Source organism: Zingiber officinale, chromosome 9B, assembly GCF_018446385.1.
Source record: "Zingiber officinale cultivar Zhangliang chromosome 9B, Zo_v1.1, whole genome shotgun sequence".
NCBI classification, from domain to species: domain Eukaryota; kingdom Viridiplantae; phylum Streptophyta; class Magnoliopsida; order Zingiberales; family Zingiberaceae; genus Zingiber; species Zingiber officinale.
Genome location: NC_056003.1, coordinates 26,950,807 through 27,022,895, shown reverse-complemented (window position 1 = coordinate 27,022,895; position 72,089 = coordinate 26,950,807). Strand labels below are relative to the sequence as shown.

The window sequence follows — 72,089 nt, the reverse complement described above, 5'->3', positions numbered from 1 at the left end:
GATTACTAACAATTTGATACATATCATAACTCATCAAAATGTCATAAGCATAAGTGAATTATTTGTATCATCCTAATATCTCACATTTATGGTTAAAAAATAATGTAAATCATTGTGAGATAAAGGTAACATCTACTTAACCCTCTTGATCATGAATCTCTATCAAGGCTAAGTGCTCCCCCTTAAGGTTTTAAGTCAACCATTTTTCAAAGATTTGAATTATGATTTCCATGATTGACTTGACCCAAAATCCTCTAACCCTTGAGGATTGATTTTGGTACCCAATAGAAATTCTTTCTAATTGGGTTAACCAAATATTCTTTGGGGATCCATTTTCTGTCTATAGTCTTGGTCTTTGATTGTCCTCTAGCAAGTAGACAATGGTAGGTCTTTTCATTGTTGGGTTCATTGTATCCTAACCCATTTTTCCTAAAACTTGCCCTTTGATTCCCAATAATCATGTTTAGGGTTTTAGAACCAATTTCAAATTTCCTAAGGGCATTGGTAAGGTATTCTACCTTTTCCCTTAATTTCCTATTTTCCTCTTCTAAACATGAATCATTTGAACTTGTAGAGGAAGAAATAAACATGGATTCTAATTTTTCTTCAAGACAAATAATCTCATGTTTCAAAGATTTATTTTTCCTTTTAGCTTTAAACAAATCATCATTTGTACTTGAAATAATTTTGATTAAAATATGGGGAGGAAGATTATGTACCTCACTTACTAAGAAGTCCGAATCCGAAGTTTGACCTCCCCCTTCACTTGAGCTCCCCTCTTCATCTTCACTTGAGCTCTTTCCCTCTTCATCTTCACTTGAGTTCTTTCCCTCTTCATTTTCGGATGAAGTGGAGGCTATATTATCAATTCCCATTAGAGCAAAATTGACTACATGATGTTCTTCTTCCTCCGATGATTATGAAGGATCATCCCATGTTGCTTTTAGGTTTTGAGCCTTCTTCCTCTTTTCTTTTGTCTTCTTCACCTCCCTCTTCTTCCCTTCCTTCTTCTTCAAGAGAGGACAATAATCTCTTATGTGTCCCTCTCCTTGGCAATTGTAGCAAATTACCCTCCTTGTTCTACTTTTGCTTCTTGAGCTTTTCCTAGCATGAGATTTGTTAGTAGAAAACTTTTTAAAAGCCCTTCTCATTTTTCTTACCATATACGCCTCTTGATCACTATCCATTGAGGCGCTTGATTCTTCGGAGTCGGAGGATGGTGGGGATGAAGACTTCTTCTTCTTACCCTTTCCCTTGTTTGTCACAAGGGCTACTCCTCTTGATCTATGAGCTTCTCCATCTAATCCTTCAATTCTTGTTTCGTGGAGCTCCATTGTTGAGAAGAGTTCATCTAGAGAGGATTTCTCTAGGTCCTTTGATATGTAGTATGAATCTACAATGGAGCTCCAAGTTGTGGTTCTTGGGAAATCATTTAGGGCTTTCATCATCATGTCTCGATTTGAAAGTGTCTCACCTACACTTGTTAGTCCATTAATAATTTCTTTAATTCTAGAATGTAAAATTGATACCTTTTCTCCTTTCTCAAGCTTGATATTGTTGAGTTGAGTTCGAAGGAGGTCTCTTCTTGTCAATTTTGCTTCCGATGTCCATTCATGAAGCTCCACTAGCTTTTCTCATAACTCCTTGGCGCTTGAGTAGGCTCCAACCCTTGTTACTTCTTGTTGGGGAAGAACATTTAGTAGATGATGGATTGCCTTGGAATTTGCTAGATGCTCTTCTTTTTGCTTTTTGGTCCACCTTGTTATGTCGATTGTCTCATTGTGTTCATCCTTGGGCTCTTCAAAACCACTTCTTATGATTAGCATAATGTCAAAATCGGTATTGAAAAATACCTCCATTCTCTTCTTCCATCAAGAGAAGTCGCCTTCCAAAGTGGGTGGATGAATGTTTGAGCCGGTCATTTTGATGAATGCTCTTCTCAGCGATTAGTTCGTTGAAGGGCAACCTCGCTCTGATACCAACTGTAGGAAGATCGGTGGTCGGCTTGAAGGGGGGTTGGATAGCTAGGCCACCCCCAAATCGATTTCTTCTCTACAAGAAGGTTAGTACACAACGAAATACACTAAACAAAAAAATGAAAGCAATCAAGGAAAAATACAAACACTAACAAGTTCGATGTAACGTGGTTCGGAGATTGCTTGCTCCTACTCCACGACGTGTCCTTGAGGTGGATGAGCCCTTGATCCTTCGGTGGATCAGTCCCCGGCAATCTTCGTCTAGAGCTTCTCCTTCTCAGTGGAGCAAACCTCTCACAAAGGTATCTTCCTCTTTACAAGATGAAATTTAGGTTTAGGAGGAAGAGAGTGAACTTTGGAAGCTTTGGGCAGAGACTAGAAGTTATTCAATGTGCATGAGTAACCTTCTTCATGCCCCAAAGCACCCCTTAAATAAGAGGAGAGAGTTGATCACTAATCAACTCAAACCCTGACACCAGTCGATTGGTCCATGCACCAGTCGACTGATGTAGCTGTTAGACACAGCCAACGACTCTCTGCAGAGCCCATTTTCTGCCAACGACTATGTACCAGTTGACTAATCCTATGACCAGTCGACTGGTCCCCGTAGTCGACAAGCACAGAATCATTCTGTGCATTCTGTGAAATAGGATCAGTCGACTGGTCCCATGACCAGTCGACTGGTCCCATGACCAGTCGACTGGTCCCAGTACATTTACTCCTCTCATCCTTTCCGGAGTCACCTTTGAAGCCCTCTTCCTCGGCCTTCGTCCCTCAGATGCACCCGAGCCCACGTCTCCTCTCTGTGCCATCCTTCACGTTGCCTTGAAGTTCACTTTCCTCGGCTCCACTCCATTGCTCCTCGTCCGGTGGTCCCTCAGATGTCTTCCACACAATCCTTTACCGACTCAACGATCCGAGCCCTTAGATAAGCTTCCCACACTTGGCCGCACCAAGTTCCTCATGTGTTTCACCAAATCCTGCAAGACTCAAACACATATCAAATACATATGAAAGCCTAACTTAAACTCTTTGACACACACATCAAAATCTAGGTCGATTGCACCAACATAGTCGACCACACACGGTCAAGCTTGCTTAGAGTTCACTCCTCCAGCATTTCTCATTACCTAGGGTTATCTCCCCTAGGATTTTCCACTATATAGTTTCAGTCACCAGGACTTTTATCACCTAGCTTCACTTACTAGGACTTAGCTTCACTCACTAGGGCCTAGATTTACTCACTAGGACTTTTATCGTCTGACTTCACTTACCAGAATTTTCACCATCTAGCTTCAATCAATAGGGTCTAACTTAACTCACTATGACTTTTACTTTGCTTGGAGTTTACTCCTCCAAGACTTCTCACCCATTTGCTAGTCATCCAATCGACCTTGACTGACTAGGCTCTAATAAATATATTGTCAAACAAACATCAAAATCCTAGAGGTCGATTGCACCAACATTTACAATTACAAGGAGACGTATACCCTATGACTACTTGTTAGAATTATTACTCAAAGTCTTTGGCGAAAGCAACACATGTTAAGAATACTATACTCTTGGACACATGTCCGAGTAATTTGAATTTACAGGATGAGGAAGTATTACTTAGGTTAGGTGTGAAGTAATTAGCCTAGTGGAGATTGATACATAGACCATATCTTGAACCAAGTGCGTATAAGACGAGTGAAGGTAACGACACACGACTTACTGTAACTACTGAAAGGTTCAAAAGTGGCTCTGGGATCAACCGTTTAATTTTTCATTTAATTTGGGGTTATATGTGTTGGGGCAATTTCCCTATGTCAAGTTTGACTAATTTGACTAAGCTTGAGTTGAGTCAAGTTTGAGTCAGGATTTGAGTTTTGATGTTTGACAATATAAGGAGATTGCTGGAGCAATCGTCCGGTTGTGGAGATGGTCAAAGGATTGACCAGGTTGATGAGAATACAAGTCAAGTAGGCCAAGGTTGATAGGAGACTTGACTGGGAAAGTTCTAACTAGAGGTTAGACATTTAGAAAGTCCTAGTGATGAGCTAGGCAGGAGAAAGTCCTGGTGAGGAGTCAAGCAACGGGAAAGTCTTAGTGTAGAACTAGGCAGGAGAAAGTCCTGGTGAGGAGCCAGACAACGGGAAAGTCCTGGTGTGATCTTGGCAAAGAGTGTAAGTCCAAGCATGTGGTCTTGGCAAGATAAGTCCTGGTATGACTTGGCAAGGAAGACCCGACAACTAGGATGAGGCCGAAGGAAGCTCCTGAAGGCAAGGCGTGAAGGATGGGGAGATATCCGAGGGACGCGAGGATGATGGAGGAAGCTAGAAGGCTAGTTCGAGGTTGGTCGGGTGTGGCCAAATGCTAGGCATGGAGACCCAACAGGTCACGGTTGACCGGGAGTGGGTTGGAGACTTTGGACTTGAGATTGAGTCAAGTCCAAGATGGTCAATCGATTGGAAAATCGATTGAACCAGGGTCCAATCGATCAGCCGATCGATTGGAGTGTGCTGCGAAAGAAGAAATGGCCCAATCGATTGGTCGATCGATTGAGAGCATGAGTCGTGAGCACAGAGGCCTTCCCAATCCATCAAGCAATCGATTGGGAATCTCCAATCGATCGGTCGATCGATTGGAGCTGGGAGTTCTCGCGTGATCGAGAGAACACAGAAAGCATCTGAATCGATCGGTGGATCGATTCAGAATGTCCCAATCGATTGGCCGATCGATTGGGATTCGATCGTTGCGCAGGATGCAGGTGATGGACGGCTGGGATTGTGCGGACCTGACGTGGCGATCGATTGGGGTTGATTTCAATCGATTAGTAGCACAGGATATAGCCGTTACAGAGCATTTTTCTCCGCAGATCTTTGCGATCTTCTCCTGTGAGCTTACAACAATCTTCACAGCGATTTCTCCAGCACTCACGCCATTTCTTGAAAGCACTTGAGGAGCATCTTCAAGGTTCAAGAGGAAACAACAAGTAGCAAGAAGAAAGGTGTATTCACTTGTATTCTTAGAGTTTCTTCTTGTATTTGTGTTTGTGTTATGTGTGAGTTTGTACGAGGTTTCTCCGCCTTCGGCTGTGACTGAGAATGAGGGTTTTCATTAGTGGAGATAGCGTGTCGTGTGTGGATCCTTGGATTAGTCATCTCTTCTTGAGGTGGATACCAAGTAAATCCTAGGTGTTAGCATTGTGAGTGTTTGTCTTTGAGTATTCCGGTGCACAACAACAAGACAAAGTAAACCGACGCAAGTGCGATGAAACGCTATTCACCCCCCCTCTAGCGGGTACATCGATCCCAACAATTGTTCTGAGGTCGCTCTTCTATGGACTAACCGCTAAGAGAGCAAGAAGCTAGAAGAAGAAGATGGAGTCCGAAGGACCGCTTGGATGGGATATCCGAATTCCACCTCCGTATGACAAAGAAGATTTCAACTATTGGAGGACGAGGTTGGAAACTTGGTTCCAAATGGATTGGAATCAATGGGTTGTATTGGAAGATCCATTTGAGGCTCTAAAGGACAAAAAGGGGAAGCACCTCTGACCTTGACATTGGACCGAGGAACAGGGAGCAAGCGGAGGCGGATAAGGAGGTAACAAAATTTTTGTTAAATCTATTACCCTCTAACATAATTTTGTGTGTAGGCGAAATGTATGAGTGTATGTGATCTTTGGAAAAAGGTTATTGCCTATCATGAGAACCCCACTCAATTTCAAGGAGTGGATGAGCCTAAGGAGAAGGGCTCATTGGTCCGAGAAGAGAAGGACCAATCCGATGTTGACATAAGGTCAACATTCGAAGAGAAGAAGGAAGAGGAAGAGAAGGAAGAAGATGAGAGATCTTCTACATCTTCAAGAGAGGAAGAGGTGGAAGTATCCACATCCTCAAGAGTTGAAGAGGTGGAAGCACCCACACCCTCAAGAGGAGAAGAAGAAGAAGAAGAAGATGATGCAACCCCCACAATGCAAGATAAATCAAATGGAGGATCAAGTGTCACCCCTACAAGCAAAGGTATAGAAATTTCGATTGTAAATAATAAAAATCATATCATTTGTTTTGAGTGCAGGAAACATGGACACTATAAGAGAAAATGTCCAAAATTGGCCAATAAGAAGGGCCAAGTGGCAACCAAGGCTAAGGAGAAGCCTAAAGTGGTTGGTCCCACAGAACACAAAAGCAAGGAGCACATTGTGTGCTTCTCATGCAAACAAAGAGGACATTACTGAAGTCAATGCCCTAAAGAGAGGAAGCTAACCAAAGTCAAAGGAGGAAGCACAAGTCTAGGGGGAGCTTCCAAGGTAAAAACCAAGGTATCATTTAATGAATCTATTCCTTTGACACAAGATAAAAAAACATGCTAGAAATAATTCTTATCATTTTAATGCTAATTATCATGAAAGTAGGAAGTACGATGGCACTAAGGATAAATATATTCCTCCTCATGCTAGATCTACCATACCTAAGTTTAGGAAGGTAGATAACAACTTAGGTAATAATTCTAAGGATTATAGATATATGCCTAAATATAGAAATGCTCATAGGAATCAAGAAAAATTCAAATATATGGATTTAAGAGTGGGCAATCAAGTCTTAAGGTCAAGACTTGATAATTTAGAAAGGACCCTACCAAGAATAAAAAATATGTTTAGGGGTCAAAATGAGCATAACCTAGGAAAAGCTAGACAAGAGTCATCCAATGGCTATAGGGGTTTGGGATACAAACCTAAAGCCAAGTAGGATTTAACTTCCTTTCATAGGGTTCCATATAGCTATGAGACCAACCCTAGGTGTAGAGGTTAAGTCAAAGATACTAGGGAAGGAATCCCTAAGAGTACTTTTGATAAGACCAATGTGACTAAGACTTTTAAGAAGTCTAACAAAGTCACAAAGAAGGTCGCAAGGGAGGCAATCCCTAAAGTTAATCTAGTAAAGGTGACTAAGGCTCCAAAAAGGCCTAATAAAGTCACAAAGAATGTTACAAGGGAAGTTATTCCTAGAAGTGACATAATAGAGGTGACCAAGGCTTCTAAGAAGCCTAGAAAGGTCCTTAGGAAGGTATCTAGGGAAGTCATTCCTAGTGAGTACCTAGAGCATCCAAGGAGTACCAATAGGTTTTGGGTTCCTAGGAGCATATTCTCTACACCCTAGATGGGTTTAGAGAGTGTCAACTCTAATTGGAAGGGTAGTCAACCCAACCTTGATGAAGTTGGCACTTGGAGAGCATTTTCAAGGTTTTACTAACATTTGAAAATGAGAAGGATTATTAGTGTTACTCTTTGAAAGAGTAAAATGTGTCAAGATTTGAGGAGTTGAATCTAATTTAAATTGACACACTTGAGAGAAGCAAAAGAAATGCCAAATTGGGAATTTGACATTTTCTTATGGAATTAAGGGAAATGTAAACCTTAATCCAAATTGTCACTCTTAGAAAGAGTAAAATGTGCCAAATAAAATTTGAGGATTTAATTTTTAATTTCAATTGGCATAAATAGGAAAGGGTAAAAGACATGCCAAGTTGGGTTGTGGCATTTCTTCAATAGGCAATCTAGAATTAGAATTTAAAGGCTTAGCTAAGGGATTAAGGATACTTAGGTAGTCTATCTAGGTATATTTTATATATGCTAAAGTGTCATGATTGATTGTTTATCACATGTCATGACATCATGTGCTGCATTCATTTTTAGTATGAAAAACACAAAAATACCATGTCATCCCATACATACATCATGTAGCTATAGCATGTTTTTCTTTTGAAAATTACTTATTTTGATGTATGCCATGTAATACCATGCATTATGTTAATTTCCTTGTAATTAAGGACAAAAGACATTTATCATGAATGGTAAATATCTCAACAAGTGGGATGATACCAAGTGACATCCTAGGTGGATGATCATAAGTTTCATAATGCCTAGATAGTTATGCATGATCCCTTAGTTTAGGGTAAAACTAAATATATATCTCACAAAGAACCATAAGGTAACTTGTATGTGTTTTAGTACACATTAGATACAAGTGAGATGTTATGATGATGAACAAAACTCAAGATGTTGATTTAGTGCATCTTGTTGAGTTTTAGGTTTATCAAAACACATAGTTATGTGTTTTCCAATTATTGGGAAAGCTAATGTACAAGTCATGTGCATTGAGTCCAAGGAACATTATTGGATATTGGTTTTGAAAATGATTTTAAAAGACTTTTGGAAAACCTTGGTGAAAACTATCTTTTGATAGTAATCATCATTGAATAGTTAGATACAAACTTGGAAGAAAATACTAAAATTTACAAGGTCTCAAGTTTGTGTCAATCTTTGAAAATAGGAAGTATTTTCATAGAAAACTATTTTCCCTTGATAGAATATAACCTAAATAATGTCTACATGAGTTTTCATGTTTTTTAGAGGTTTGTAAAATTTTTTGGGAGTTTCTGAAGTCTGCTGAAATTGAATTTCAGATAAATCAGAAACCCAATCGATCAGTCAATCGATTGGATGAGTTTCGATCGATCAATCTATCGATTGGAAAGTTTACTCCCATGAACAGAAGGTCAGTGAATCGATCAATCTATCGATTGACCCAGGATGGATCGATCAGTCGAGCGATTCAATGGGAATTTTTACAAGCAGAAGCTTGCGGAATCGATCAATGGATCAATTGAAGTAGCTTCAATCGATTGAGTCCCAACTTCAATCGATTGGGAAGTCTGATTATGGCTGGAAAAGTCTGATTTTAGCACATTAAGCCACTTCAAATTCCAATAACCATTCCAAATCTCTTGGAATATATTTGTATACATTTAGGGGGAGTTTTCATGATGAATGCAAGTATGGATTGGTTAAGGTAGACTTAGGTGAAGTTTAGCTTGGGGTTTAGTTTCATTATTGAATTTTGAACCTTAAAATTTCAAGTTTTAGTTTTCCTAACTGTTTAGGAACTCTAAGTCATTGTTGGTGCAATGACAGAAGTTTGACCATATTTTTAGGGGGCGTTACTCCTTGAATGCATGAAAATTATTTTCAAGGACCTTGGAAGGGGGTTAAACTTTCGTGATGGATAATACTCAGGGTCGAGTATTGGGGAACAATGGAAGATTGGTTATCTTCATTGCTAGGATGATAAATGCTCTCGGATGAGCATTGTGGAGTAGGTTACTGCTCAAGGGGGAGCATTGGATTAATGAAGGGGATCAGACCTTCATTGGTAAAGTGGAAAATGCTCTCGGATGAGCATTGTGAAGAAGATTACTGCTCAAGGGGGAGCATTGAATATAATGAATGGGAGTTTCATTGGGAAGTTGATGCATGCTCTAGGATGAGCATTGTGAAGTGAAGTAGACCTCAAGGTGAGCTTAGGCGGCAATGAAGAATATAAGATCTTCATTATAGGGTTGTTAACAACATATGAGGTTGTAAACAACGTAGAGTTAACTCTTATGGAGAAGAGTTTGTTTTCAAGTTTTGATGTGTAACAAAGGAGGAGAATGGAATGTTAAGTTAGGCCTTCATCCCAAGCAGAGGGAGTTTGCCCTCTAGGAAAGGGAGAGAATGAAGGAAATCTTCATTCATGCCTTGTCATGAAAGGGTTAAGGCTATGAGATTTAGCCTTGTGATAAAGAAGAGGTTAAGACTATGAGATTTAGCCTTGGTATAAAGAAGAGGTTAAGACTATGAGATTTAGCCTTGGTATAAAGAAGAGGCTAAGGCTATGAGATTTAGCCTAACTTAGAGGTATTGTCAAATATCAAAAAGGGGGAGATTGTTGGGGCAATTTCCCCAGGTCAAGTTTGACCAGTTTGACTAAGCTTGAGTTAAGTCAAGTTTGAGTCGAGATTTGAATTTTGATGTTTGACAATATAAGGAGATTGTTGGAACAATCGTCCGGTTGTGGAGATGGTCAAAGGATTGACCAGGTTGATGAGAATACAAGTTAAGTAGGTCAAGGTTGACAGGAGACTTGACTGGGAAAGTCCTAACTAGAGATTAGACATTTAGAAAGTCCTAGTGAGAAGCTAGGCAGGAGAAAGTCCTGGTGAGGAGCCAGGCAATGGGAAAGTCCTAGTGTAGAGCTAGGCATGAGAAAGTCGTGGTGAGGAGCCAGGCAACGGGAAAGTCCTAGTGTGGAGCCAGGCAATTGGAAAGTTCAAGTGTGATCTTGGCCAAGGGTGTAAGTTCAAGCATGTGGTCTTGGCAAGATAAGTCCTAGTATGACTTGACAAGGAAGACCCGACAGCTAGGATGAGGCCGAAGGAAGCTCCTGAAGGCAAGGCATGAAGGATGGGGAGATATCCGAGGGACGCAAGGCTGATAGAGGAGGCTAGAAGGCTAGTTCGAGATTGGTTAAGTGTGGCCAAATGCTAGGCATGGAGACCCAACAAGTCACGGTTGACCGGGAGTGGGTTGGAGACTTTGGACTTGAGATTGAGTCAAATCCAGGATGGTCAATCGATTGGGAAATCGATTGAACCAGGATCCAATCGATTAGCTGATCGATTGGAGTGTGCTGTGAAGGAAGAAATGGCCCAATCGATTGGTGGATCGATTGGGAGCATGAATCGCGAGCACAGAGGTCTTCCCAATCGATCGGACAATCGATTGGGAATCTCCAATCGATCGGTCGATCGATTGGAGCTGGGAGTTTACGCGCGATCGCAAGAACACAGAAAGCATCTGAATCGATTGGTGGATCGATTCAGAATGTCCCAATCGATTGAGATTCGATCGTTGCGTAGGATGCTGGTGATGGACGGCTGGGATTGTGCAGAGCTGACGTGGGGATTGATTGGGGTTGATTTTAATCGATTAGGAGCACAGGATATAGCCGTTGCGGAGCATTTTTCTCCGCAGATCTTTGTGATCTTCTCCTGCGAGCTTACAACAATCTTCACAGCGATTTCTCCAGCACTCACGCCAGTTCTTGAAAGCACTTGAGGAGCATCTTCAAGGTTCAAGAGGCAACAAGAAGTTGCAAGAAGAAAGGTGTATTCACTTGTATTCTTAGAGTTTCTTCTTGTATTTGTGTTTGTGTTGTGTGTGAGTTTGTACGAGACTTCTCCGCCTTCGGCTGTGACTAAGAAGGAGGGTTTTCATTAGTGGAGATAGCGTGTCGTGTGTGGATTCTTGGATTAGTCATCTCTTTTTGAGGTGAATACCAAGTAAATCCTAAGTGTTAGCATTGTGAGTATTTGTCTTCGAGTATTCCGCTACACAACAACAAAACAAAGCAAACTGACACAAACGCGACGAAACGCTATTCACCTCCCTATAGCGGGCACATCGGTCCCAACAATATATACTACTAGGTATCACTCATAATTGATCCATTATAATAATTAATTATAGACGGTCAATATAACTGAGAACCTATTGGGTTACACGCACTACGAGTGTATCTGAAATTCTTAAAATGAGTTTGATAATTGGATTCTCAGATTGAGAGAAATTGAGTTTGGTTGAACTAGACAAAGGGTAAATCTAGAAGATATTTTATCACAACGTAAGCATGGATGGGTCACGTTTTTTGAAAACAAGTTAGATCCTCTTTGGTTTAATTAGAAACCAAATTAGTTTGATTTTAATTAAAAAGATTTGGTTATCGAACCAAGTGTTTTAGTTTTGAACCAACTTGATTTAATATTGAACCAAACATAAATTGGTGGGTCAGGTTAACATATTAATTAATACAGTTTTGGATTTGGATTTGCACCTGTTAAGAGATATATTTATATCTAGATTGAAGACAGAATTTCATTCCAATGATTAGAAACCTAAAAGTTAGGTTTTTAATCAACTCCCTCATTTCCTCCTCCTCTTGATACCAACCACCAAGGAGAGGACCTCTCTTTAGTTTGTCGCCGCCGCCCAGCTGCTCCGGCTGACCACCACCTCCTTGTAGGATCGGTGCAGTCGAGAGAGGGAGTGTGAATCTTGACTTGTTGTTTTCTTTTTGATTTCATTCCTTCTTTCTATCAAAGTCGTTAGTAGCAGCGGAATATAAAATAAAGTATGGAAAAAGAATGTTCACGGGATTTACTTGGTTTCCCCCCCCCCCCCCCCCACACACACACACAAAGGTCAGCACGTCGAAGGCCTACACACTCAAGTATGAGTCCACTAGTGGTCTCCTTTCCAGAAGCTTTTCAGAGGCTGAGAAACTCATCTTACAGTTTATCAAATACAAGTATAAAAGATTAATAAAATAAATACAACTTGTAATAAAAATATAAACAAACACTTTGTTGAGCCAATCTAGAAGTCCAAAGCGTAGCACACCCTTCCTAGAGCTTCTCCGGTCATAAAGCTTCATGTCGTAGCTTTCCATTTGAGTGCATGGAGTATGAGTAGTCAAAGAATATATGTCTTGAACATAGAGCTTTCATCTCCTTTTATAGAGTTGGATCAGATATTTATCTGGATCAACTTTTATCTAGATGAAGTCATATCTAGATGAAGCATATCTGGATAAAGTCACATCTGGATAAAGCAATATATGAATCAAGCCTTATCTCTATCTACATCATTCAGTTTATCCTTATCCTCATTCAAATCATAAAGATGAATCAAATCTTTTACCATATCATCTTCTATATCAACATTTTACAACTCAGTAATTTGGATCGAACCCAGTCGATCTACCAAATCGCTGGTTCAGTCTATTGAAATAGTTTGGGTCTGGTTCGACCCGAGTCAAGTCAGATTCATCCATTTATGTTTGTCTTCTCTCTGTTTTGCTTCCAGCTCCAGGTTCCTACAAAACAACCATACAAAACATAAACGAGTAACCTAACTTATTTCTATAAGTCTACCTGGCCTACTAGGCTTGTCTTTTACTTGGAGGTATTTCATTTAAGTCTACCATGTAAGGGTCAATCCCTTAGGATCAAGCAGTACTCCTATAAGTCTACCCGACCTACTAGGCTTCATACTTAGACTACATCCAAGACTTTACCATTACCTAAGGTTACCTCCACGTAGGATTTCCAGAGTCTAACTTTACTCACCAGGACTTCCACCACCTGAGGTTACCTCCCCCTATGATTTTCACTACCTAGCTTCACTCACTAGGACATACCCTTGCCTAAGTTAGGACTTTTCTTGCTAGTCATTTAGTCCTGACTAGACTTTTCTTTTCCAAATATCAAGTCCTATTTGGATCAACCCTTTGTCAAATTAATTAAACTTAGGTACATTGTCAAACATCAAAACCCTAAAAGCTGATTGCACCAACACTCCTGGTCGGTCACCACCATCTCATGGATGCCAACAACCATCGCCAAACCTATGGACAACAGTTGTAGGCTGCCCATCGCTAACAACCCTTTCGTCAGCGCTCCCTAGTGTCGCTGGTCGTCCGCCCTCCTCGGCCAGCCCTCCATCGATCAAGGGACTCTCTCTAGCTATCAAACAGTGAGTATAGGCCCACTGTGCCGCCAGAACAGCGACCCCTAAGGGTTGTTCTTCTTGCTTGATTCATGTTGTCGAATTGTTTCTGCCACTAGACATGAATCTAGCTTTGATCCTTCTCTCTGATCATTTTGTTTCTGATCGTCGACTAGTATCGAAGACGGAGACATAGCTTGTGGCTTTGTGAAGTTGTCTTGACGATTGCTCAGCGTGAATATGAATAGAGGCGAGGCTTCTGACCGTCACTTGGTTAATGTTCTTTCCACTCCGCATCATCTATTAGGTATACCATATATCTAGAGTAAATTTATTTTTCGTAAAAGTTTTATATTGTGATTATGTCTACATGAGATGTATCCTTGTATATGTGTGACATATGTGGTGTAATAAATTATTTTATTATTATTTTTAAATTTTCACTGTGTATGTTTATAAAACATGTTTTAGCATGCACCCATGTCAGACTCCCCAACACAGGCAGGGCCACACAACCCTGCTTTTTGGCTATCCTAACTCTTAATCGTAATTTGTTACCCAGTATCACTTACCAACCATTGCACTTGGACTAACTCAACTTCTTATCTGTTGCTCAGCCTTAACTTCTCGATGGAGATCTTCGTATGGTTTAATATGCATGTTGCCCCTAGGGTAATAGTGCAATAACAGTACACCTTCTTAGTTTTTTAAGTATTTAAAGATCGAGTTTTAGGTTCAATCAATTAATAGATGAATTTTTTCTTAATGAATAGTTGATTTAAAAATATTGGATTGATCGACTGTCTATTATGAATACTTATCATGAACACTTTTAATTTATCTTAATAGTCGATAATTTTTTTTTATAAAACTAAATTGATCTTCTTAAAAAATAATACACATAAATTGAATACATGATATTAACTAAAAAATATATAACTAGAGGCTAGGAGAGGTGGATGGGATGAGGTCATTGTTTTATACTTTTTACGATACAAAGTTAAAATCAATTATTAAAGGCAGCAACCTTTTCAGCTAAATGGGCCCGACGAGGGCCAGCAACGGCACTGTAATCATTGGCGCCCGCAACGGCACGCAAAAGCAATCATCGTCCTTATAATATTCTTTATTTTAAAATATTTTTGTTTCGACACTGACCATAACAATTATTAGTACAACATGAACCTAATTAAAATTATTATATATATAATAAACACTATTATATATACCTTATTAATTTAATTAAAATTATTTTAATATTATCATAGCTGGAGGACAAGCAGAGAGGCACCGTCACCATCCAACAACAGAACCCGTGCCACTCTTGTTCGGCAACATTTTTTACAGCAGGCTAAAATATTTAACCGGCAGACGCCGCAGGCTTAGCCGTTCGGTTAATTCCGTTACGGATTTTCCTGTTTAACTCTCGATCGAGGGACACCGTACCAGCACTCCGGGGAGCGTCGTTGAATTCGATTAATGTCCTCCTCCGCTGCCGCCGCCGCCGCCGTTCTTCCTCTCTCTCTCGGTCTCTCGAGCAACGCCGGGAAGCTTGTAGTGGAGATGGAAGGAGGAGGAAGGGGACACGGCGACCAGGGCACCCCGGAGAGAGTTCGAGCTTGGCAGTCGGAGCTGGCTTCGCCGGTGGGGAGGAAGATTCCCGTGGTTTACTACCTCTGCCGGAACCGCCGCCTCGAGCACCCCCATTTCATCCAAGTCCCCCTCTCCTCCCCCGACGGACTCTTCCTCAGAGGTCACTCGCGCTAATTAACCATCCTCGATCCCTCCCTAATTATCGCCTGCATTAATTGCCGTCTCTCAGATTACGGTTTTTGGTTCCGTAGATGTGATCAATCGGCTAGACGAGCTGAGAGGAAAGGGCATGCCCGCCATGTACTCGTGGTCCTGCAAGAGGTACAGTTCTGCTGATCGTCGTTGAGCAGCGCAACTCCACCTGCTGAGAAATTTGTGGTTGCAGGAGCTACAAGAACGGATTCGTCTGGCAAGATCTCGCCGACGACGATCTGGTGCTCCCGGCGAACGGCGACGAATATGTCCTCAAGGGCACCGAGCTGCTGCATCAGTCTTCTTCAGGTGCTCCCAAATCAGTAATTTTCTTCTTCTTCTTCCTCCTCCTTGATCAGGAGACTGAAATTAACCCCCAAATGCTGCCTTGTGTGGTTGCGCTTTCAGTTTCAGGTCGGATTCAGCAAGGCAATGGCAACTGCAGGTTGCCGATCTTGAACCCTCAGCAGCAAGACGGCGCCATTTTTTCAGCAGGTCAAGAAGCCTCGCCGGTAATCGAAGGGCTGAAGAAGCCAGCGTCACCACCTTGGCCTCAAGGCGATGGCCAAAAGCCTTCCTCACCAGCGAATGGCCGGAGTTTCAGAGAGCGTCGATCGTGTAAGCCCGTTGAAGCTTCTGATGCTTCGACTCAGACCGATGACAGCCCGCCTTCCACTGAATTCGATCCGGCAAAGCCACAGAGCAGCGACCTACGGTCCAAAGGTGGTTCAAACGCCGGCGCAGACGAGAACGATTCATTCTCTAGCGGGAAGATGGAGACTTTGGAGTCTCTGATCAGAGCTGACGCCGGCAGGATCAACAGCTTCCGAGTGCTCGAAGAGGAGGAGGTTCTCTTCCACACAGGGCCAAAGCTGAGGCCAACAAGCGTGCTGATGCAACTGATCACATGCGGGGCGATCTCAGTGAAGGATCACCAAAGCTTTGGCCTAGTGCCGACCTACAAGCCAAGCTTCTCCCACGCCAAACTGCCTTCTCCCATGTTTTCAAGATCAACGATGCACATGCACGGGGAGCTCGATTGCCTGCCCGACAACAATCGGAGGCTGATCGCGCTTCGATTCGACGACAAGGAGTGTTTCAGCGGGAGCTTGGTCGAGACAAAGAAGCACAGGAGCATAGTTGGGGAAATGGCGGCGCCCACACTCAAACGCTCTTCTTCATACAATGCAACCGACAGGTAAGTTAGTTAGTTAACTCATGCAATTTACAGTATGAAGCTCACTGGACTAGTAGATAAAAGTGTTAATGTAGGTGCTAAATTAGTTAACAGTTGAAGATACCTTAGCCCATCTCTTAACTGTCGTAAACTTAGAGAAACCAGTTGAAATTTAGTCGTCCCCGGGTGAAGTTGTCACTTGATATAGCCTCCTTGATGTTCCTAGAAGCTGCAAGACCCCAGATTCGAAGCAGGTTATCGCAAATCTGACAGAGGCATCGCGCCCCAAGTGCCTTCCCCGAGTAATGAAATCTGTGCCAAACAAACAATCTAAAGACGAAGCGATCAGGCTATCCTTTTCGGATGCCCCGAGGAAGTCTTCTGTTGAGCTACACTGCAGGGAGTCGTCAAATGAAGAGATCCAGAGTATGGGACCTTCAGGCAATGCACCATCGACTGGTGTGGAGTCTTTGGAAGGCAAAACTGACAAGTTGATCAAAATTGAGGAAAGGTGAGCTTATGCATATCTCCCTTGCACATTTAGGAGATGGATTCTTTGGATTATGGTTAACAGTTCCTTTTCGCTTCGGCAGACTTATATCGGGAGCTCGGGTCACCATTCAGTCGAGAGCTCCATGCGATGCGAGTGAGGATTCGGATTCTTAAGCAGAGTTGCTCTCTGTGAAGCATCTTTGTAGAATGGTTGATAGATAGGTCAGCGCGCATGATATGTGATTTCTCAAGTTGCTGTAGGCGCAGTCTTGTTCTGGTTATGTTTGTAAGCAGTTCAATTTCTAATCTTGCCCAGCTGCCTTTATTTGGTAGTATCCTGCGTTGAGTTCTATTTCATATTATATTTTTATTTATATTTAAATAAATTTAATTTAATTTTATTATTGTTAAATAAATTTTCTTCATCTCTCTTCCTCAACTTCTATAAATTTATTATAATTTCATATAGTCTAATTAAATAATTATTAGTCACCTAAGTATGTATTCTTATCATCTTTTTTTTCTCCTTAGTGGATAACATCTAACATTTTCTAATATTTTTATTTCTTTTTCTATCCATCCTGCCGTGCATCTACTTTTACATTCTCTATATGACTCATTTTCTACCCGCGTGCTCCCTTTATAACTTAATATTCACTTCATAGCCTAAACAAATGAACAAAAATCGATAACAGATTAACTAAGAACAGAGAAACAAAAAGTAATCAATAGTTCTTATTTTGAAACTTTGTATTTATTTTCATATAATGAAGGAGAATTTTGGCGTAACAATAAAATTATTATTATATAATTTTGTGATCATGAATTCGAGTTGAGTTGAGAGAATAACTTCTTGTAATACAGGATAAAATTGCATATATTGGATCCAATGTAGTTCAGCTTCACTTGGATCGGCCTATGTCGAATCGGCTCTTATAGGACCGGCTCCAAGCAAGTCAAACAGCGCAAGGGTTTAAGGAGACTCCATTACTAGACGTTTAGTCCAATACGTTTAGCTTCGACGAAGGTTTTTAACTAGAAAAAAGCTTTAAGAAAATTGAGGACACTGAAAAGAGTTAGAAGGGAAGGATGGACTTTGGCAAAATCCCTCTGACATTCAGATCAGACCTCGAGAAAAAGGAGAAGAAGATAAAGAAATACACAAGAGAAGAAACCATATTATGCACATACCCGTGCCCGCATTGAGGGGCTCCTTGTTATATTGTCCTAGAAGAGTGGGGATAGTCTTCATTATTGAGCACTCTGCGTACTTCCCAAGCTTCAATCCATGTCTTTGGATCGTGTCCATACCACATCTTGCACGTCCACTTGCATACGACATGTGTGCCACATTTCCCATTCGCTCGCATGTCAGGCCGAATCTTTTGTTGAGTTTGGCTTAGGTCGAACTAAGATTGTGCGGCTCCACCTTTCGATTGAAGCCGTTGGTTCAAACGAAATTACTGTTCAATAGATTTTTTTTTAAATATAGATGATTTTTTTAAATATAGATGGTGTTTTTTAATTAATAAAGATTAATTTAAAAAAAATAGTGTTGTCAGGAGTGAAACCTAGGTCTATTGGATGAGAGCTAAATGCCCTGTCCACCTAGACTATAAGCATCTATAGTTATTAGTTAATTATTTAATAATTAATCAATATTTTTTTTTCTCTCGAAAAAGAAAAGTAAGAAAGTAAATAATTTCTTTTAACTATATAATAGTTCCTTTATACTAGTTGATCTTGTCGGTGTGACGTGTCTGGAATATTGACCGCATCTCCATGATCCGGATGGTGAGCTGTCTTCTATGTTGACCAAGTCATCGGAAGACCTCCGGTCAACGCTACCTGCAGCTAGCGACCGGGATGCCCCGATCTCTAGTACCCCGATGCTCGGGGCAGGTCCCACGAATATATAAGCAGTCGAATAATAACAGAACAATGAAATAAATATAGGATGAGTACGATGACGTACCCTGGCCTCGGGGGGCGCCCTCAGATGGATCGGTGAGCTGATCACGGTGTTGATTGAGTCGTCGCGGCCCTGACGGGTAGATGGATGTGAGTCAGCTGGGGAGCCGGATCTGAGTGCGGCGACATGGGATCCGATGCAACAGGGATCCAAAGAGACGGCACGTAGGCCGGATATGATAGCGGCTTACAGGTCGGCACACGGCACGCAGGCCGGATGATACCAGTAATTCACAAGCATAATAATGGTGTGAATAGCGAAACACATCGGCTCGATGTCCGAAACCCTATCTCGACTCGAAGGCCGGAGTAGACAAACAATACGAGTGGCATCGGCTGGTGGAGGCGGCATCGGCTGCTGGAGGCGGCACTCGCTGCTGGAGGCAGCACTCGCTGCTGCAGGCGGCGGTGGTGACTCGCAGGAGGCTGAGGCGGCGGTGACAACAGTCGATGGAGGTGGCGGCGGTCGCTGGAGGCGGCTGTAGCGCGGGGAGGTGGCTGCCACACGTGGAGGCAACTGGCCAGGGGGCTGCGACGTGAATGGGATGCGGTGGGGTGGACGTGCAGGTGTCGGAGACGGGGTGGTTGTCGAAGGGTGACGCCGACGAGGTCGAGGCGACTATGGAGAACGCGAGGGCGTACAACAGGAACCTGCCCGACCAACAGATGAGAGGAGGGGGAATGCCGCTGCGGCCGAAGGTTTCTGCTGGCGAGAGGAGAGGAGAGGGAGAGCGCAACCTTCCCTGGCGGCGGAAGAACGGGCCTCCGCGACGTCCTAGGCCATGGTTGCCTCTGCCGACGAGAGGAGAGGGAGAAAAGAGAAGAGGTGACGACCGACGGCCGGCGTCGGCGCCGACGAGGAGCGTGGGAGGGGGAAGAAGCTGACTTCCTATTGGCGACGGCCAAAACCCCACGAGCCCCCCCTTCCCAGGCACATCCGCATCACTAGTGCTATTTAAAACTTAGAGAAAAGGAGTAAAAGCAATTTATTCCAAAAAAAAATAATGATTTAGTGACAAAATATTTTTGTTGCCAATGCACAATAAAATTGGTGACAAAAATAAAAATCATAACAAACCAGCAATAACATTCGTAACAAAATATTTTCATCACAGATTAGTAACAAAAATACTTTCATCGCAACATTAGTTTCTAATTAGCAACGAAAAAAAATATCCATCACATATTTACGATGAATATAAGTTTCATCACAACTTTTGCAAGGAATTTCAATTTCGTCACAAAGGTTTGCAATGACTTATATATTTGTTGCAAAATTTACAATGAAATTATAAATTATTGTAAAATTTTACAATGAAAATGAAATTCGTTACAAAATTTTGCGACGAATTCTAAGTTCGTTGCAAAGTTTGAGACGAATCTAAAATTCATCGCAAAGTTCTAAAATTTTGCTATAAAATGTTTGTTATTTTTTAAAATTTTAATTAATTGTTTAAATACGTGACGAATCCTTGGATTGGTCACCAATTTTGCGATGAACCCTTGGATTCGTAATCGGTTCTACTTGGATTTATCTCAAAAGTTTAGCTTAAAAGTTGTTAGGTTGAATGAGTTTAATGGTCAAGTAGAGCATACTAAGTATGCCTATTATTGGAACAAGCAAATTAGTTAATAAACTAGATGAACTAATTTGGTTAAATAAATCATATACGCTAGACAAACCAATAACGTCAAATGAGTTCAATGATTTAGCAAGGTGAGGTGGGTGACTTGAATGAGTCAATCAATTCTAAATTCATAGCAACATTCTAAAATTTTACTAAAATAATCACTCAAACATTTGCTAATTCTTTTAAATTTTTTTAAATGAGTTTTTAGGTTTGAGATGAATCCTTAGATTCACCAAATCAGTGATGAATCCATGGATTCGTCCAATTTTGCAACAAATCCTTGGATTCATCACAAATTGGTTACACTTGGGTTCATCTCAAAATTCTAACTTAAAAGTTGTTGGGTTGAATGAGTTTAATGGTCAAATAGAACATACTAAGTAGGCTTATTGTTGGAGCAAACAAATTAGTTAATAAGCTAGATGAGCTAATTTTATTAAAGAAATCAAGTACCCTAGACAAACCAATAAGGTCAAATGGATTCAATGATTTTGTAAGGTGAGGTGGATGACTTGATTGAGTCAATCAATTTTAAATTCGTCGCAACATTCTAAAATTTTACTAAAATAATCACACAAATGTATGCTATTTATTTTAATTATTTTTTAATGGTTTGCGATGAATCCTTGGATTTATTGCCAAATCAACAACGAATCCAAGGATTCGTCACAAATCAATTCTACTTGGGTTCATCTCAAAATTCTAATTTAAAAGTTGTTAGGTTAAATGAGTTTAATGGACAAGTAGAGCATACTAAATATGCCTATTGTTAGAGCAAACAAATTAGTTAATAAGTTAGATGAGCTAATTTAGTTAAAGGAATCAAGTATGCTAGACAAGCCAATAAGGTCATGCAAGGTGAGGTGGGTGACTTAGATGAGTCAATAAATTCTAAATTCATTGCACCATTCTAAAATTTTACTAAAATAATCACACAAACATCTGTTAATTCTTTTTTTTATTTTAATTATTTTTTAATGGTTTGAGACGAATCCATAGATTCATCATCAAAAAGTTATTAGGTTGAATGAGTTTAATGATCAAGTAGAGCATACTAAGTAGGCCTATTATTGGAGAAAACAAATCAAATAAGGTCAAATGGATTCAATAATTTAGCAAGGTGAAGTGGGTTACTTGGATGAGTCAATCAATTCTAAATTCATCGCAACATTATAAAATTTTACTAAAATAATCACGCAAATGTTTGCTAATTCTTTTTAAAAATTTTTAAATTAGTTTTTAATGATTTGTGAAGAATCCTTGGATTCATCAGTAAATCAGCGACAAATCCAAGGATTTGTAGCAAATCAATTCTACTTGGAAAATTCTAACTTACAAGTTGTTAGGTTGAATGAGTTTAATGGTCAAGTATAGCATAGGCCTATTGTTGGAGTAAACAAATTAGTTAATAAGCTAGATGAGCTAATTTGGTTAAAGGAATCAAATACGCTAGACAAGTCAATATGGTTAAATGAGTTCAATGAGTTTAATGGTCAAGTAGAGCATACTAATTAGGCTTATTGTGTTAAATAGGCCAAGTGGACAAGTGAAGCTAAATGAGCTGAGCAACTAAATTAAGAAGTTGGTCAATTAGGATAACCAAATTGAGAATATGAGTTGGTTGATTGGATTGGTCAAATTAGATGGACCATTGGTTGGCTTTAAATGACCCAATTATATTAATTAGGGTAATCAAGCCAATGATGTTGGTCGCGTTGATCATATTGGTGAGAGGAGGAGTTTTGTGTCGGTGCAGGGAGCACCAGATGATCAAACCTATGTTTTGATAATGGTAAAAGGGTTCAAAGTTAATCTGTCTTGTGATCTAACAAGTGTGACTAAGTGTAAAGGAAAGTTCTAAGTAATCTTAGGCAAAAGAAAATCCTAGTTGTAGTTAGGCAACAAAGTCTTGGTCTAGGAGACTGACAAAGTCTTAGCGGGTCGAGGACTTTGGGCGAAATCCTAGAGTCGAGGAATCTAGGTGAAAATCTTGGGGATCGCGGACATTAGGTGAAAGACTAGACGAGCCGTGGATCGGACGTTTAGCATGGAGTCCTGAAGTCTTAGACGCTAAGCAAAAGTCCAAGCGGTTTGGAGGACCGGTCTGACAAAAGGTAATTTCTCCTGAGAGGAGTAGGTGAGGATGCACCCCTCGAAAAGGGAACAGTAGGTGATGGTCCGACCTAAAGTTTTATTGAAACTAAAAGTTAGGATCGGGCAGTCTGGAGATTGTCAAAATCATCTTTTATATACTGTTTGCATATTATTCTAACTATATTTTGCAGAAAGGCTAACATTTTACAGATTAGGATTTTACCTTGATCGGTCAACCGAATGTTGGGATCAGTCAACCAAACCCCAATGATCAAATCAGCTCATGGCCAGCCTTGACCAAGGGATCGGTCGACCGAACGTCGGGTTCAGTTGACCGAACAGGGGATAAGCAGTGGACTGATTGGATCGGGTTGATCAGACCAGATAAGTCGGGGATCATCAACAAATCAATAGACCAAATAGTGCTATCGGTCGATTGAACAATGCGATCGATCGACCGAATGAAGGCTCATCCAAAGCAGCAGCATTTGGACAAGAAGTTGGGTCAATTCAGGTAGGATCAGTTGACCGATCAGGTGGATCAGTCGACCAATCAACATCGAGTCAAACAGTGATCCCGAGATCAGTGGATCTAAATCAGGTTCAACTTGGCTATAAAAAGGGGTTCGACCAACAGCTTCGAGATCATCAATTGAAACATCTTCTGCTCCTACACGCTGCTCAAAAGACAAGTCTATGAAGTCGTAACTCTGCTCCGACGACTGAAAGTTCGAAACTCCAATTCTCTAAGTCGTCGGTATAACTTTCATTTATAGCACTCAATTTTATCCTTGTACTTGTTTCTATAATTCTACGAATTGATAGTGAATTGCCCAAAGTAAACACTCATTGAGTGTACGTCGTAGAGTAGAAGTCGTTAAAAGCTCCGAACCAAGTAAAACCACTGGTGTTAGCTTAGTTTTCGATTGCTTGCTTTTCTTTCTTACTATTCTGCTATGTGTACTTTGTTTTCCGAAAAACGAACGTGGAAAAGCCACAAGCACTATTCATTCCCCTCTGACTCTTTCGATCCTACAATTAGTATCAGAGCGGGGCCGCTTTAAATCGGTAAAACCACCATTCAAATAATTTTTTTATGGGTTAGTTTTTAAATTGTTCGGAGTCGATCGGAATCAGTATAATTGCCCCTTCCGGTCATTATTTCTCGCAATCGATTTTTTTCTCTCGAAGTTGGTGTAACACCACTCGAGTTCTTAAGTTTTTTTATAAAATCTATATACTGCACTACTAATCCAAGACTAAGTCTTAGGACAAGTTTCTATATTTTATTATGTGCAAGATTTACTTTTCAAATGGCCCACCAAGAAGGTTATAGCACCGCACACCCACCACTCTTCTCTAGCAAAGATTTTGGCTACTGGAAGAGCCGAATGGAGTATCACCTCAAAACACAAGTCGAGATGTGGATAATCATCCAAATCGGCTTCACACTTCCACTCGATGATACTAGAAAACCAATATCTTATGAAAATTGGGACCAAAGCGTAATAAAGAAGATCGAAGCTGATGCAAAAGCAACCCAGACCCTTCAATGTGGCTTAACCAAAGAGGAGTTGAACAGGGTTAACCCCTTCAACAGTGCCAAGAAATTATGGGAAAAGCTAATCAAGTTGCACGAGGGCACCTCCGATACTAAGGTAAGCAAACGGGACCTAATCTTGAATAAGTTATATAATATTAAAATATAGGATGGTGAGTCGGCAAGTCAACTCCATGCTCAGATCCAAGACCTACTTAACAGACTCCACGTAATCTGACAAAAAGTAGAAAATCGCGGCGTCATCAAGTATACTCATAACGTTTTTCCAAGAAATACCTTGTGGGCATAAATGGTAGATGCTTATAAGGTATCTAAGCATCATTCTTTAATTAGACTAGATGAGCTATTTTTAGAATTTGAACTTCATAAACAGACTAATGCACGTCTGGTTAAGAAAAATATTGCCTTAATTGTAGGTACAAGCAAGACAAACGAGTCTAGGAATAGGCGTTAAACTGAACCCGAGTCCAAAAACTAATCAGACTCAGAAGATGATGATGAAATCATCGCCAAGCTCGTGAAACTGGTATGAAAACTGTACAAGAAGAAGAAGATGACTCAATTGAACACGAAGGCCGAGTCTAAAGTTACCTGCTATGGCTGCAACAAGAAAGGACACTACAAATCGGAATGTCCAAACCAGAAGCAGAGAAGAAGGCCTTGAAAGTAACATGGTCCGAATCCTCGGGAGACTCCGAAGAAGAACATGAGCAAGCAAGCTTCATTGCTCTACTAGTACAAGCATACATTGCCGAAACCGAGTCCGAGTCCAAAATCAGAGATGAATCAGAAATCGAGTCCAAAATAAGTCATGGATCCATATCCGTTTTCGAATGGCCAAACAGTAATGTAAGTTCTCTGCAAGTAGATAAATTACAAAAGTTAAATTCATACTTATTAAGAAAGTTGGCCAAATCCAATCTCCGGGTCAAGTCACTCCAAAAGGAGAATGAATCCTTCAAGGAGGAGACTAACCCAAGTCCTTTAACTGAACCAGTTCAAAGTGAAAATTCAACCCAAGTCCAACAACTTAAGGAAGAAAATTCCAATTTAAACACTCAAGTTAAAAGACTTAAGGATATGTTGGAATGGTTTACATTGGGTTCCAAGAACCTTGATATGATTCTTGAAAAATAAAGGGTCGTATACAATCGAACCAGACTTGGGTATAAGGCTGGACATCAATTCAAATCTTACTTATCTTTAGTGAATCGATCAACTAAGAACCTAGTTCAAGCATGAGTCCTCAAGTCCAACCTGACTAATCAAGTTAGACTTGATCAATATTGGATCCCCAAGGATCAAATCCACTATCTTGATAAACTTTATTGAGGCAATGATCCAAGAGGAGCAAATAGAAAGACCATTATTATTAGATAAACCTAATTGATACTTGATTTACTGTCTTTTCCTTATACATGCTTATGTTGGAGTGTATACCGAAAGCCTAAGCTTTGTAAACATTCATTATGGATAAAGAATCACATTTGGTCAAATTGTCTACATTTATTTGTAGTTGTTCATTTAATTTATATTGTAGATAACATAGTATGTGGTGTCACATACAGAAGATGATGTTATCAGTACCTTATAAATTATAAACAGTAGCTCACGACTAAAATGCAAAGGAACAAACCATTAGAAGGTCGTAGTGTAATTAGGTATTAGTTTATCTTGACTATATAATTACACTAGTACACTCAGAGTGTATTGAGTAGGACCATTAGAGGTCGTTTCTTTTATACTGACTTTATAAAGGAACAAAGACCTCAGTTATTATGGAAGTGTGTGCTCTTAATCCTAATATAATAACAAGCACATATATTTGATATTTATTTCTTTAATTTATCAATGGGTGAGATTTAGTTTGATGAATCAATAAGCCCGATAAGTTGGGAAATGATATTACTTATAGTGTGTGTTGTTGATTATAGAAGGAAACTGTGTCCTAGAGATACTAGGTTGATAATGTCCCCAAGAGGAGCTCACAAGGATTGTCATGTTAAACCCTGCAGGTGGACTTAGTCCGACATGATGATAAGGTTGAGTGGTACTACTCTTGAATTAAGATATTAATTAAATGAGTTGTCAGTAACTCACTTAATTAGTGGGCATTCGACATCTTAAACACAGGGAGACTAACACACTCATAATAAGAAGGAGCCCAAAAATGTAATTTGGGATTGGTGCGGTAGTTCAATGATAGTTCTCTAGTGGAATGAATTATCATTGATAAAATTAAGTTGTGTGTTCGGGGCGAACACGGGATGCTTAATTTTATCGGGAGACCAAAACCGATTCCTCCTCTCGGTCCCTATCGTAGCCTCTTATTTATAGAGTTCTATACCCACCTATATCCACCTTCTATACCCACCCAATAGGGGCCGGCCAAGCTAGCTTGGGAACAAGCTAGGGCCGGCCTAGGTATAAGATTGGGTGGCCGACCCTAGCTTGAACCCAAGCTAGTAGGGCCGGCCAAAATAAATTTAAAAGAATTTTAATTTTAATTTTTATTATGTGGAAGAAATAATTTATTAAAGAGAATTTGAATTAAATTATCTCTCTTGTAAAATTTACAAAAGATTAAAGAAAGAGATTAGATCTCTTTCCTTATTTGTAGATTGGTGAGATATTTTATTTTCTCTTTAAAAATTATTCACATGTTGTAAAATTAAAATTATGGAAATTTCTTTAACCATGAAGAGATTTTTTGAAGAGAAATTTTATTTTTAAAATTTCCGGAAACAAATAAGGAAAGTTTTAATTGTTGATTGAAACTTGTCCAATTTGCTTCCCATTGATGTGGCCGGCCATTAGAGATTAATTGGGGAAATATTATTTTATTTTTCTCAATTAAATCATGTTAAGGGAATTAAGGAAATTTTATTGTAATTAAATTTCCTAATTTGCCTAGGCCAAGGAATATAAAAGAAGGGGTGAGGGTGCCTTCACAAGACACAACCTCTATTGTTTTCTCTCCCTCTTTTGTTCCTTGGTGTGGCCGACCATCCTCTCTTTCTTTTCCTCTTGTGGTGGCCGAATCTCCTTCTTCCATTGGAGCTCTTGTGGTGGCCGGATACTACTCGGAGAAGAAGAAGAAGAAGGAGAGAAAGCTAGCATCTCTTGGAGCTTGGTTAGTATTTTGGTTTTTCTCCTTGGTGAAGTTTTCCTTTGTGGCCGAACCTTGCTTGGAGGAGAAGAAGGTGGTTGGTGGATTCTCATCTCGGTAGATCGTTGCCCACACAACGTCCGAGGTTAGAAGAGGAATACGGTAGAAGATCAAGAGGTTTTTCTACAAGGTATAACTAGTAGTTTTTCTTTCCGCATCATGCTAGTTATTTATGGAAATAATACCAAATACAAGAGGCTTACGTTCTAGAATTTCGAATATGTTTTTTCGATGTTGTGTTCTTTTGTTTTTGCTTTTCCTTGTGATTTGATTGTTCTCTTTGGTTAACCTAAAGTTATTTTAGGAAATTAAATATTAGCTTTCTATAAAAGGTTTTGTCTAGTCGGTGGTGGTTGCTCCCATATCCAAGAAGGCCATGTGCCTCGCCACGTCGATCTTGGGAACCAATTATGGAAATTAATATTTAATGGAATTAATAACTTAAGGAGACTTGGGTCGAACGTGTTAAGTTCCGCAGGAGATCTAAGTCAAAACCTAAAAGAACAAATAGATTAAGTTTTGGATCAAACGTGTTAAGTTCCGCAGGCGATCCAAAATTTAATTTAAAAGAACACATGGTAGCTAGGAAAAGGTTCAGATCTTTGTACAAAATTTTTGTACAGTGGAACCTATAGGTTTTCCGAGTAGCAACCAACAATTGGGGACCTAGGGTTTTCCGTGTATTTGGTATTTAGATATAATGCACATGTCAAATAAGGCGAGTTAATAGTAGGATGTGCTAACTTTGTGGATGCAGGATCCAACTATTATGACTTTTAGTTATTATGTGTGTGATTGGACCCTTGTACATGTCAAGGGCATTTATATGTGTGTGCATGATTGTATTAAAATACAGCAGGAGCTGTATTTAGTTTTATTAGGATTTTATTTTTGATCTAGATACATGTACATTCCCTTTATGGAATATAGGATCAAAAATGTAAAATTCTATTTATGTCGCGGATCGAATCTTGCAAAGCGTGGAACCTTCTAAGGACCAGCGGCGCAGTGGAACTAGGAGCAAGATGGATGCGACAGCTAGACCCGGTGGCGGTGGCCAAATATGGCAGCAGCTTGGGATAACAACACACGGAGGACAACTAGAGATAAAAGCCATAATAGTTGAAATTAGATTTTCTATTTATTGCTTTTATATTGTGCTGTGTGTGCATGATAGTTTACAAGTAAAGTAGGCTAGCATAGTTAAAATTCCTCATTTATAAATAACTAAGTGGGAGAGGGATTTTTAAATAAATCCCATGGTCTCCATTACTGGTTTGTAAGTGATGCAAACAAGCTTGCGCGTTGGCTCTGAGTACCTTCCTCCATAACGGATGAGCTTGTTTGCGGATCACTAGAACAGACTTCCATTTATGGATGACTATAGGAAGTTAATTAAGAGCGTGTGATCTTCTCCAACGGAAGGGGCATAATCTTATTAATGGACTTAGTGTCAAGTAATGGTATACACTTAGACACATCCAATAGTATCCTCCCCAACGGAGTCACTGCTATTATTTGTGTGACCAAATAATACCAACTATTAATTTTATTTGTCAAAAAGTTAGGTTGACAAGATAATAAAATTAATGGGTTAAAACCCTCCTTTACAAATGTTGAATTTGTATCGTCCACACTAACGTGGCATACAAAATTCATGGTGTTATGAGGTGTTGGTTAATTTAAAATAATATTGTTTGAGGAATCAATATTATTCTAAATTTAGAGTTCTGACCAAAAGTTATTTGTGATTCTTAGGATGACTTTCAACCCACTGTCCATCATACTTCAACAAAATAGACTTACTGGACCTAATTACATAGATTGGAAAAGAAACACTGGACATTGTTCTTACTGCTGAAAGCTACTAAATGAGCCTTGTCCTGATGCACTGGTGAATCTACCCAAGAGGAGATTGAATATCATAAGAGATGGGTAAAGGCAGATGAGATGGCGCGGTGTTACATTTTGGCTTCAATGTCAAATGTATTGCAACATCAGCATCAAGATTTACCAACAGCTTATGATATTATGAACAATCTCAAGGAGCTCTTTGGTCATCAGGATAGGGCTTCTAGACAAGAAGCTATAAGAAAGATAATGACAACCACCATGCAAGAGGGTACTCCTGTAAGGGATCATATCCTAAAGATGATGGCTTATCTGAACGAGATACAGATCCTTGGAGGAGAAATTGATGGGGAAACCCAGATCGATATGATCCTCCAAACGCTACCTAGAAGTTTTGAGCAGTTCCGCCTGAACTATAATATGAATAAAAGGATTTATTCATTAGGGGAACTACTGACAGAACTTCAAGCAGCAGAAGGATTATTTCGTCACAATTCTCAAATTCACTTTGCTGAAAATGGTTCTACTTCTAAACCGAAAGGAAAGAAGAAGAAGAAACAAGCTGGCTCAGCAAAGAAAGTGAATAAATCTCAGAGTACAGGAAGAAGCCGAAGGGCAAGTGCTTCATCTGCAAGCAGGCAGGACATTGGAAGGCGGACTGTCCTCGTAGGAACCAAAACAAAGGTATATCTCATGCTCTAGTTGTTGAAACATGTTTAGCGGTGTTATCTACCAGCACCTGGTGTGTAGATACGGGAGCCACTGATCATGTCTGCAATTCTTTGCAGGGGTTCCAGGAAACCCGACGACTATCTGAAGGGGAGATTACCGTCTACATGGGCAATGCTACTAAGGTGGTAGTGGGAGACGTCTACTTATCTTTTAGTAGAAATAAAAATTTGGTTTTAAGAAATTGTCTTTATGTACCCAGTTTTAGAAAGAATTTAATTTCAGTTTCTAAACTGTTTTTAGATGGATATTCAGTTTCTTTCAGTAACGATGTAGTTATTAAAAGAAATAAAGTGATTATCTGTTCTGGTGCATTAGTTGGCAATTTGTATACATTAAATCCAATTTCTTCCACAAAGCAAAACATGGAAATTTATAACTCATCTTCTAATTCTAAAAAGAGAAAAGAACCTTCGGAAATGAACCAAGCATATCTTTGGCATCTAAGGCTTGGTCATATTAACTTAAGTAGGATTCAGAGGCTTATAACCGATGGACTTTTGAGTTCATTAGAGTTGGAAAATTTTCCAACTTGTGAATCCTGCTTAGAAGGTAAAATGACCAAAAGGCCGTTCAAGGCCAAGGGGTATAGAGCCAAAGAAGTGTTAGAATTGGTTCACTCTGATTTGTGTGGTCCTATGTCTGTCCAGGCAAGAGGAGGTTTTGAATATTTTGTCTCTTTCATAGACGATTATTCAAGATATGGATACATTTACCTAATGCGCCGCAAGTCCGAGTGCTTTGATAAGTTCAAAGAATACAAGGCTGATGTGGAGAAACGACTAGGTAAAAGTATCAAGACACTACGATCTGATCGTGGTGGCGAATACCTCTTAGGAGAGTTTAGGAATTACTTATCAGAGGCCGGGATTCAATCCCAATTGTCTGCACCTGGAACACCCCAACAGAATGGTGTAGCAGAACGAAGGAATAGGACTCTTATGGAGATGGTTAGATCGATGATGAGTTATTCAGAATTACCAAATTCGTTTTGGGGATATGCTCTGGAAATGTACGTTCTGAACTTAGTACCTTCTAAATCAGTTTCTTCTACTCCCATAGAATTGTGGAATGAGCGAAAACCCAGTCTAAGACATATTCGGTTTGGGGTAGTCTAGCACATGTCTTGAACCGAGATCTTGATAAGTTAGAATCCCGTACTGAAGTTCGCGTGTTTGTAGGATATCCCAAAGGCAAAGGTGGTTTATTTTATAGTCCTAAAGACCGGAAGGTCATTGTTAGCACCAATGCCCGTTTTGAAGAAGACTATATAATGAATCACAAGCCCAGAGTAAAGTTGTTTTGGAAGAACTTAGAGGACATGTCTACTTCAGCAACAGTACAAGATGAAGTACCATAAGAGCGCAACACGTGTCACACATGATACACAACCACAGACGGTGCCTCGTCGTAGTGGGAGGGTTGTAAAGCGACTGAAAGATTCATGTTTTGGGAGAGTCTTGGACTTGATCCGGTAAACATGAACTGATCCACGAACATATGAGCACTCCAAGATATAGATGCAGATCTTGGCAAAGGCAATGAATTCGAAATAGAGTCTATGTACTCTAATAAGGTCTGGGAGCTTGTAGAACCACCTGATGGTATAAAAGCCGTTGGATGCAAGTGGATCTACAAAAGGAAAAGAGGGACAGACGGGAAGGTAGAAACCTTCAAAGCTAGGCTTGTTGCGAAAGGGTACACTCAGAAAGAGGGAATCGATTATGAGGAAACCTTTTCACCGGTAGCCATGCTTAAGTCTATCCGGATACTCTTATCCATTGCTGCTCATATGGATTATGAGATTTGACAAATGGATGTCAAGACAGCTTTCCTTAATGGAAGTCTTGAAGAGAACATCCATATGAAGCAACCAGAAGGGTTCATTGAAAAAGGCAAAGAGCATCTAGTGTGCAAGCTCAATCGGTCCATTTATGGACTAAAGCAAGCTTCAAGATCTTGGAACATCCGGTTTAATGAAGTAATCCAGTCATATGGATTTATTCAAAGTCCGGATAAGTCTTGTGTATATAAGAAGTGTAACGGAAACGTGGTGGTCTTTCTTGTACTATACGTAGATGATATTTTGCTAATTGGCAACAATGTCAAGGTATTATCAGACGTAAGGGTATGGTTTGTTGGTTGCTACTCGGAAAGCCTAGAGGTTCCACTGTACAAAAATTTTGTACAAAGGTCTGAACCTTTTCCTAGCTACCATGTGTTCTTTTAAATTAAATTTTGGATCGCCTGCGGAACTTAACACGTTTGATCCAAAACTTAATCTATTTGTTCTTTTAGGTTTTGACTTGGATCTCCTGCGGAACTTAACACGTTCGACCCAAATCACCTTAAGTTATTAATTCCATTAAATATTAATTTCCATAATTGGTTCCCAGTACTGACGTGGCGAGGCACATGGCCTTCTTGGATATGGGAGCAACCACCACCGACTAGACAAAACCTTTTATAGAAATCTAATATTTAATTTCCTAAAATAACTTTAGGTTAACCGAAAAGAACAATCAAACCACAAGGAAAAATAAAACAAAAGAACACAACTTCGAAAAACATATTCGAAATACTAGAATCGTAAGCCTCTTGTATTTGGTATTATTTCCAAAAATAACTAGTATGATGCGGAAAGACAAAATACTAGTTATACCTTTTAGAAAGACCTCTTGATCTTCTACCGTATTCCTCTTCTAACTTCGGACGTTGTGTGGGCAACGATCTTCCGAGATGAGAATCCACCAAAGCACCTTCTTCTCCTTTCTTCAAGTTTCGGCCAAGCACAAAGCTTCCAAAAGATGAAGATCTTTTTCCACCAACCAAGCTCCAAGGGATACAAGCTTTCTCTCCTTCTTCTTCTTCTTCTTCTCCAAGTAGTATCCGGCCACCACAAGAGCTCCAAGCAAATAGAGAAGGTTCGGCCACCACCAAGAGGAAGAGAGGAAGAGGGGTTGGCCGGCCACAACACCAAGGAAAAGAGGGAGAGAAATAATAGAGGTTGTTCTCAATGAAGCCTTCTCTACTCCCTCTTTTATAATCCTTGGTCTTGGCAAATAAGGAAATTTAATTAAAAACTTCCTTAATTCTTTTGCCATGAAAAGGAAAAATTTATTTAATTAAAAACAATTTTCCTTTTCTCAATTTACATGGCCGGCCACCATCAAGCTATAAACAAGGAGAGTTTTAATTAATTAAAACTTCCTAATTTGTCTCCAGAAATTTATAAAATTTCTCCAATAATTTAATCCCTTCATGATTGGTTTATAAAAAGGAAATTTAATAAATTAAAATCTTTCTTTTAAACATGTGGATAAAAGAAAGTTATCTCTAAAATTAAAATCTCTTTTAATCTACAAATAAGGAAAGATATCAAATCTTTTCTCAATCTTTGTAGAAACTAATAAAAGAGAATTATTAATTTTAAACTTTCTTTAAATCATGAACATGGTTAAAAGGAAAGTTTTCTTAAAATTTAAAATCCTCCTTTAATCAACAAATAAGGAAAGATTTCAAATTTTAAACTCTCTTTAAACATGTAGATGATTTACAAATAAGGAAAGTTTTACCAAAATTAAAACCATCCTTTTAATCTACAAATAAGGAAAGAGATTAATCTCTTCTCTTAATCTTTTGTAGAAAGTTATAAAGGAAATTTTTAATTTTAAACTCTCTTTTAAAATCATGATATCCACATAAGAAATAATTTTAATAAAATCCTTTTAATATTCTAGTGGTCGGCCACCTAAGCTTGGGACCCAAGCTTTGGCCGGCCACCTACATGACTCATCCACTTGGTCTTGGCCTAGCTTGGGTTCCAAGCTAGCTTGGCGGCCCCATTGGATGGGTAAGAAGGTGGGTATGTGGTGGGTATAAATCTCTATATACTAGAGGCTACGATAGGGACCGAGAGGAGGAATTGGTTTTGGTCTCCCGATGAAATTAAGCATCCCGTGTTCGCCCCGAACACACAACTTAATTTCATCAATAATAATTCATTCCACTAAAGAACTATTATTGAACTATCGCACCAATCCCAAATTACATTTTGGGCTCCTTCTTATTATGAGTGTGTTAGTCTCCCTGTGTTTAAGATAACAAATGTCCACTAATTAAGTAAGTTACTGACAACTCACTTAATTAATATCTAGCTCCAAGAGTAGTACCACTCAACTTCATCGTCATGTCGGACTATGTCCACCTGCAGGGTTTAACATGACAATCCTTATGAGCTCCTCTTGGGGACATTCTCAACCTAGATCACTAGGACACAGTTTCCTTCTATAATCAACAACACACACTATAAGTGATATCATTTCCCAACTTATCGGGCTTATTGATTCATCGAACTAAATCTCACCCATTGATAAATTAAAGAAATAAATATCAAATATATGTGCTTGTTATTATATTAGGATTAAGAGCACACACTTCCATAATAACTGAGGTCTTTGTTTCTTTATAAAGTCAGTATAAAAGAAACGACCTCTAATGGTCCTACTCAATACACTCTAAGTGTACTAGTGTAATTATATAGTTAAGATAAACTAATACCTAATTACACTACGACCTTCCAATGGTTTGTTCCTTTCCATTATGGTCGTGAGCTACTGTTTATAATTTATAAGGTACTGATAACATGATCCTCTGTGTGTGACACCACACACCATGTTATCTACAATATAAATTAATTGAACAACTTCATTTATCATAAATGTAGACATTTGACCAATGTGATTCTTATTTCTAGATAAATGTTTATACCAAAAGCTAGGCTTTTAGTATACACTCTAACATGGTTGTCCAAACAATTTGATATGAAGGACTTAGGAGATTGTGCACACATTCTTGGGATCAAAGTTATAAGGGATCGTAAGAAAAGAATGTTGTGTCTGTCCCAAGCTTCATATATAGATACAATCCTTGCTCGTTTTAGCATGCAGGATTCCAATAAAGGTTTCTTACCTTTTAGACATGGAGTAGCTCTATCTAAAGAGATGTCTCCAAAGACATCGAAAGAGATAGATGACATGAAAGCAGTTCCTTATGCTTCAGCTGTAGGAAGCCTAATGTATGCAATGCTATGTACGAGACCTGATATCTGTTTTGCCGTGGGCATGGTCAGCAGATATCAGAGTAACCCTGGACAAGGACATTGGACTGCGGTAAAGCATATATTAAAGTACCTGAGAAGGACTAGAGATTATATGCTAGTTTACCAAGCAGACGATCTACTCCCTGTGGGTTACATGATTCCAATTAGATAGGGATAACAGTAAGTCTACATCGGGCTATGTGTTTACTTTAGGAGGTGGAGCCATTTCATGGAGGAGTATTAAGCAATGCGTTTGGACTCAACCATGGAAGCTGAGTCTCTGAGGCAGCTAAAGAAGCAGTATGGCTCAGGAACTTTCTAATGGACTTAGATGTGATTCTGGTTTGCCCAAAATCATCACAATTTATTGTGATAATAGCGGTTGCAAACTCGAAGGAACCACGAGCTCATAAGGCAAGTAAACATATAGGCGTAAGTACCACCGATACGAGATATCGTGGAGCGAGGAGAAGTTGTCATCGCCAAGATTGCATCACGGATAACCTGGCGGATCCTTTCACTAAGGCCCTTCCGTGAAAGCTTTCGATCGGCATGTGGAGGAATGAGAATCAGATGTATGGTAGAAGTGATAGCTTAGTCATTAGTATAAGTGGAGATTGTTGGAGTGTATGAAAGCCTAAGCTTTATAAACATTCATTATGGATAAAGAATCACATTTGGTCAAATTGTCCACATTTGTTTGTAGTTGTTCATTTAATTTATATTGTAGATAACATAGTATGTGGTGTCACATACGGAAGATGATGTTATCAATAAATTATAAACAGTAGCTCACGACTAAAATGGAAAGGAACAAACCATTAGAAGGTCGTAGTGTAATTAGGTATTAGTTTATCTTGACTATATAATTACACTAGTACACTCAGAGTGTATTGAGTAGGACCATTAGAGGTCGTTTCTTTTATACTGATTTTATAAAGGAACAAAGACCTCAGTTATTATGGAAGTGTGTGCTCTTAATCCTAATATAATAACAAGCACATATGTTTGATATTTATTTCTTTAATTTATCAATGGGTGAGATTTAGTTCGATGAATCAATAAACTCGATAAGTTGGGAAATGATATCACTTATAGTGGGTATTGTTGATTGTAGAAGGAAACTATGTCCTAGAGATACTAGGTTGATAATGTCTTCAAGAGGAGCTTATAAAGATTGTCATGTTAAACCCTGCAGGTGGACTTAGTCCGACATGATAATAAGGTTGAGTGGTACTACTCTTGGACTTAGATATTAATTAAATGAGTTGTCAGTAACTCACTTAATTAGTGGACATTCGATATCTTAAACACAGGGAGACTAACACACTCATAAGAAGGAGCCCAAAATTGTAATTTGGATTGCGGTAGTTCAATAATAGTTCTCTAGTGGAATGAATTATCATTGATAAAATTAAGTTGTGTGTTGGGCGAACACGGATGCTTAATTTTATCGGGAGACCAAAATCAATTCCTCCTCTCGGTCCCTGTAGCCTCTTATTTATAGAGTTCTATGCCCACCTATACCCACCTTCTATACCCAGCAAGGAACCAAGCTAGGGCCGCCTAGGTATAAGATTGGGTGGTCGACCCTAGCTTGAACCCAAGCTAGTAGGGCGGCCAAAATAAATTTAAAAGAATTTTAATTTTAATTTTTATTATGTGGAAGAAATAATTTATTAAAGAGAATTTGAATTAAATTATCTCTCTTGTAAAATTTACAAAAGATTAAAGAAAGAGATTAGATCTCTTTCCTTATTTGTAGATTGGTGAGATATTTTATTTTCTCTTTAAAAATTATTCACATGTTGTAAAATTAAAATTATGGAAATTTCTTTAACCATGAAGAGATTTTTTGAAGAGAAATTTTATTTTTAAAATTTCCGGAAACAAATAAGGAAAGTTTTAATTGTTGATTGAAACTTGTCCAATTTGCTTCCCATTGATGTGGCCGGCCATTAGAGATTAATGGGGGAAATATTATTTTATTTTTCTCAATTAAATCATGTCAAGGGAATTAAGGAAATTTTATTGTAATTAAATTTCCTAATTTACCTAGGCCAAGGAATATAAAAGAAGGGGTGAGGGTGCCTTCACAAGACACAACCTCTATTGTTTTCTCTCCCTCTTTTGTTCCTTGGTGTGGCCGGCCATCCTCTCTTTCTTTTCCTCTTGTGGTGGCCGAATCTCCTTCTTCCATTGGAGCTCTTGTGGTGCCCGGATACTACTCGGAGAAGAAGAAGAAGAAGGAGAGAAAGCTAGCATCTCTTGGAGCTTGGTTAGTATTTTGGTTTTTCTCCTTGGTGAAGTTTTCCTTTGTGGCCGAACCTTGCTTGGAGGAGAAGAAGGTGGTTGGTGGATTCTCATCTCAGTAGATCGTTGCCCACATAACGTCCGAGGTTAGAAGAGGAATACGGTAGAAGATCAAGAGGTTTTTCTACAAGGTATAACTAGTAGTTTTTCTTTCCGCATCATGCTAGTTATTTATGGAAATAATACCAAATACAAGAGGCTTATGTTCTAGAATTTCGAATATGTTTTTTCGATGTTGTGTTCTTTTGTTTTTTCTTTTCCTTGTGATTTGATTGTTCTCTTTGGTTAACCTAAAGTTATTTTAGGAAATTAAATATTAGCTTTCTATAAAAGGTTTTGTCTAGTCGGTGGTGGTTGCTCCCATATCCAAGAAGGCCATGTGCCTCGCCACGTCAGTACTGGGAACCAATTATGGAAATTAATATTTAATGGAATTAATAACTTAAGGAGACTTGGGTCGAACGTGTTAAGTTCCGCAGGAGATCTAAGTCAAAACCTAAAAGAACAAATAGATTAAGTTTTGGATCAAACGTGTTAAGTTCCGTAGGCGATCCAAAATTTAATTTAAAAGAACACATGGTAGCTAGGAAAAGGTTCAGACATTTGTACAAAATTTTTGTACAGTGGAACCTATAGGTTTTCCGAGTAGCAACCAACAGCTTAGATTATAATAGATAAGGATTTATGTTTGATCGACATTTATTTAGTTAGACCTTGGATTCTTAGAAAGAACATTAAATCTTTAATTTCTTTAAAATGCTTTGTCTAGAAGTGATTGTTCTTCTAATATCCAAAAAGGCCTAGTGCCTTGCCAGAACTTAGAAGCTAATTATTGAAATAAATTTTTAATTGACTAACTGTTAAACCTTAGTCTAACGTAAGTGTAAATTAATTCTTAGATTTGAATCTAAATTAAAGATAAAATTGACCATCTCACAAAATAGATAAGATTCCTTGATTGACAATCTAGAAAAAGGGTAAGATGAGTTTAGGTTTAAAATTAGTTAATTAAAACTTAAACCTAACTTAATCAATGAAAATATAATTCAAATTAATCAAACTTAAACTAAACTTACACAAACTTAAACCGAATCTTAATTAATTTTCAAATTTCAAACTCTTAATTATTTTCAAATGTTAATTAATTTTCAAATCTTATTTAAGCTTCAAATTTCAAATCTTAATTAGTTTCAAATATTAATTAATTTTTAAATATTAATTAATTTTTTAATTTTAATTTTAAAATCATAATTATTTTCATATGTTAATTAATTCTCAAATCTTAATTAATTTTTGAATTGCAATTTCAAAATCTTAATTATTTTTAAATATTAATTAATTTTCAAATTTTAATTTTAAAATCTTAATTAATTTTCAAATTTTAAATTCAAAATCTTAACTATTTTAAAATGTTAATTAATGTTTAAATCTTAATTATTTTTCAAATTTTAATTTCAAAATATTAATTATTTTCAAATGTTAATTAATTTTCAAAACCTAATTAATTTTCAAATTTTATTTTTAATATCTTAATTATTTTCAAATATTAATTAATTTTTAAATTTTAATTTCAAAATCTTAATTATTTTCAAATGTTAATTAATTTTTAAATTTTAATTTCAAAATCTAAATTATTTTCAAATGTTAATTTTAAAATCATAATTAATTTTAAAATTTTAATTTATAAATCTTAATTATTTTCAAAAGTTAAGTAATTTTTAAATCATAATTAATTTTCTAATTTCAAACTTCAAAATCTTAATCATTTTCAAATCTTAATTAATTTTTAAATCTTAATTAATTTTTAAATCTTAACTATTTTAAATCTTAATTAAAAGTTTTAAAATTCAAATTTTAATTATTCAAACTTAAATATTTTTTAAATTCAAACATAAATATTTGTTCAAAATTCAAACTGAAATATTCAATCTTAAATATTTTTTTCAAAATTCAAAATTAAATATTTAATCTTAAATTTAAATATTTCTCAAAGTGAAAAATAATATTCTCAAACTTAATATCAACTTAAAAATTAATTTAACTCGATCTCACAAAAACTCATAAGCTGAATATGTTTGATAACATAGAATGGGTGGGATCAAAAATCAAGAAAATAGATAATTATTTCCATACTTTTAAACTTAAGTTTTTTCATGCTTGGACTCAAGGGTCATAGTCATTGATAAATGCATTAATTGAATTATTTAAGATCACTATCACCTACAAATTACTTAAACTTTTTAAGAGAGAGAAATAGGAAGTTAATTTTTTAAAATTTAAAAATTAAGTTTTCTTTTGGGGCGATATTTCAAAAGATTTATAAGTTAAGCTTTTTCAAAATTAATTACTTCAAAATTTTAAAAGAAATTTTTTTAAAGCTATGTTTTTAACTAAGTTTTTTTTAAAAAAAAATCTTTTCAAAGCTAAGTATTTTTCAAAGAAATCATTTTCAAAATCTAAGTATTTAGATAAGCTTTTCTTTAAACTCTTTTTAAAGATAAGTATTTAACTAAGTATTTTTCAAAGAAATTTTTTTAAAAGCTAAGTATTTAGCTAAGATTTTTTAAGCTACACACATTTTTTAAAGAAAAGTTAAGTGCTACTTTTAGGGGTTACAAGAAAAAGATTAAAAAGTTAACTTTTCAAAATTAAAGTTGTTTTACAACTTTTCTCTCTACTCAATAGTTTTTATATATGTCAAAGAGAGAGAAATGTATTAAAAGTAAAGTAAAAAACCTTATTATGATAAAAAGTAATACTTAAGGGGGAGTGAGTAACATTTTTACCATGAAAAATGTTTACTTAAAAATTTACTTGTTCCTAATGCCTTACTATTTTGTATATTTTTACTTAACCTTTAAACTGGGTTGCCATAATCAACAAGTGGGTGATTGTTAGTGCAGCGGAGCACCAAACGATCTAACATGTGTTTTGATAATGGCAAAAAGATTCAAAATTAAACTGTCTTGTGATCTAACAAGTGTGACTAAGTGTACATGAAGTTTTAAGTGATCTTAGGCAAAGGAAAGTCCTAGCTGCGGTTAGGCAACGAAGTCCTGGTCCGGGGGACTGGGCAAAGTATTGGCGAGTCGAGGACTTTGGGCAAAATCCTAGAGTCGAGGACTCTAGATGAAAATCCTGGGGGGTCACGGACACCAGGTGAAAGACTGGACAGGTCATGGATGGGACGTTCAGCATGAAGTCCCAGACGTTGAGTAAAAGTCCAAATGGTTTGGAGGACCAGTCTGGTAAAAGGTAATTTCTCTTGAGAGGAGTATGTAAAGACGCATCCCCCCAAGAGGAAATAGTAGGTGTCGGTCCGACCTAGAATTTCAACAAAACTCAAAGTCAGGGCCGGATAGTCCGAAGACTGTTAAAATCATCTTTTATATATTGTTTGTCTATTATTCTAACTCTGTTTTGCAGGAAGACTAACATTTTGCAAGCTAGGATTTTACCTTGATTGGTCAATCGAACGTTGGGATCAGTCGACCAAACCCTAGTGATCAGATCAGCTCACAGCCAGCCTCGACTAAGGGATCAATCGACCGAATGTCAGGTTCAATCGACCAAATAGGGGATAAGCAACGGATTGATCAGATTGGGTTGATCGGATCAAATAAGTTAGGGATCATCGATAGATCGATTGACCAAACGGTACGATCGGTCAACTGAACAAAGGCTCATCTTAAGCAACAACATCTGGACATTCAATCACTTCCAACCGAAAAGACTTTCAGAATCTAATACATTCCAGCACATTCCAGTTCTTATAGTCCACTGCATCTTTCAGTAATTTGATGCAAGATTACCATTTGTTCCTTTACACTTAAAAACTTCTCCAGATCTTCTCCTTTTCTTGATACCGCTTCTGAATTTTTGATACACCACTGCTTCCACACTGGCTAAATTTGTTACCTTTTCTACTTTTGCATTCTTCTCAATTCTATTTTCTGTTATTACTCTAGTCTCCACAATAGCTCACTGATGACAACCATACCTCCATTTCTTACAGCTTTCCTACTTCCAGCTCAGTGATTTCAGAATCTAATTTTAAGTGGACTCACAGAAATTTAGGTCAGAATTGGTACAGAATTTCAGCATTCATGATAAGTCACTGCCTATTCTAATACTGCTCATGACTTGTTTCTGAAATACAACCACCTTCACTTAACTTCCATTCAATTCCAGCCCCTAAATTTATCCTTCAAGATTGTAACGGAATACACTTCCCCCACACTTAAGCCTTTATCCATCATCGAACAATCTAACTCATCAAGATAGTCAATCAAAACCCTTAATGAAATAGAGCTAGCAAAGGTAATCAAAGGTTAAAATACTAGAGGAAGATGTTTAAGAAAATTATGGGAAGAAGGAATTAGAAATTATGAGGGAACAAGAATAAGAACTATCCTTTATTTTCATGAATACATATGCTATTGTGACTTTGAAAAGAAACAAATCGAGTTCTAAAGTTTCAATTGTTGTAAATATATGTCACACAAAGGAAAATAATGAAGTATAGGCTTTAAGTGGTCCTCTCTAGGTATTTTTTTTATGCAATCAAGCTCAATTGATCAAAATTGGAATCCACTAACATACTAACCAATATCAAGTAAGTAGAGCATTTAATCATGTCAATGACCTAAAATTGATGGTCAAATTAAAGAAACTTTACCATCTTAAAAATATTACTAGAAAAATTCATGGAGGCTTTATTCAAATTGTTGGAGTGTATACTGAAAGCCTAAGCTTTTGTAAACATTTGTTTTGAATAAAGAATCACATTTGGTCAAATTATCTACATTTGTTTGTAGTTGTTCAATTAATTTATATTGTAGATAACATAGCATGTGGTGTCACATGCAGAAGATAATGTTATCAGTACCTTATAAATTATAAACAGTAGCTCACGACCAAAATGGAAAGGAACAAATCATTAGAAGGTCGTAGTGTAATTAGGTATCAGTTTATCTTGACTGTATAATTACACTAGTACACTTAGAGTGTATTGAGTAGGACCATTTGAGGTTGTTTCTTTTATACTGACTTTATAAAGGAACAAAAACCTCAGTTATTATGGAAGTGTGTGCTCTTAATCCTAATATAATAACAAACATATATATTTGATATTTATTTCTTTAATTTATCAATGGGTGAGATTTAGTTCGATGAATCAATAAGCCCGATAAGTTGGGAAATGATATCACTTATAGTGTGTGTTGTTGATTATAGAAGGAAACTGTGTCCTAGAGATACTAGGTTGATAATGTCCCCAAGAGGAGCTCATAAGGATTGTCATGTTAAACCCTGCAGGTGGACTTAGTCCGACATGACGATAAGGTTGAGTGGTACTACTCTTGGACTTAGATATTAATTAAATGAGTTGTCAGTAACTCACTTAATTAGTGGACATTCGATATCTTAAACACAGGGAGACTAACACGCTCATAATAAGGAGCCCAAAAATGTAATTTGGGATTGGTGTGGTAGTTCAATAATAGTTCTCTAGTGGAATGAATTATTATTGATAAAATTAAGTTGTGTGTTCGGGGCGAACACGGGATGCTTAATTTTATCGGGAGACCAAAACCAATTTCTCCTCTCGGTCCCTATCGTAGCCTCTTATTTATAGAGTACTATACCCACCTATACCCACCTTCTATACCCACCAATAGGGGGCCGGCCAAGCTAGCTTGGGAACCAAGCTAGGGCCGGCCTAGGTATAAAATTGGGTGGTCGGCCCTAGCTTGAACCCAAGCTAGTGGGGCCGGCCAAATTAAATTAAAAAGGAATTTTAATTTTAATTTTTATTATGTGGAAGAAATAATTTATTAAAGAGAATTTAAATTAAAATATCTCTCTTATAAAAGATCTACAAAAGATTAAAGAAAGAGATTAGATCTCTTTCCTTATTTGTAGATTGGTGAGATATTTTATTTTCTCTTTAAAATTATTCACATGTTGATAAAATTAAAATTATAGAAATTTCCTTTTATCAACCATGAAGAGATTTTTGAAGAGAAATTTTATTTTTTAAAATTTCCGGAAACAAATTAGGAAGTTTTAATTGTTGATTGAAACTTGTCCAATTTGTTCTTCATGATGTGGCCGGCCACTTGAATTCAATTGGGGAAATTTTATTTTATTTTTCTCAATTAAATCATGTCAAGGAAATTAAGAAAATTTTATTGTAATTAAATTTCCTAATTTGCCTAGGCCAAGGAATATAAAAGAAGGGGTGAGGGTGCCTTCATGAGATACAACCTCTATTATTTCCTCTCCCTCTTTTGCTCCTTGGTGTGGCCGGCCATCCTTTCCCTCTCTTCCTCTTGTGGTGGTCGAACCCCTCTCTTCCCTTGGAGCTCTTGTGGTGGCCGGATACTACTTGGAGAAGAAGAAGAAGAAGGAGAGGAAGCTAGCATCTCTTGGAGCTTGGTTGGTGTTTTGATTTTCTTCCTTGGTGAAGCTTCTTTCTTTGTGGCCGAACCTAGCTAGGAGGAGAAGAAGGTGATTGGTGGTTTCTCATCTCGGAAGATCGTTGCCCACACAACGTCCGAGGTTAGAAGAGGAATACGGTAGAAGATCAAGAGGTTTTTCTACAAGGTATAACTAGTAATTTTTCTTTCCGCATCATGCTAGTTATTTATGGAAATAATACCAAATACAAGAGACTTACGTTCTAGAATTTCGAATATGTTTTTTGATGTTGTGTTCTTTTGTTTTTTCTTTTCCTTGTGATTTGATTGTTCTCTTCGGTTAACCTAAAATTATTTTAGGAAATTAAATATTAGATTTCTATAAAAGGTTTTGTCTAGTCGGTGGTTGTTGCTCCCATATCCAAGAAGGTCATGTGCCTCGCCACGTCAGTACTGGGAACCAATTATGGAAATTAATATTTAATGGAATTAATAACTTAAGGAGACTTGGGTCGAACGTGTTAAGTTCCGCAGGAGATCCAAGTCAAAACCTAAAAGAACAAATAGATTAAGTTTTGGATCAAACGTGTTAAGTTCCGCAGGCGATCCAAAATTTAATTTAAAAGAACACATGGTAACTAGGAAAAGGTTCAGACCTTTGTACAAAATTTTTGTACAGTGGAACCTATAGGTTTTCCGAGTAGCAACCAACACAAATGACATGCTATGAAAACTAAGCAAAATGCAAAGTATGAAAACAAAATGCAAATGTAAGAAAGTGCAACTAACGAAATGTATAAAGCAAACAAAATTTATTAAAGAAAATACTAAACACAAAGCATGAATTAAAATGTAAAAGCAAGCGAAATTGGAGCCAACTCCCCTTTAATTCCCAGTGGTTGAAGAAGATTTAACAAAAGAATCCATGCCGGTAGAGGTGTCATTGAGGTTCCACTCAAATTCTTTTTATTCTTCATTTTTCATTTCAAAATTCTTTCTGGAGGTTTGAGGCAGTTCAATTTAAGCATCCACTCCGGAAGCTTAAATTCTCCTACATAATCAATAAAGGAAAGCACCTCCCACACGCGTATGGGATAAAAAGAAAATAGGAGAATATTAGTGTGGGTAGAAAATATTTCAAGAAATGAATCACATTTAATAAAGTCAATATTTGGTACCTCTATTAAATTTTCTGAAAAATCACAAAAAATACTCACCTTGTCATAATGAAAGGTACCTGGAGTGGTGATTGTTACCTCTTCCTCATCAAGTAATGGTTCAAGCTCTGGTTCTGATAAATGTTCAACTTCATGTAGTGATCCTTGGGTGCTTGGCTCCATAGCACAAGTTCCTACACTTACATCCTCAATTCTTGGTGATTCTTGAGGTAGTGCTTCCAATAAGCATTCCCCTACACTTAAATCATCTTTTGCATCAATACCTGCATCATTTCCAACATCTAAAGCAACCATATCAATAGAATCAAAAGTATGATCAACTACATCATCACAACAATAAAAAGTACTTAAAGAATCTAGTGAAGTAGTAGATGCAGTGTCAGGCCTGACAAGAGCTCCACAATCCACCTCCTCACTGGCGCTTTGTGTTTGTAACTGAATAATGGATGATGTGATTTGATCTAACTGACTCTGTATGTTTTGTATCCTTGAGAATTGCTGCTCTTGATGCTCACTCATTTGTTGCATAATCTCCTTGATTTTCCATGTTGACTCATCCAATTGAGGATCATTTTGTTGAAAAGGATGTTGCAAAGACTATGTCGAAACCTCTTGAAACCCATATGAATCTGGTAAGCTGGATATGGCTCAATAAATTATCCTTGTGCACTTTCATACCTGAAACATGAATTATCCACCCAATTAGCATTATAAGAATTAGAAAATGACTCATACCTATTTTGTTGTTCCATTGTTGGTTAAATTTTATACTCAGGCTGAAAATACTGAATCTCTATTCCACCTCTAAAATTCTGAAAATATGGATCCATGCTTCTGAAATCTGCTGTTCTTACACTACACACTAACAATCAATGTTAGAAGATTCAAGAGCATAAAGTTTCAAACACATGAAAATATAAACATTTAAAGCACTAAACAATTCAAGAATAAGCCAACATGTAAATACAAAAATTAAGCAATCAAATCAATCAAGATGTTAACAAAGAAAATCAAGCAAATACAATCTAAAATAAACACACACTACTAGTCATGATTCCTCGGCAACAGCACCAAAATTTGGTGTCAACATTTTTCACATGTCACTAGGCGCTCCAAATTAATAAAGATTGGAAAGTCACATCATCTAAAGATAAATGTTGTAGCAACGAGTCCCAAGTCATATTTTTCCAAGGATAACTAATAAATGTGTGTTAATTCTAGAATTGATTCAAATCAAATTCTTACATCACCAAGGTCTATTATGCATTCCCATTCAATTCTCATTTCAACTTGAACACATCTAATTCTCAAAAATTCACTAGAGCAATTTAAAATGGAATCAAAGAAATGTCGATTACATCTAACTCTAGTAAATCCATTTCAATATCTCCAATTTACATTCACAGAATTTGTCAAACTCAAAAGCTCAAACCAATTGATGTTGAACAGATGAAGCATCCAATTCATAATTGTAATCAACTTTATCAATCAATCTAAACCAACAAATCTTTAATCTCAACCTTATTCAACAATGTTTAATGGAGGTATACAAGGAAAAAACTCAAATGAAACATTCTTATTTAAACTTCATCACAGTCACAACAAATCTGATGCATAGATCTAAGGTTTAATTAAACTAATGCCCGAAACTAAACAATCTTATTATTATTGGAACTTCTAACTCAAAACAAAAACTAGATTGCTAACTAATTTGGTAGCTGAGACAAGAATTTGATTTTATAATTTCAAAGAAAACAGAAAGTGTAGCTAAGTAATCCAAACAGAATTGTAAAGCTTAGACATTAGATCGTGAAATCTGGGCAAAGGATTCAAGAATTCAAAAGAAAGCAAAACAAAAGCATTCCTCATCTAAATCCCAGATCAAGACCTCTCTTCACTGCCGTATCACTGATCTACTTCTGGGAACGCCTATCGAGTATTCAGCAATGAAGATCTAAACTCACAACTCATTCAGGAGAAATTCTAAGCTACTGGGAACGCCCTAACTAGCTCAGATTCTCCTAAATTCACCAGCCGCCGAAGAAACAGAGGATACCTTGAAATCACACGGTGAAATCGAACATGGAATGAATTCTGAAGAATGGAGAATGCCCTCACTTCTTCAGATGGATGGTGAAAGCATCAGATTGGGGAACACCCTCAAAACTGTGCTTGGTTGACACTCACGGAAAGTAAGATTATGATGGGGGAATGCCCTCAAATCGCACTCTATCCCTTGATTGCTAGTCGCCAGATCAATGCAAGCTTGCCGGAAATGAAGAGGTTTGATTTTAAGATTTGGAAAAGGAATGGGAGCTGCGGCGTTGAAGACGATGAACAGTAGTGATGTCGCGAGGTAACCGAGCTCGAACGAACACTGTAGCTTCTCATGGGTTTTAAACCTCTCCCAATATGATCCAACGGTTGAGAATTCTCAGAGCTCAATCAACGGTAGAAGATCGCCTAAAATCTGATCCAAAGGTACTGATCTTCATCTACAGTCCAGATCTACTCCTCATTAGGTTGGATGGACCGGATCTTCAATGGATGGTGTAGATCTGCTCCAATCTTGAATGAACGACTACGATTATTCTGGAGATTGATTGCCTCGTTTCGCCCTAGATTTGATCGTAAATGTGGTCTGATCTGATCGGGTCCATGACCCTTTTGATGCCTACAAAATAATAATCAAATATTAGCATCAAATAAAGCCGTAATAAAATAATTTGTAATTAGGTCCAAAATTGATACAATGCATAAAATGTAATGTAAATATGGGTTCCATCTATGAAAACTACATCAAACCATGAATATATGAAATGAAAATAATACAATAAAATCATGGTTATCAGTATGTCAAGCAAGGTGTGTGACAGTTCTGCTGTTGGGCTCTGCTGGTCCGGTGACTCAGTGTGGTAGCCGACAAACAGTTCTGCTCTGTTAGGCTCCGCTGGTCTGGAGACGTAGCGTGGTAGCCGGCAGACAGTTTTACTCTGTTTGGCTCCGTTGGTCCGCTCATGGGTAGTGTGACGCAGCGTGGTAGCCGGCAGGGATCCCTCCTCTAGACTTGCTCAGGGAGATGAGAACATTGCGCTCCCCCACTTATGATTTGGGGTAGGAGGATAGGTGTACTCCTGTTAGGATGTATACTAAAAGCCTAGGTTTTGGTATAAACATTTATATAGAAATAAGAATCACATTGGTCAAATGTCTACATTTATGATAAATGTAGTTGTTCAATTAATTTATATTGTAGATAACATGGTGTGTGGTGTCACACACAGAGGATCATGTTATCAGTACCTTATAAATTATAAACAGTAGCTCACGACCAAAATGGAAAGGAACAAACCATTGTAAGGTCGTAGTGTAATTAGGAATTAGTTTATCTTAACTATATAATTACACTAGTACACTTAGAGTGTATTGAGTAGGACCATTAGAGGTCGTTTCTTTTATACTGACTTTATAAAGAAACAAAGACCTCAGTTATTATGGAAGTGTGTGCTCTTAATCCTAATATAATAACAAGCACATATATTTGATATTTATTTCTTTAATTTATCAATGGGTGAGATTTAGTTCGATGAATCAATAAGCCCGATAAGTTGGGAAATGATATCACTTATAGTGTGTGTTGTTGATTATAGAAGGAAATTGTGTCCTAGAGATACTAGGTTGATAATGTCCCCAAGAGGAGCTCATAAGGATTGTCATGTTAAACCCTGCAGGTGGACTTAGTCCGACATGATGATAAGGTTGAGTGGTACTACTCTTGAATTAAGATATTAATTAAATGAGTTGTCAGTAACTCACTTAATTAGTGGGCATTCGACATCTTAAACACAGGGAGACTAACACACTCATAATAAGAAGGAGCCCAAAAATGTAATTTGGGATTGGTGCGGTAGTTCAATAATAGTTCTCTAGTAGAATGAATTATTATTGATAAAATTAAGTTGTGTGTTCGGAGCGAATACGGGATGCTTAATTTTATCGGGAGACCAAAACCAATTCCTCCTCTCGGTCCCTATCGTAGCCTCTTATTTATAGAGTACTATACCCACCTTCTATACCCACCTAAAGGGGGCCGGCCAAGCTAGCTTGGAATCAAGCTAGGGCCGGCCTAAGCATGGTTTAAGGTGGCCGGCCCTAGCTTGAACCCAAGCTAGAGGGGCCGGCCATATTAAATTAAAAAGGATTTTAATTTTAATTTTTATTATGTGGAAGATATAATTTATTAAAGAAAATTAAAATTAAAAATATCTCTCTTGTAAAAGATCTACAAAAGATTAAAGAAAGAGATTAGATCTCTTTCCTTATTTGTAGATTGGTGAGATATTTTATTTTCTCTTTAAAAATTATTCACATATTGTTAAAATTAAAATTATAGAAATTTCTTTTTATTAACCATGAAGAGATTTTTGAAGAGAAATTTTATTTTTAAAATTTCCGGAAACAAATTAGGAAGTTTTAATTTGTTGATTAAAACTTGTCTAATTTATTTCTCCATGTGGTGGCCGGCCAATATAGTTTAATTTGGGAAATTTTATTTTATTTTTCTCAATTAAATCATGTCAAGGAAATTAAGGAAATTTTATTGTAATTAAATTTTCTAATTTGCTTAGGCCAAGGAATATAAAAGAAGGGGTAGGGGTGCCTTCATGAGGTGAACCTCAATTATTTCTCTCCCTCTTTTGTTCCTTGGTGTGGCCGGCCATCATCATCCTCTCCCTCTCTTCCTCTTGTGGTGGCTGAACCTCTCTCTCCCCTTGGAGCTCTCGTGGTGGCCGGATACTACTTGGAGAAGAAGAAGAAGAAGGAGAGAAAGCTAGCATCTCTTGGAGCTTGGTTGATGTTTTGATTTTCTTCCTTGGTGAAGCTTCCTTATTGTGGCCGAACCTAGCTTGGAGGAGAAGAAGGTGGTTTGTGGTTTCTCATCTCGGAAGATCGTTGCCCACACAATGTCCGAGGTTAGAAGAGGAATACGGTAGAAGATCAAGAGGTCTTTCTAGAAGGTATAACTAGTAGTTTTTCCTTTTCCGCATCATACTAGTTATTTATGAAAATAATACCAAATACAAAAGGCTTACGTTCTAGTATTTCGAATATGTTTTTTCGAAGTTGTGTTCTTTTGTTTTATTTTTCCTTGTGATTTGATTGTTCTTTTCGGTTAACCTAAAGTTATTTTAGGAAATTAAATATTAGATTTCTATAAAAGGTTTTGTATAGTCGGTGGTGGTTGCTCCCATATCCAAGAAGGCCATGTGCCTCGCCACGTCAGTACTGGGAATCGATTATGAAAATTAATATTTAATGGAATTAATAACTTAAGGTGATTTGGGTCGAACGTGTTAAGTTCCGCAGGAGATCCAAGTCAAAACCTAAAAGAACAAATAGATTAAGTTTTGGATCAAACGTGTTAAGTTCCGCAGGCGATTCAAAAATTTAATTTAAAAGAACACATGGTAGCTAGGAAAAGGTTGAGACCTTTGTACAAAATTTTTGTATAGTGGAACCTCTAGGCTTTCCGAGTAGCAACCAACAATTGGTATCAGAGCTAGGGTTTTGCCTCTGTGTATTTGGTATTAGGTTAATTATGCACATGTCATACATAATTTAGGCAGGTTAATAGTAGAATGTGCTAACTTTGTGGATGCAGGATCCAACTATTATGGCTTTTAATTATTATGTGTGTGATTGGACCCTTGGACATATCAAGGGCATTTATATGCGTGTGCATGATTGTATTAAAATACAGCAGGAGCTGTATTTAGTTTTATTAGGATTTTATTTTTGATCTAGATATATGTACATTCCTTTTATGGAATATAGGATCAAAAATGTAAAATTCTATTTATGTCGCGGATCGAATCTTGCAAAGCGTGGAATCTTCTAAGGACCAGAGGCGCAGTGGAACTAGGAGCAAGATAGAGGCGACAGTTAGACCCGGTGGCGGTGGCCAAATATGGCAGCTGCTTGGGATGACAACACACGGAGGACAACTAGAGATAAAAGGCATAATAGTTGAGAATTAGATTTTCTATTTATTGCTTTTATATTATGCTGTGTGTGCATGTTAGTTTACAAGTTTAGTAGGCTAGCATAGTTAAAATTCCTCATTAATAAATAACTAAGTGGGAGAGGGTTTTTTAAGAAAATCCCATGGTCTCCATTACTGGATTGTAAGTGATGCAAACAAGCTTGCGCGTTGGCTCTGAGTGCCTTCCTCCATAACGGATGAGCTTGTTTGCAGATCACTAGAACATACTTTCATTTTTGGATGACTATAGGAAGTTAATTAAGAGCGTGTGATCTTCCCCAACGGAAGGGGCATAATCTTATTAATGGACTTAGTGTCAAGTAATGGTATACACTTAGACACATCTAATAGTATCCTCCCCATCGGAGTCACTGCTATTATTTGTGTGACCAAATGAAACCAACTATTAATTTGTCATAAAACTAGGTTGACAAGATAATAAAATTAAAGGGTTAAAACCCCTCTTACAAATGATTGATTTTGTATACGTCCACACTAACGTGGCATACAAAATTAACGGTGTTTGAGATAATTTTATTTGTCATAAAGTTACGTTGACAAGATAGTTAATGGGTAAACCCCTCCTCTTACAAATGTTGATTTTGTATACGTCCACACTAACGTGACATGCAAAATTCACGGTGTTTTGAGGTGTTGGTAAATTTAAATAGTATTGTTAGAGGAATCAATATTATTTTAAATTTATAGTCTTGACCAAATATTTGATTAAAGATAGACCAACTATTAATTTTATTCGTCATAAAGTAAGGTTGATGAGATAATAAAATTAAATGATAAAATTTCCTCTTTGAATTTGTATACGTCCACACTAACGTGACATACAAAATTCATGGGGATTTTTAAGGAGTTGATCTTAACCAAATATTTTTGTGATTCTTAGGATGATGGTCAATCCCTAGCTGATATACTTTAGGATAGACTTAGTGGTCCCAATTATAATTGATTGGAAATAGGATTTGGACATTAAGGTAGACTGTCCTCTTAGAACTAAGAACAATATAGGTGTATTTTATTCATTAGTTGATACATGTTTAGTGGAGATATCTACCGGTACCTGGTGTGTAGATATGGGAGCCACTGATCATGTCTGCAATTCATTGCAGGAGTCAAACACCATCCACATAGGCACTACTGCAAAAGTAGCAGCTGTTGCAGTGGGAGAGGTTTATTCTCTAATAGGAATAAAATTTGGATTATTAGGAATTGTCTTTACATACTAAGTTTAGAAAGAACCTGATTTCAGTTTCTAAACTATTATAGAATAGATATTGTGTCTATTTTGATAACAAAGTTGTTATCAAGAAAAATAGGCAAGTTATCTATTCTGGTATGTTGGTTGACAATTTATAATCCAATAACTCCCACGATGCAACAAATGGAAATTAGTAACACATCTTCTAACTTAAGAGAAAGCAACCTTCGAAAATGAACCAATTATATCTTTGACATCTAAGGCTAGGTTATATTAACTTAAGTAGGATTCATTGGTAGCTGATGAACTTTTGGGTTCATTAGTAGTGGAAATCTTTCCAACCTGCGAGTCTTACTTAGAAGGAAAATAACCAAGGAGCTTTTAAGTCTAAGGGGTATGGAGCCAAAGATATATAGGAATTGGTTCATTCTGATTTGTGTGATCCTATGACTATCCAGACAAAAGGTATTTTCAAATATCTCGTCTATTTTATAGACAACTATTTGAGATACGGATATATTTACTTGATGTGCCGCAAGTCTAAGTGCTTTGATTAGTTCAAAGAGTACGAGGTTGATGTGGAGAAACGTCAAAGTAAACGTATCAAGAGACTACGGTGAGATCGTAGTGGCAAGTACCTTTTTGGGAGAATTTAGGAGTCACTTATCAGAAGTAGGGATTCAATCCCAACTAACAACACCTGGTATACCCTAACAGAATGGTGTAGAAAAAGGAAGGTATAAGACTCTTATGGAAATAAGTAGATTAATGATGAGTTATTTAGAAAATTACCAAATTCATTTTAAGGATATACTCTGGAAACGGAAGTGAACATAGTACCTTCCAAAGTCAAAACTCTCTACTCATATAGAATTGCTGAATAGCCGTAAGCCTATTTTGAAGCATATTCGGATTCGGGTAGTCCACTACATATGCTGAAGAGAGACAATGATAAGTTGGACAGGAATTCACTTGTTTGTGAGTTATCCTAGAGAAATGAAAGTAGGTTTATAATCTTAAAAATCAGAAGGTCATTGATAGTATCAATGACCGATTTTTAGAAAAGGACTATGTAATAAACCAAGTGCCCATAAGTAAATTTGTTCTTACGGAAATAATAAAAGACATGTCTAATCTAGTACCAACTGTACAAGATGAGATACCACAAGGAAACTGCAACACGTATCACAAATGATACACAATTACAGAAAGTGTCTCGTCGTAGTGGGAGGGTTGTTAGGCAACCTAAAAAGATTCATGTTTTGGGAGAGTTTTTGGACTCGATCTCTGGAGGACATGAACCTGATCTCCAGACATATGACGAAACACTCCAAGATAAAGATGCAGCATCTTGGCAAAGAGTAATGAATAATAGAATTAGAATATATGTATTCTAATAAAGTCTGGAAGCTTGTAGAACCACCAAATGGTGTAAAAGCCTTTGGGTGTAAAAAGGTCTATAATAGGAAAAGAGGGATAGACAGGAAGGTAGAAACTTTCAAAGCAAGGCTTGATGAAAAAGGAAACTTTTTCACTGGTAGCCATGCTTAAGTCTATCCGGATTCTTTTATCTATTTGGCAAGTGGATGTCAAGAAAGCATTCTTTAATGGAAGTCTTGAAGAAAGCATCCATATAAAGCAACCAGAAGGATTCATTGCAAAGGGCTAAGAGCATCTTGTGTGCAAGCTCAATCAGTCTATGGACTGAGGCAAAGCTTCAAGGTCTTGGAACATCCGGTTTATCAAAGTAATCCAAACCTATGGATTTATTTAGTAACCGGATAAGTCTTGTGTATATAAAAGGTGTGATGGAAATGTGGTGGTATTTCTTGTACTATACGTAGATAACATTTTTGGTAGTTGGAAACAATATCAAAATGTTGTCAGAAGTAAGGGTATGGTTATCCAAACAATTCGATATAAAGGACTTGGGAGAATGCATATATTCTTGAGATCAAAGTAATAAGGGATCGCAAGAAAAGAATATTTTACTTATATCAAGCTTTATACATCGAAAAAAAACCTTGCTCGTTTTAAGCATGCAAAACTCCAAGAAAGGTTTCTTACCTTTTTAGCATGGAGTAACTTTATCTAAAGATATGTCTCCGTAGACATCAAAGGAGATAAAGGAAATAAAGGAAATTCTTTATGCTTCGGCTGTCGGAAGCCTAATGTATGCTATGCACGAGATCAGAAATCTGTTTTGCCAAGGGCATAGTTAGCAGATGTCAAAGGAACCCTGGACAAGGACATTAGACTGCAGTAAAGCATATATTAGTACCTTAGAGGCACTAGAGATTATATGCTAGCTTACAAGGCAGTTAATTTGGTCCCTGTGGGTTGCACGGATTTTGACTTCCAATAGGGACAATAATAAGTCAACTTCGGGGTTTTGTGTTTACTTTAGGAGGTAAAGTCATAACTATGGAAGAGTGATAAGCATAGGTGTTTTTCTAAACTCCACCATAGAAGCTTAGTATATGGCAAGCCTCTGAGGTGGCCATAAAAGTTGAATGACTCAATAACCTCAAGATAGACTTAGATATGATTTCTGGTTTGTCCAAAAATTATTACAATTTATTGTAATAATATTGGTGCAGTAGCAAACTCGAAGAAACCATAAGTCTATAAGGCAAGTAAACACAATAGAGCGCAAGTACCACCCAATACGAGAAATCGTATAAACGAGGAGAAGTTGTTGCCGCCTAGATTGCATCAGGTGATGATCTATAGATCCTTTCACTAAGGTCCTTAAGGCAAGAGCTTTTGATGGGCATGTTGAAGGGTTGGGAATCAGATGTATGGTAGCAGATATGGCAGCTTAGTCTTTTAGTATAAGTGGGAGATTGTTAGGATGTATACTAAAAGCATAGCTTTTGGTATAAACATTTATATAGAAATAAGAATCACATTGGTCAAATGTCTACATTTATGATAAATGTAGTTGTTCAATTAATTTATATTGTAGATAACATGGTGTGTGGTGTCACACACAGAGGATCATGTTATCAGTACCTTATAAATTATAAACAGTAGCTCACGACCAAAATGGAAAGGAACAAACCATTGTAAGGTCGTAGTGTAATTAGGAATTAGTTTATCTTAACTATATAATTACACTAGTACACTTAGAGTGTATTGAGTAGGACCATTAGAGGTCGTTTCTTTTATACTGACTTTATAAAGAAACAAAGACCTTAGTTATTATGGAAGTGTGTGCTCTTAATCCTAATATAATAACAAGCACATATATTTGATATTTATTTCTTTAATTTATCAATGGGTGAGATTTAGTTCGATGAATCAATAAGCCCGATAAGTTGGGAAATGATATTACTTATAGTGTGTGTTGTTGATTATAGAAGGAAACTGTGTCCTAGAGATACTAGGTTGATAATGTCCCCAAGAGGAGCTCACAAGGATTGTCATGTTAAACCCTGCAGGTGGACTTAGTCCGACATGATGATAAGGTTGAGTGGTACTACTCTTGGATTAAGATATTAATTAAATGAGTTGTCAGTAACTCACTTAATTAGTGGGCATTCAACATCTTAAACACAGGGAGACTAACACACTCATAATAAGAAGGAGCCCAAAAATGTAATTTGGGATTGGTGCGGTAGTTCAATAATAGTTCTCTAGTGGAATGAATTATTATTGATAAAATTAAGTTGTGTGTTCGGGGCGAATACGGTATGCTTAATTTTATCGGGAGACCAAAACTAATTCCTCCTCTCGGTCCCTATGTAGCCTCTTATTTATAGAGTACTATACCCACCTATACCCACCTTCTATACCCACCTAAGGGGGCCGACCAAGCTAGCTTGGAATCAAGCTAGGGCTGGCCTAAGCATGGTTTAAGGTGGTCGGCCCTAGCTTGAACCCAAGCTAGAGGGGTCGGCCATATTAAATTAAAAAGGGTTTTAATTTTAATTTTTATTATGTGGAAGATATAATTTATTAAAGAGAATTAAAATTAAAAATATCTCTCTTGTAAAAGATCTATAAAAGATTAAAGAAAGAGATTAGATCTCTTTCCTTATTTGTAGATTGGTGAGATATTTTATTTTCTCTTTAAAAATTATTCACATATTGTTAAAATTAAAATTATAGAAATTTCTTTTTATTAACCATGAAGAGATTTTTGAAGAGAAATTTTATTTTTAAAATTTCCGGAAACAAATTAGGAAGTTTTAATTTGTTGATTAAAACTTGTCTAATTTATTTCTCCATGTGGTGGCCGGCCAATATAGTTTAATTTGGGAAATTTTATTTTATTTTTCTCAATTAAATCATGTCAAGGAAATTAAGGAAATTTTATTGTAATTAAATTTCCTAAATTTGCTTAGGCCAAGGAATATAAAAGAAGGGGTAGGGGTGCCTTCATGAGGTGAACCTCAATTATTTCTCTCCCTCTTTTGTTCCTTGGTGTGGCCGGCCATCATCATCCTCTCCCTCTCTTCCTCTTGTGGTGGCCGAATCTCTCTCTCCCCTTTGAGCTCTCGTGGTGGCCGGATACTACTTGGAGAAGAAGAAGGAGAAGGAGAGAAAGCTAGCATCTCTTGGAGCTTGGTTGGTGTTTTGATTTTCTTCCTTGGTGAAGCTTCCTTATTGTGGCCGAACCTAGCTTGGAGGAGAAGAAGGTGGTTGGTGGTTTCTCATCTCGGAAGATCGTTGCCCACACAATGTCCAAGGTTAGAAGAGGAATACGGTAGAAGATCAAGAGGTCTTTCTAGAAGGTATAACTAGTAGTTTTTCCTTTTCCGCATCATACTAGTTATTTATGGAAATAATACCAAATACAAAAGGCTTACGTTCTAGTATTTCGAATATGTTTTTTTGAAGTTGTGTTCTTTTGTTTTATTTTTCCTTGTGATTTGATTGTTCTTTTCGGTTAACCTAAAGTTATTTTAGGAAATTAAATATTAGATTTCTATAAAAGGTTTTGTCTAGTCGGTGGTGGTTGCTCCCATATCCAAGAAGGCCATGTGCCTCGCCACGTCAGTACTGGGAACCGATTATGGAAATTAATATTTAATGGAATTAATAACTTAAGGTGATTTGGGTCGAACGTGTTAAGTTCCACAGGAGATCCAAGTCAAAACCTAAAAGAACAAATAGATTAAGTTTTGGATCAAACGTGTTAAGCTCCGCAGGCGATCCAAAAATTTAATTTAAAAGAACACATGGTAGCTAGGAAAAGGTTCAGACCTTTGTACAAAATTTTTGTACAGTGGAACCTCTAGGCTTTCCGAGTAGCAACCAACAACTCCGACAGCATCCCGTCCACTCGGTCACTCATTAGGAGTAATGATGGCAGAGTGCACGGTTGTCATAGCCCTACCCACTCGGTCTCACCATCGTGTGTGAGATGGCTGACTGGCAGTAGGGGTGACCAGGACATGTCATTGACATCATACGCATTGATGCATTTATTGCTTGTGTTTGCTGCACTTATATGCTGCATATTGGATGGATGCATTTGTTTGACATGCATACAGGATTTCTATACCTCTCGAATTATTATCCATACACCAGGTCCTGGTTAGTACAGTTATTGTCCTATTTATTTTAGTTTGTATTTATCCTTCTTATATCAGGAGACTATACGCATGATTAGTGTTATTTGTTATTTTCTTTATTATGCATATCAGTAGTTACCCGCCGAGGAGTTGACTCACCCCGTGAATATTTACTATTTTCAGGTTGAGGCTGTCCGGGGGAGTTCCAGTCGCTAGTTCCCTACATATCGCGAGGATGTGTGTTTTATCTTTTGGCTTTCTTATTACTATCTAGATTTGTTCTGGTTTCTGACATATTGTCGATGAGTTTTATTTGGATATGTTTTGCTACATGCCTGCCTGGACGGCAGAAGAGGTGAGTTGATTTTATTGTTGTGATTTGTATTTTATGGGTGCAGTGGAGTATGATATAAGTTTTGAGCTTTATGGGTGTAGTTGAGTAGGATTTTGACTTGGTTTTTCCTTATCGTTGCATTTGTTTAGTTTTTTACTATTAACTGGGTGGATGCTTGCTTATTTTAGTTTTATGTTATATATATGTTCCGACCGTGTTGGCTGAGGTATCTGGATGGTTGTAGGAAAGTTTCAGATCATCACACGTACAAGGGAGATGCTGCCGAAATTTCTTCTGGCAGGGACTACCTGTGGCGTGACAGGATTTCCTTGTGCCAAGTATTCGGTCACTCCTTTGACCTACTTGGACTTCCCAACACCAGGTGTCCAATCAATTTTCACCCACCTGGATTTTCACGTGTCTGGCTTCACTCACTAGGTCTTTGCATCTGCCTAGCTTCACTCACTAGGACTTCCCATCTGCCTGGCTTCACTCACCAGGACTTTCCATCTGCTTGGCTTCATTCACCAGGACTTTTATCTAGATTCACTCACTAGGATTTTCCATCTGCCTGACTTCACTCACTAGGATTTTCCCACTACCTGACTTCACTCACCAGGACTTTCACCTAACTTCACTCACGAGGATTTTCAACTGCTCGGCTTCACTCACCAGGACTTTCACCTGTCTAGCTTCACTCACTAGGTCTTTCACCCGGCTTCACTCACCAGGCTTTTCCAACTGCCTAGCTTCACTCACTAGGTCTTTCACCTGCCTAACCTCCAGTTAGGACTTTCCCAGTCAAGTATCCGGTCAAACCTTTAACCTACTTGACTCTCCTTCACATCTAGTTGATCAGTCCTAGACTAGAGGGGAATTGTATCAACGATCTTCCCAATCGGACGATTGCTCCTGTAATCTCCATATATTGTCAAACATTGAAACCTAAACATCGAGACTCAAACTTGAGTCAACTCAAACTTAGTTAACCTGGTCAACCTTGACCTAGGGGATATTGCACCAAGAATAATGATGATACTTCTAAGGTTCATGATAACCTTTTAAAATTGTAGGAGATACATAAGCAACTTAAATGAGTGCAAACTATTTTTTTAAATTTTTTTTTATAAATTTATAAATTTTTTAAAATAATAATAATATTGAATAATGATGAACTATGATGAACCATGAACCGACGATTCCAAACTATAAACTATAATAGTCTTGGACACAAGGCCGTCTCAAAATTCCTTAAGACTCTTGGAAAAAAAAAACCATAAAAAAAACAAAGTTCTTTAATATATTTTTAGGTTTTCCTTAACCTTTTTCATTTTATTTGGATAAAAATGATCGGTTTAAAAAATATTTAAATTTTAAAAAAAAATATTATTTTTTTAAAAAAATAAACTTTTATATAAAATTTAATTTTCTGAATGATATTTTGATAATAATTTTATTTTTATTAATAAAATTGTTAAATTATTTAACCTTTTTTAATCATTGTTCAATATAAATAAAACTTTATTAATTTTAATTTTAAAAAACTTATTTTTACAAAAGCATTTTACTTTGCGTTGTATGGATAAAAGATTCTCTAATTCATATTATTACCGAGGAAGAAAAAAGAAAGAGCAAGAAAGAAATATTATCGGCAAGAAAGGAAAAGAGCGTTCTCTTAGAGTATCGTCGACGAGAAAAGAGAAACGATATAAGGAATCACTGATGAGAAAAGAAAAAGACGAAGCACTAATGATAAAATAATTAGGATTTTTAAGAAATATTAAGAAGGTAAGAGTTTATTAGATTTTATAAGACATATAATTAAATAAAATAGTGTTGCTAATTGTAAAATAGGATGATAATAATAATAATAATAATAATAATAATAATAATAATTAAAAATAAAAAAGAAATATGTCAATTAAGAAATGAATTATATTTAAGGTTGAATAGAATCTCATATAAAATTATGGAAGACAGATATCATTAATGAATTAGCATGATATTTATAATTAATTAATATTAATGATGTGATCAATTTAATCTCTTCAATGTCTTTAATTAATTAATCAATGGATCCTAATAAAATTGGGGTCCTAGGCATAGGTCTTAATGGCCTATGCCTTAAGCCGGGCTTGCTTGTGCGGTTAAGGTTAAATTATCAGAAACCATTGAATCGATGATTTCAAATCGTTAAATCGATAGTTCAAAACCGTCGAACCTTGGTCAGGTCTACTTGCTACACTAAGAAATTGATAGTTCCAAACTAATTGATTATTTAAATTTATTCACTCTTTCTAGCTGATTCATCATTCTAAAACACTAGTTTTATCAAGCTAAGTAAAGAATATGTGTGCCTCATCTTGATAACCCTACCTAAGCTCCACTTTGCATAACTTGTTGGGGGTTCAAATCAACTTTGATACTATTCGTCACCTGTTTTATACAATCTTCTCAGAAGATGCTTTGATTCATTTCCTTTATAAGACTGCATGACACAAAACAAATAAAAAGTATCTGAATCTCCTTTTTCATGTTCACTTAGAATGCTGATCAGTCTAATTAAAAAAAGAAAAGAAAAAAAAACCCTTAGAAATGTGATAAACATTTAAAAGAACGATAAAAGAATCAAGATTTAAATTTTAAATGAGATGAATATTTTAAAAATTAGTTTTTGAGTGAGAATCACTCTATATCTATCTCCAAATTAATCTATTAGATTCTCGATTATCCACTAATTGAAAGGAAGCATATTCGTTCTTTTAATTAAAGTGTAACTGTAGGATGAGAATCAGAACAAAATAAACAAGAAAATATTTTTTAAGATGACTGGAAAGCATAAGACTTTTATTTATTTTGTTTATTTCTTAGTATCTTAAATTTAATGGCAATTTCTCAAAAGACATACTTAATATTTGAGATTGTCGAAAAGCAATACTATGAGATTACCCAAAATGCACACATCTTTTCCGTTTTAACCCTCTAACACAATTGAATTCTTTTTTTCATCTTTTTGCCCTCTTTCATTTGCACGCAGCACTCCTTCCTTTTCTTTTTCCTCTTAAATTACATTAAAAATTTCTTTCTCTTATGCATGCATGCAACAATGATATTGATTTTTAAAAATCCTACGCCAGCACCAAAGCTTAAACCCTATACTAGTACCACGGTGATATTGATTTCTAAAGACTAGCACCATGACAATATTGATATGTTAAATTGTGTATTTTAAAAAAATAATCATAAACAAGGGCATAATTGGACTCTAGAGCACTGTAGAAATCTATAAGAATTGGAATGGATTCAATCAGAATTATCTAGGTTTATCAATAGACCTAAGAGATTTAGATTTTTAAAAGTTGATATACAATGAAAGAAAGTAATGAAATGAAGGTATTTATGATGTTTATGTCTAGTTTTGGCATCTTTATGATAAGTTATGGATATGTACAAATTGTTTTAAAGTCATAAACTTTAATAATCTTTTGATCACCGTTGTTAATTACTTTAAGCTGGTATTTTTTTAGCACATATAAACTCTAGGATACTTCAAAAATCTACAACACTTTGGAATGAGTCCGATCGGAGCTCTTTAGGTTCATCAATGAGTTTTAACCAAAACCCATTGATAGACCTAACAAAATCAGAATTCTGAAAAATTACAACGAGATGAAAGCTTCAAGTTTGAAGAAGGTAGAGATACTATGAAATCATGGTTTTGAGTCTTCTATAAAAAGTTATAATTGTGTGCCAAGTTACATGGACATTGGTGTTGGTATCAGAATACCAACACCACTATGGTGCTTTTGTAATATGAGCACCACTGTGTTGTGTTCTTCTCATAAACTTGATTTTGGTTCATGAAGATTGACACCACATTGGTGTTGATCCTTTAAAACCAACACCACAATGTTTTGAAATTTTAAAATCATTTTAAGCACTGCTGGAAAGGTCTAGAAACAGTAAAGGAGAGCATCTTTGGATCCCTGATTTCATAATATTAGTACCACAGTGATGCTGATTTTGTAATACCAGCGGCAATGTCAGTGTAACTTGGCATGCAATCATAACTTTTTTCTATAGGAGACTCAGAATCATGATTTCATAGCATCTCTACCTTCTCCACACTCAGAGCTTTCATCTCATTGTAATTTTTTAAAATTCTGATTACCCTAGGTCTATCAATGGGTTCTAGTCAAAACCTATTAAAGGACCTAGAGAACTCTAATCAAACTCATTCCAAGTGTTATAGGTTTCTAAAGTACCCTAGAGTTATATGTGTCCAAAAACATCAGCTTGAAATAATTAACAATAGTATTAGTAGGCTTTTAAAGTTGATGACTTTAAGACAATTTGCACATACTCATAACTTATCGTAGGGATGTCGGAATCAGACATGAACATCATAAATATCTTCATTGCATTACCCTCTTCCATTACATATCAACTTTTCAAAAATTTAAATTCTCTAGATTCATCAATGGCTTAGATCAAAATTCATTGATGAACTTAGACAACTTCGATTGGATCCATTCCAATTTCTATAGATCTACAGTACTATGGATCCAAATATACTTTTATTTATTATTATTATTAAAAAATACACAGTTTAACACATCAACACCGTAGTGGTACTGGTCTTTAAAAATCAACAGTACCATTGTACTGGTGTAAGGTTTAAGCTGTGGTGCTGATGTAGATTCTATTGTTGCATGCATTCATAGGAGAGAGAAATAATTAATATAATTTAAGAGGAGAGAAGGAAGAAGAATTACATGCAAATAAGAGAAGAAAAAGATGAAAAAAATAATTTTGTCATAGGAGTAAGATGGAAATGATATGCGTCTTTTGGGTAATCACAATATTGGTGTGCCTTGTGGGCAATCTCAAATATTGGATAAGATCATAGATTTAAGTTTAGAAAATATTACAAAATTATGTACTAGCCATTATTGCAGACTCATTCCATGCTCGGACACATCAAGTTTCAACCCAAGACCTTATGCAATAACATCCCATGTCTTAAACACCGCATCATCTCGATAGGATAATTTTTATTTTATCCATAAGAAAACAAATAGTGGTTCTTGAACAAGTTTATAAGATTTTTTAGAAAAAATTATAATTTTTTATTTTTAGATGGATAACTAAAAAGATTCTTAAGATATTAAATCTACATTTAATATCAGCAATGACATCGTTCTATCTCGTGATACCACAACAATGCAACACTGTTATTATCTCTACATGAATTAATGCAACACTGTTATTATCTCTACATGAATTTCATGCCACATTTACTCATGCCGACATGCCGTCGTCCATTTCATGGCCTCCCAACCTTATCACTACTTCTCCTAAGGCTGATGCCCAAGAAGGAACTCCTTTCTTACTTAAATCAACCAATGCCGACACGGCCGGAGAGTAAGCCTACTGGCCATATCATTAACATGATAGAAGAGTTGCGATCAACATGACTCACACTGTTCCTTCTCGAGTTCGGCATTGCAAGACCAAAGAGTAATCCACGGGGCGTGGACTGATAAGAGACAAGAGTGATTTACATGATAATCAATCCATGGAATCGGACCGTTCACTTTTAAAATTAATTGGACCGAAGGTCATAGAGATCGGGAAGGGGCAAGTTTTGGTGACGCATGCCATGACCCGATGGAAGCAAACCTAAATTCGCATCAAATAATGTATTTCGGAAATTTGAAGTTTTGAAATGTAAAAAAGCAACAAGTGATAATTGTATTATACTGCGATTGTCTGTTTGTTGTTTGTCTTTTTGCTTGACGATGCAGTTTTCTTTGTTGGCCTCTGATCTGCCCCTGTATAAATAAGCGAGCGGCTTCCCCATCTGCTCGGTGTGGGCAGTGGGGTGAGCACTCGTCTCGCTTGCAACTGTGGGTGATGAGGAGCTATCCAGATGTGGAGGTGGACGAGGATGAGTTCGCCAAGCTCATCAGGAGGATGAACCCACCGAGGTGACAAGATTGCAATAGCCCCTGTTTTGTTTTCTGTTTTTCTCCCCTCTTTTCCTGTGTAGATTTTGTTTCTTATAATTGATTGTTTTGGCTCGTCTTCTTGGGATGTGTGGATAGTATGTCGGGGCTTTCTCTCTCTCTCTCTTTGATTACAGATGGAGTTAGATCTGGTAAAAAAAAGGTACAAGTTTTGTTGTCTGGAAGACATGAGCGATCTTTTCGCGCTGATACTTTCTTTGAAGAATTGATTCTTATGATATTGCTTTGCTTGATGCTTGTCTTCAGTTTGTATCCAAATTTTTCTTAACCCTATTTCTGTTTGATATTCCTTCCCAGTTTAGTTCTGAAATCAAGATTGAGGAAGAGGAATCTATTCACTATTGCTCTTTTTCCCTTTCAAAATCTTATCTAACGGTGTTCATGGTCATGTAATGCAGGGTTGTGATTGATAATGATTCTTGCTATGATGCTACAGTTATCAGAGTAAGAGAATACTTGAATAGATAAAGCTTAATCCACAAGTTTTCTAAAGCATCTTTATGTGATGGATGCTTGTTCTTGGGCCACGCTTCATAGATATATATATATATATATTCTTTGTGCTGGTTTTGTTAGGTGGATAGCGTCAACAAGCAAGGGATTCTCCTGGAAGTAGTTCGAGTTCTCACTGATCTGAACCTTATCATCAGGAAGGCCTACATATCTTCGGACGGGAGTTGGTTTATGGACGGTATGCCTCTTTACTTTGGATTGAAATAATATTGCAGGAATCACCTCTGCTTCTTCTCTATATTTTTGTTTGAGAAATATTTGTGTTTTTGTGCTGTTTTCAGTATTTAATGTGACAGATGAAGCTGGAAATAAAGTGTCGGACGGAGAGGTCACCTCCTACATTCAAAAGGTTCTTGATTTTTTCATTCTTCAGCTGTTAATTTGCAGTTGTCTTATTTTGCAGAAATTGAATTAATGTATAATAAGTAACTTAGCATACTTGACAGTGCAGGAATTAACCCAAATGATTGGTTGTGTTATCATAATCCCAAAATCTTTTGATATGAAGAAAATGGTCATTATATATAGTTATGCTCAGACTACAAATAGGGTTTCGAAGATAGTACAAACCAAAAGATTATATGCAAAATAAGTCTAAGAAGTAGTATTGAAAACTTTTGGATATACTAATCCCAAAGTTTTGGCTTTCAATTTAGAATCTAAATTTGTGTATTTGTGATTGGGAAATTTCATCTAGCTCCTCACTCTTGACCACTTTTGGTCTTCTTTTTTTTTTTCATCTGCCACCCATTTTGAATATCAGTAAATAGTTTGACATCTTTTAAATTTGATAATTATTGATAATTTTTCGTTGACCATAATTACTTGTGCAGTCCATAGAATCAGAAGTGTACTTCTTCCCTGAACTCCAGAATTCAATAGGTGCAATGCTCTCCAAAGAACACACTTTGATTGAAGTAACAGGCTCCGACAGACCTGGTTTGCTATCTGAAATATGCGCTGTACTTGCAACCGAGTTGTGTCTTGTTGCGAAAGCTGAGCTTTGGACTCACAACGGAAGAGTTGCAGCAGTACTTCATGTCACCGATGAGTCCACTGGCGGAGCGATTGAAGACCTTGAAAGGCTTTCAACAATCAAGAAGCTTTTATGTAATGTTCTTAGAGGTAACAGTGACTCTAGGATAGGAAGGATGGCTATCTCCCTGGGGCTTACCCACACTGAGAGAAGGTTGCACCAAATGATGGTAGATGATCGTGATTATGAGATGGTTAGCGTGAAAGGAGATGTAAATGATGAAGTTAGAACTCACGTGGCCGTGATGGACTGCTTGGAGAAGGATTATACTGTGGTCATTTTAAGATCTAAGGACCGGCCTAAGCTTCTTTTCGATATCCTTTGTACGCTCACAGACTTAAAGTATGTTGTGTTTCATGGGACCGTAAGCACAGGAAAGGAGGAAGCCTATCAGGTAAATGTCAAATTAGCGATAATTTATAATCGGAGAATCATATCAAAATCGTTTTGGTAGAAGTTTTGAATTCATGAGCTGTGCTGTGACATCAAAAGCTACTGATATTAGAAAATTATCCAATGTCTATGTTTATGATCTCACATCATGCTTGATATGTTATTCTTGTATGTTTTCAGGAATACTATATAAGGCATACAGATGGCCTCCCCATAAGCTCAGAGAGCGAGCGGCAACGCCTGATTAAGTGTCTCAAGGCTGCTATTGAGAGAAGAGCATCAGAGGTAGAATTGAATTCCATAAACTTTTAGTCTCTGTAATGTCAGACTAACTACAAATAAGCATTTGGATACAATCAATTGTGACTATGTGTTTCAATGCCCTCATTTTGTTTGTCGCGTGTAGGGTTTAGAATTGGAGCTGCAAACAGAGGACAGAGGTGGTTTTCTCTCAGAGATTACAAGGATATTCCGTGAGAACGGCTTAACTATTAGGAGAGCAGAGATCTCAATATCAGGAAACGATACCTTCTATCTTTCAGAAATGTCTGGCAACCCAATCGATCAGAAGACAATTGATTTGATAAAAGGTCAACTTGGAGACACGGTGCTGAGGGTGAAACAGAAGCTTGAGGTTCCACCAAAGCCTCCTGAAATGGTTGGCAGTGTCAACTTCATCTTTGGCAATCTCTTCAAGGCCTCATTTCAAAGTTTCAGATAAGGCTACTCATAACCTTGAGTAGACTGTGCTGAGATAGATGAACATAGTTGACTTTATATTGGTTCTAGGAAGTGAAATGGTTCACTCAGTGGATGAGATTTCTCTAAAACATCAAAGTCAACTGTGCTGATCGATCTCATTATATTATATTGATGCAAGTTTCCTTATTTGTTTCTCTTTCAGTAGGTTGAAGTGAGGCCTACTCACACCAAACCCTATCCCAAGCTTCATTTCCATACAAAAGAATCCACCACCCACCGTTGACTGAGAAAAGGAGTTAGCACTATGGATGAAGGATATGGTTAGACCTTGAGACAAAGTGTTCGAGTTGCACTAGGAAGCTGCTGAGTCAATAGCCAAGTCATACCAGTGAAATAAAAGTAGCCAACAACTCATCTTGCTCAGATCCAAATGGACCACATCAAAGATATGTCGGCGAGCCTGAGAATTGAGGAACAGAAGAATATTTGGTCCAGCTTCAAGCTCAAGTTCCAACTGAACTAACTCGACTTCACGACCAGAGTTCCAACTCTGCTAAAAAGAATGTAATGTTGCGAAGCAAATTCCATAGTTACCATCGGCATCGTGGACAATGATTATGGCGGCATAGCTCAATTGCTGTCTTTGGCTCTGCTTTGGCAGTGTCCTAACCAAATCCTTTGCTATAGATGTAATAAAACTCAACTTCGAAGACTGGATCGTTAAACAAGTGGATTGTGCGAGAGTTGAGACGATGTTCATCGTTTATTAGATGCAGAATTATTCAAAGGATGGATTGCCAATCCATCTGCTGAATGATTTTTGGTCCAAAATATAATCTTCTCAAAATCAAATGGAGAAACACTTCCTTTCCTTCCAACTTCTGAAATCTCAACTTGATCAAGTCCAAATGTCCTCCTTCGTCTCTCGCCACCACCCTCCTGACTCCACCATCGTTTGCCAGCAAGCTCGTCAGCCGTGAGCTCACTGCTTGGTAGCAAGCCAGCTAGTAGGCCCCGAACCTGTGGCCTGCTCACGAGCCCGCTGATTGCTTGTCGGCCAGCTTGTCATCTGCTTGCGAGTTCGTCGTATCGTCGGTCATTCATGAGCTTGTTCCTTCCTTCTGTTTTTTTTTTCTTCTTGTGTAGCGGATCATTTCTCCTCTGTATATGAGAGAGAATCTCTTTATTGACAATTTTAAAAACACTGTGTTCAGAGTCTCTGTCGTCATTTTTCTCCATCCCCGTGTCTTATCGATTGAATGGATTAGATTAAATCTCAAGGCATTATGATATCTTTAAAATATGTGTAATATTCTCGTGATGTGCAAAGCATTCTTGATATTTAATATGATCCGTCCGATAGGCAATGGGACACGGGGACAGAGAAAAATGAGAACAGAGGATCTGAACTAGAGCAAACGTGGCCTTAGATGTACAGTTAATTTAGAAGATGATAGATTTATTATAATATGACATAGATCAAACCTAAAATTCTTTTTAGCTTTTAATCATTTGTCCGTAATTTATTTTACTTTATATAATCTAGGAGACGGTCTATGAGTAAAGTCTAAGATGAACATAATCATTTTTTTTACTACAATTAGGTAATTAAAACACCCTTAGCCATTTGGGGATGAATTGTGAGAGACATCTAAAATAAATATAATTATTTTTACTATAATTAAATAATTAAAATGTCTCCTACAAATTGGTAGTTGATACTTATATAATTATTTATTGTAATAAAAAAAAAGGTAGATCCGTTACCTTAGCGGCCTCCTAGTGCCGGCCCCACGGATATGGAGGGAGGTCCATGCAGGGTTTAACTTGAGTACAAAAATGTCCAGGACTACCTCGGAGGGGCGTTAAAATAATGACTATTTCATCTCTTACTGCAATTAAGTAATTAAGGCATTCCATGTAAATATAGTTTTAATTAGATTCTTAATATCATGCTTAGTTATGCGTGGATTTGAGTAGCCTACATGAATTGTTTATTTTATATGTAGATTGTCATGAAATAAATTTCTTAATTGAATGATAATTTTTTAAATTTTTTTTAGAGACGGTCTTCTCTGCCTTTTTCATAAATCGGAGGGTAGTTTATTTACATTTAGAGGTCGACTTTTAATTGATATTCAAACTCTCATTCTCTTGTTTATTTCCTTAAATATGCACTACGCCCGTGGAATCGACAATGGCAAATTCTTCTTTCAGTTGACATCAAATATTTAATTTATATCGACTAATTTTGATAATGATTGATCCACTTTTATAAACAAAAATTCACGCACTATCAAGACAAATCGAAAAAGACTCACAGCAGATGATTCATCAGTCCAACGTCCTTAGTTCAATCAATCATTAAGGATACTTCATCCATTATTCGCTGAAGCTGGAATTCAATTATTAAATATTTGAAAAACTGAGAAGGTATCCTACTGCTACATCATTGTCTAGAGATATTGAATCCGCAGGAAATGAAAAGTAAGTACTGATTGAATAAGTGAAGCAGATTATCTAGAGAAATATTGTGTGAATTCAAGATAGAGAGAGAGTTAAGAGGTTGAAAAAGGGTCTAAAGTAAACAAGAGGATGTGAGTAAACAAGTGGTCAAGTAAGAAGTCTAGATTGAAGAAATGATTTTAGGACTTCAGTTCTATTACGATGATCGTTAACATCCAAACTATTATTTACTATCTTTTCTCTATGCTTGTTCGTATGTAGGTGGACCTATCTTGAAATACCATTATTATTGTAAAAGATTTCCATTGTTCAAAAGGTTTAGAAAATTTTTAACTTTTTGCAAATTGACACGGGTCTATAATTTTGTGTAGAAACCTAGGATTAAAATTTCTTCCCATATCTACTTCTACCCATCTCATTGCAAAAATTTAGAAGTTCAAATCATATCCACGAATTGATTTTGACTTAGATTACTTTAATCAAGCTCATTTCAATTTCTATAAATTTATTAGATGAATCTGAGTCCAAATAAATCGAATTCCTATGAATTTATTACTCAAAATAATTTAAACTTTTAAAATATTGTGATACTAGTTTCTTAAGATCAACATAATTGTGGTGTTGGTCTTAAAACAACACAACTCCATAACAGTGTATTTAAAATGTAATACTGATTTTAATCCGTATCAAAGTGTTTTTTAAAATTATTTTTATTAATAAAATCAACCATTGTTATTAATTTTATTTTTATTTATTAATTTTTTATAATTAGATATTCAAAAATAGGAAAATGTTTTTATTGTTTTATTAATTTTCTTTTATATTTTATCAATTTTTTATTAAAGTTTTAAAATAAAAAAAATGATTATTTATGAAAGTTTATGTTTTTTTAGGGTGGATAAAGAAACTATAGTGCGCTGTTTTTGAAAATGGATTATTAAAAAAAATAGCAAATGGATTATTAAAAAAAAAATAGTGTTTGCAATTCAATTTCTAGCCTTCCCTTTGCTATTTCGCTAGCCTTCTCTCTAACGCCTGCCTGGCCAGCCTTCTCGTCTTCCTTTCGCGATGGATTCCGTGAAATGTCGGTGGTGCCGGCGCCGCTGCAGCGGAATGCGGTGATCGATTTGAGCAGCGCCGGCAGCGATTCCGAAGAGGAGAGCGATGTGGAAGCTTGGCATAATCGAGGCTCCGACAGGCTCGAGCGACCGGCAAAGAAGGCACGCTTTACTGCTGCGGATTTGCCCCCTGTTTTTCTTGACCCCCTCCCGCAGCCGAAGCCGCTGTCGCCGCCGCCGCCGCCGGCCACGAATCCGCGGGCGTCATTTCTCGGATGCAGACAGTTTGGGAAAGTGGGGGACTTTGAGGAGAGCCAGAACCCTAACTCGCTGACCTCAGGTAAGCCTCCTTTTTTATACATCTGTTTTGTCCCCCTCTGTTAGTGAGCATTCTAATTCGGCGATTTCCCCAAAATCTAATTATTTATTCTCTTAAGCAAGTAATGTGCTTTGTTAATTGCATTTACAAAAATAACAAAAAACAAAAGACATAAGCTAAGAGCATCTAAACGCCATTAACGTGTGACACGTTAATGGCAGTATATTATTATATATATATATATAATTTTTCAACGCTATAGTTATTTTAACGCGTTCAATTTGTTGAATACGTTAATATTACAGTGTAAACAGTACAGCCACATAATGTTATAGTACGTGAACAATATAACCACGTAATGTTACAGTACATGAACAATACAGCCACGTAGATATTAACGTTAAAATTTTAACAGTGTTACAGATGCTCTAAACGAACTGTTTGCATAGGTTCTTATACATCGGCTAAGTAGAAGCTTTTCAGTTCCTTTATGTGCAGTTAAATTAAGGGCATTTTCCTAAACCTCTTATTTGACTTTATTAATATTTAAATCACGCATGGACTATGTTGAATGTTGAAGTGAGTTTTAAAAATATTTTTCTTTTCTTTTTTTAAAAAAAGTTAATTTTTTAAAAATCTCACAATGGACTATATACGAGGTGGAATAAAGATAGAAGGATATGATTATATTCAAAAGAGTTCCAAGAATATTATGATCTTATTTTGAATCAAATTTGATAAGTCTAAGATTATAAATCAGTTTTGATCAAAATTTACTTAGGATCTTAAATACATCCGAATAAAAAATCAATGCACTCCAATGAATCTTCCAAGTCTCACCATACCTTCAAACCTTAATTTCACAGCATAAATAACATATGACTTTTTAAAATTTAGATAGTTTCATATAATTTTATTACAAATTTATTGTTGGACTTAGATATCATATTCATTCAACAATAATACTAACATGTTCCTAGAACTCTCGTGATAGTAGATCGTATTCAGAATTTAAAAATCTAAACATTATATAATGTTTTGATCAAAACTCATTGATGATTTTAATCATATAAGAATCAACTCAGATCATAACCAATATATTTCTAGGAGCTTTGAGTCTCATTGCCTCATATCTTAATTCCACAACATAGATAATATATTGTGACTTTCTGACATTTAGTGTGCCAACACAAATGTGAATACGTATGAAATTATGAAAACTGATGGAGAACAAGGATGAGAAGTATCGACAACTTACATATGTTGTCATGTGGCAGCCACATGCATCATGCATAGCCACTATGCAATAGCCTACTCGTCATGCATAATTGCCACGTCAGCCAATGGGATGACATGTAGAAACAAAAGGGGTCGCTAGCAAAGTTTCACACTATCACGAATATTCTCGAAAATTAAATTATGTCATTAAATTAGCGATTGATATAAACTTCGGTAGCTAATTTAACGACAACTAATTAGTAATGAAATTTACTTTTCATAGCTATTCTTATTTATCGTATTTAATTAACAGTGGAATTAAGTTTCCATCACTAACTTAGTGACGGAATTTTGATTCCGTTGCTATTTTAGCGTGGATATTACTTCCGTCACTAAAATAATGATGGAATTAAATTTCTATCACT

The 72,089-nt window shown here is 37.0% G+C and overlaps 2 protein-coding genes across 5 annotated transcripts; both read left to right on the top strand.

The window, feature by feature from the left end:
* Nucleotides 1–14,743: 14,743 nt before the first annotated feature.
* On the top strand, nucleotides 14,744–17,133 carry LOC122025692 (protein SOSEKI 3-like). 2 transcript variants are annotated; one of them, XM_042584537.1, is made up of 6 exons: nucleotides 14,744–15,100; nucleotides 15,192–15,261; nucleotides 15,326–15,441; nucleotides 15,541–16,330; nucleotides 16,539–16,820; nucleotides 16,903–17,133. In XM_042584537.1, exons 1-6 carry the CDS (start codon nucleotides 14,827–14,829, stop codon nucleotides 16,973–16,975), a joined length of 1,605 nt encoding a protein of 534 aa, XP_042440471.1. In that variant the 5' UTR covers nucleotides 14,744–14,826; the 3' UTR covers nucleotides 16,976–17,133. The 2 variants fall into 2 exon arrangements, with proteins under 2 accessions (XP_042440471.1, XP_042440470.1); XM_042584536.1 differs by having other exon boundaries at nucleotides 14,746–15,100; nucleotides 16,536–16,820.
* Nucleotides 17,134–63,763: 46,630 nt separating this feature from the next.
* Nucleotides 63,764–67,331, top strand: LOC122023691 (ACT domain-containing protein ACR6-like). 3 transcript variants are annotated; one of them, XM_042581950.1, is made up of 8 exons: nucleotides 63,804–63,920; nucleotides 64,038–64,101; nucleotides 64,358–64,403; nucleotides 64,536–64,650; nucleotides 64,754–64,821; nucleotides 65,306–65,902; nucleotides 66,082–66,186; nucleotides 66,308–67,331. In XM_042581950.1, exons 2-8 carry the CDS (start codon nucleotides 64,076–64,078, stop codon nucleotides 66,620–66,622), a joined length of 1,272 nt encoding a protein of 423 aa, XP_042437884.1. In that variant the 5' UTR covers nucleotides 63,804–63,920; nucleotides 64,038–64,075; the 3' UTR covers nucleotides 66,623–67,331. The 3 variants fall into 3 exon arrangements, with proteins under 3 accessions (XP_042437883.1, XP_042437884.1, XP_042437885.1); XM_042581949.1 differs by lacking the exon at nucleotides 64,038–64,101 and having other exon boundaries at nucleotides 63,764–63,920; XM_042581951.1 differs by lacking the exons at nucleotides 63,804–63,920; nucleotides 64,038–64,101 and adding an exon at nucleotides 64,102–64,204.
* The last annotated feature ends 4,758 nt before the right edge of the window (nucleotides 67,332–72,089 follow it).

Excerpts from the sequence above, each read along its gene's own strand:
- LOC122025692 (XM_042584536.1), top strand. The coding sequence starts at position 14,827 with ATGTCCTCCTCCGCTGCCGCCGCCGCCGCCGTTCTTCCTCTCTCTCTC. Across the intron at positions 15,442-15,540 it reads GCTGCATCAGTCTTCTTCAG|TTTCAGGTCGGATTCAGCAA; the intron begins GTGCTCCCAAAT and ends TTGCGCTTTCAG. Across the intron at positions 16,821-16,902 it reads TTGATCAAAATTGAGGAAAG|ACTTATATCGGGAGCTCGGG; the intron begins GTGAGCTTATGC and ends TCGCTTCGGCAG.
- LOC122023691 (XM_042581949.1), top strand. The coding sequence starts at position 63,847 with ATGAGGAGCTATCCAGATGTGGAGGTGGACGAGGATGAGTTCGCCAAG. Across the intron at positions 64,404-64,535 it reads ATGATGCTACAGTTATCAGA|GTGGATAGCGTCAACAAGCA; the intron begins GTAAGAGAATAC and ends TGGTTTTGTTAG. Across the intron at positions 66,187-66,307 it reads TTGAGAGAAGAGCATCAGAG|GGTTTAGAATTGGAGCTGCA; the intron begins GTAGAATTGAAT and ends TGTCGCGTGTAG.